Raw genomic sequence first — 72,089 nt, 5'->3', positions numbered from 1 at the left:
TCTCAGATTTTCATATGGGCGAATCAATTTTGGAATTAGATTAAGAAGGTAAAGCTGATTCTATGTTTGGAAAAATTTTTATGGAGGTTATTTCATGATGCAACTCCAAATTTTATTTACTGATGTATAGAAGATTAAAGGAAGATAATTCTTTTCTTAGAGGTTGTTTGGAGGTGGAAAATCTTGAACATGTGGTTGTGAGATGCTCGAAACTAATTCAGGTGATTCAAGTTCTGAATAAGTGGGGTTTTGCCTTACCTATTTATGTTTCATTTGATGAATGTTGCTTTTAGTTGTAACGATGTGCTTCTAAGAAATGTTGTTTGGTTAAGGTTTACTGCAATGCTATTTTTCTTTCATCGAAGTCTAGGTATAAAGGTGTTTATGGTGGTATTGAAGATAGCATCTTGTATATTACGACCATCACTTTTAATTTTGCCTCAATCTTGGATTTTTTTGGAGGTGGTCTTGTAAAGTCGGGCATCTGGGGTGGTAATTAGCTGGATAAGTTGTTGATGAATTATTGGCAACCTCCTCCTGATTGGATCAAAGTGAATGTTAATGCTTCCTTACTATAGTCATATAAGGCTGCTGGTTGGTGGTTTTAGGGATCACAAAGGAATGTTTTTATTGGCTTTTGGATTCAAAGGCTTGTATTGGGATGCATCTCGGTTGGAGCTCTCAAAAATTCAATCCTTGAACTTAATAATGTAAAATTGGACTTTGGAATATAAAGGAATTATAATTGAAGTTGATAATGCTAATGTCATCAAGTTTCTTTGTAGTATGGTAAAAATGCCAGGTGGTGAGATGGTTGGTAATTGGGTGGAAGAGGTTGCTTTTCTTAAATATTTTAAGCATGTTATTTTTAATTGTGTGTACAGGGAATGTAATAAGTTAGCTAATCATTGTACTAACCTTTCTATTAGTAATAATTTTGTTTGGGATGACATTAGTTTGGGTATTATTCATCCTTCTTTTCTTAATTTGTTAAAGGAGGAATGTGAACTTATTAGTAGCGTTAAGAGAGTTGCTATTTGCATGTTTTACATTATTGCAACTTTTATAGTTTTGATGATTTCAAATATTATTATTTTATGTATAGTTATCTCCTAACACTTTTTGAAAGAGTTGTTTTTCTCTTGTGTGTACTAACATTTCAAAAAAATCAAACTCCATATTACAAAGACTTCAAATCAAATTCAGCATGAGATACTTTGTGTATTTAAAAAACATGTATTTTTCTTTGAATTAAATTTGAGAGGGAGTGATTGTAATTGAGTGAATACACACACACACTTTAGGAGATCTTAAAAAATTTGTATTGATCGTACGGGACGAACATAGTTCGTATGGGACGATCAAGTCAGTCATCTCCTCGTAAGAGCAATTGAACGAACAGGAATTGAAGAAAATTTCTCTAAGTCTTGATCGTCCAAGATGATGTGTATTCGTCCCAGGACGAAATGTTCTCTAGAAAATTTTCATTCAAGAATGAAGTGTATTCGTTCCAGCACGAGTTGCTCTCTGGAGGAATTTCGTCCAGGACGAAGTGTATTCATCCCGGGACGATTTGCTCTCTGGAAAAATTTTGTCCGGACGAACCCATAATTCGTCCCAGGATGAAGTGAACCAACTCTGAAAATTAAGTGTCGTTCTGCAGGTTTTGGGAACCGACCTATGGAATAACCATTCGTACCGGATGAACCTAGTTCGTACGGGACGATGTGTGTGTACAAAGTCATTTCATACCCATATACATTAGGTTCGTTTCCAACGCATTTAAGTAAAATCGTCAAGGATGATCCACGATCGTACGGGACGATCCAATTCATATTGACTTTAAAATTTATAGTTTTTGGACGATTTTTTGTGTCTTTCCTATAAATAGTCCAAACTAAACTGCCATATAATCTTTTTGCCTACTGATCTTTATGCCTATTGAAAGAAGAGTCAAGGAGAGAGTGTGAGAGAGTGTTTGAAGGAGATTTATTGCCATTGGAGCGTGAAGGTTTCACTTGGTACTCAAAGGTAAGAGTCTTTACTCTTGGTTTGTGATTACTTCACTCTTTTCTCTCTTCCTTCTAGAATTGTTGTGAGAAGATCTATCAAGGAGATCCAGTTCTCTGTCGACACTTAGAGAGTGTGAACAGTCTGCCCACACTTGGAGAGTGTGAATAGCCAAAGGGTTCTCTGCCCACACTTGGAGAGTATGAACAATCGAAGGGTTCTCTGCCTACACCGGGAGAGTGTAAAAGGATGACGGTTCTCTGCCAACACTGGAAATAGTGTAAAAGGACAAAGGTTCTCTGCCAATACTGGGGATAGTGTAAAAGGATGACGGTTCTCTGCCACACCGGGTAGTGGTGGAACGAGTGTTTATAAAGGCTTCTCCGCCTTGCTGTGGGAGCAAAAGGAGAGTCACTATTGGTATTAGTGCAATACTCAAAGGGTGCCTCCGGGGAGTGGATGTAGGTCGGGTTTTGACCGAATCACTATAAACCTCGTGTCTTTATTTTTCTGCTGCCTTTTTTATTTTTGTGTTTTTACTTTTTAAAACTGTGGTTGAAAAACATTTTTTAAAAAACTCATTAAAGTTTATTTTTCGGTTTAAAAATCAAAAAGTGGGATTAATTTTTTAATTACCAATTAACCCCCCTCTTGGTTAGTCGTGGGACATACCCCCCCCCCCCCTCTTGGTTAGCCGCTGGGACGTAAGCTTAGGTTTAACAACCTAATTCATAGTGAACGAGTTTCAATAGGTAGTTTGTAATAGCCTCTTATTTTAATGTTATTACTTTTGTATCTTTCAAAAAAAAAATCAAAACTTGCATTGAAGGTTGCTATTTTATATTATTGAGAATGGGAAAGTAATGGTTTCTTCATGTCTTCACATGGTTTAAAATAGGGTAACCCTATTTTTCCAGCTTTATTTATTATTATTATGAAATACCTTTTTAGAGGTGTTGTTAATCTTTATGATAATCACCCCAATCATAACTATGGGACCATGGTTGATTTAATAATTTCTCACTTAAGCTTCACTGATGATTTTATTATTTGTAGCAATGGTTCCTTGAATATGATTAGCATTCTTAAGAGATTTCTTCATAAGTTTGAAAACATTAGTGGTCTTTTTCTCAATAATAATAACAGTTGTTTAATTTTATGCCTAGTAAGATGTCTCATGAGCGCACTAACAATATTCAAGGCATTACTGGTTTTATTCATAGTTTATTACTTATTAAATATTTGGGTGTGCCTCTTTTAAAGGTACGAGAATTTCTTTATTTTTTTTTATAATCGTATTTCTTCTATTCAAAGGCATTTGACTTCTTAGGAATTTATCATTCTCTCTTTTGGGGGCAAACTTATTCTCATTAGGAGTGTTTATGTTCCTTACATATCTACATGTTTCAAACCCTTGACCCTATTATTGTAGTTTGAAACCAGTTGGAAAGATTGTTTAATAAATTCTTTTGGAAGGGTAGCAATAATTAATACATAATGCTTTTCTCTTCTTTGGAGTAAGTATTATGTGGTGATGGAAGAAGGGGGTTTGAGTTGCAATAATATGAGTGACTTAGATCATGCTTTTTCTATTAAATTATGGTTTTAATTTCATACCAAACAAATCCTTTGGGATAAATTTAGGATGGCTAAATATTGTATTGGTAAATATCCTTACATCTATTTTTATAATAAAGGTGACTCTAAAATGTTGAAAAGATTGTGTAATATTAAATGGGAAACTGAGGAAATTATTCAATGGGGTCTTGGTTATGGAAACATTTTCTTTTGGCACGGCCACTAGTTAGTTTCATCCTCCATTGATATTATGCTCAATACTAACACTACTTTAATTAAAGTGAGCTCTTTTAGTATTGATAATAATTAGTACTACAAAAAGATTGTTGAGCTGCTTCTAGAGGTTGTTATTACTTTTTTTTCTTAATTCCCCATTAAATTTAGATATTGATGAATATTTGTTATTTAAAACTTCCAACATTGATACTTTTACATTTAAAGAGACTTGGAATTCTTTTAGAATTAACAACTCAATTTCCTTGGTATATTCTATGACTTTTATTGTTATCTTTATTTGGATAATAATGCATAAGTTAATTCCTACATATGATAAGTTAAAGGGTAGAGGTTTTATTTTACCTTCTAGATGTCAATGTTGTTCCCATGGGGAGAATGTGCAAAATATATTTATTTTTGGCCCTATTGCTACTAAAGTTTTGATTCATTTTGATGATATTTTTAGAACTTACCACTTTAATGGTACAAACATTATTATTTACATCCTCAATAAGTGGTTTATCCATTCTAAATGTCATATCAAGAATGTGCTCTCTATTCTAGTTATGTGGTTCTTATGCTAGTGAGAGATGACTCTTTTTTTAACAATATCAGCAAGAACCATTAGCTTATTATTATTAAAATCAAAGATAAGGTGTTGAAGTTTCTTAATGCCAATCTTTTGGGGGCTAAAAACTTTAAAGGAGTTTCTTTTATGGCTTATAATTTTGGTATCTCTAAGAATGCTAACCATTTTATTGATGAGCCTAGGGTGGTTTTTTGGATCAAGCATGCTATGCATACTTATAAATTTAATATTGATGGCTCCATCAAAAGATATAGTTTTGGATGGGTTGGTATTATTAGGGACTCTTCTAGTAATATTATTATGGCTTATGTTGGCCCTTTGCATAGCAGCTCTGTTATTTATGTTGAACTATCATCTAGTTTATATGGGTTGAGACTCTATCCTTCATTTTGTATTTTTAACCATTTGATTGAGTTTGATGCTATTTATTGTTTACACTATCTAATGTAATCTAATGTTAATATTTGTAGCCCTTATTTGTTCTATCTCATTAGGGAAATTTAATATATTATAATCATTTTTAACTTCAATCTAACCCATTTTCTTAGGGAAGCTAATACTTATGCTGATTGGTTTTCTAATTACGGTTGTTCTTTGAGTTTCCTTATGGATCTTGACTACTCATGTTGCCTGCTATCTTAAAAGGTTTCATAAGGTTGGATAAAATGGGTATTCCCTGTGTTCAGTTATAGTTATTTGTTGGCCTGTTGGGAGTGGGAGTGGCTTAGTTTTTCTCTTGGTTTTTTTTTTCCCACTGTTAACATTATGTTTTCTTTCTTACATTAGTATCTTTTCTTACTCTTTTCTAATTGGTTTAGTTGGGTTGAATTAGGATATGATCATAATTCTTTGGATTGTGAAATAAATATTGATTGGTACTCATTTATTCTTGTTCTGGAGTATATGGGATGTTCTATTCTGGTCCTATTGTCCTGTACTAGATTCTATTTTGTATGGACTATTTTCTTGAGTGGTTGATGTGGACTATGATTTTGTGGCTAGCATTACCCGGATAATTATTTTTGTCCCTTTTTTGCATGAAGAGTGGTTAGGTATTCCTTCTTGCTTTCTTTCCCTTTTGGAGTGCTGGGAGAGGGTCTCTTGTTGCTTTCTGGTTATGAAGTTTATCTCCTATTTCTTCTCGGTCTGTTTTGAACCATTCGTCATCTACAGGGTTTCTTTGAGATGAATGTGTTGGTTTTGAATTAGATTTGAGATGATTGTAAAACATATAATATACTCCTGACCTGGATTTTCCCATCCCTCTTCATTTGTTTTGTCTCTCTAGTTTTTTCCTTATTCCCCTTTAGTTTTTTTTTAGGTTTATTTATTGGAATTACCCATTTCTTTTCGGTTGGCTTGTTGAGATTGATAGTTCTGCTATTAATTTTTTTCTCTACCTTGTCATTTCTGGTTTGATGTGTACAATAGGTTACAGGAATGCTTGGAGTTAAGGCTTTTGGTTTTGTATTATAGTTATCTTGGGAATTGGAACTCTAATTTTATGTTTTTGGTTATGGAAGGGATTTATTTCTCTTCTTTGGTAGGGGTTTCTCTTATGCTAGGTCCAGGTCTTTTGTTATTGTTGATTTGAAGGTTGCAGTTATTTTTCCCCTATTTATTTTTCCAGCTGCTAGTCTTGGCCTTGGGATCTGTAGCTTTATTTTTTTCTCTATTGTTGCAACTCCTTTCAGTATGCACACTCTGAATGCTCATCAAGTTCATTTCATTTATTGTTATTTGGATATTATGATTTTTTGTATGGTTACTTGAGTTATCTTGCCTTCTCGGGTTTTGAAGCTTATTGGTTTTTGGTCAGGTGCTTGCACATTTTTCCCTTTTCTTTTGTTATTGCTCCATCATGTCTAGTATGGCTGCAAGTTCATAGATCTTTTGATGGAGGGGCACATTTATAATTGTTGTTGTGGATACTATTACTTGTTAACTAATGTTATCTATTATTTTATTCTGTTGGTTCTCTCACATCTCATTTTGTAAGTTCTTTTTTTGTTGCAGATCTTGGTTATGCATCTAATTATAGGAGGTTTTCATTTTTGGCTGGATGATTTTGTTGAAAGCTCTACGGTGGATCTCTAGGTTTTGGGCTTTGCCTCTTGGCCTCCCTAGAATTTTTCATGGGCTTTTTGTGGCTTGTACTTAGAAGGGATTTTGAGCTCTAGGATTTTTTTTTTATTTTATCTAGCTCTTCCTATCATTAACGGGCTCGAAATCCCTCTTAAGGGCATGTATGTTGCAACTCATGAATCAAGATTAACATTGTGATTTTTTAATGATAATAAAATATTATTATTATGATTTTATTATTTCCCCTAGCATATATTAAATATTTTTATTTGTACTTATATTTTAAAGAAACCATATACTATTCTAGAATATTGAAGACTTCAAGATAGGGTATAATAGGATTTCATGTAATAGAGTTTATATATCTCTATTTTTATTTCTTGAGTCTAAGCAAGTGTGACTGTAATTGAGTAACCGTGCACACACATATGGGGAGATTGATAAAATTAATTTTAAGTCTGACCGTATTATATGCTATCTAATCAAACTAAACGATTTTACATATTTTTCGTCCAAAATGCAATTAACCAAATCATGGCTTAAATTTTTTAACTATTCCTATTATACGATGTCAAGTCATACAGATGACTCACAGAGTATGAAAACAGGTTCAAACTAGAAAGTACCAAGCGAACACATTTATTTTTTGAACTACAACATGATCTGCATTCGTATAGACCATTGATAGAGTATGAAATTAGGTTCGTACCAGATAATATCGAATGAACACATTTATTTTTTAAACTATTCATACAGTACGATCTACATTCATACAGATAACTAATACTATATGAAATTAAGTTCGTCAAGTTCATACCAAACAAAGCCCTTATTTTTTGAACTATTCTTACCAAAAAAAATTCACGATCATACAATACGAATGTATGATGGTTCTCTTAAAAATTTCAATTTTTGGATGGTTTTTTATGTTTTTTCTATATACATTATCCAAAAAAATGTATTAATTGTTTTTTGCCAGTGAATTTCTCTTGAGAGTGGCCATTGAGAGTGTGTTTGGGAGAAATTTTGAGAGTGAATAGTGAGAGATCTAGTAGGGGGAGTTGTGAGGGATTCACAAGGTTGCCCAAAGTGAGGATCTCTTTGTCTTCTTCAATTTTATACCCATTTTCTTTGGAGGCTCTTTAGAGAAGATCTTCAATATTGGATCAAGATACTCTGCCTTCACCAGGAGGGTGAAAAAGGATATGATGGTACACTTCCTTCACCATGAGGGTGAAAAGGACGTGATGGTATGCTGCCATCACTTGGAGAGTGTAAAAGGTGACGGTTCTCTATTGCACGGGATTGGTAGAAAAGCATTTGTAAGGGCTTCTTTGCTTTGCTGTGGTGGCAAAAGGAGAGCCATTATTATTTAGTGCAATATCTGGAGAAGGAGTTTCTAGGGAGTGCATGTAGGTCAAGTTGGATCAAACAACTATAAAATTTGATTCTCTTCTATTTTTTTTCCTACATTTTTATTTTTTACATTTTAAATTTTGTGGTTGAAAAATCCTGTGATAGTCATTTCTTTAAACAACTGCATATTTCAGGATCAGTGATTTAATTTTCTAATAAATCTAAAAAGATTTTCAAAAATCTAAGAAATTTTTTAAGATAACTAATTCACCCCTCTAAAAGGTCTAACAATCTACACTAACTTTTAAGTGGTATCACAACAAATTTCAAAAATTAAGATTTAGACTACTTTTTGAAAAACGATCATGGCTAATCTTGGAAATCGGAATACTACTGAATGATATTTGATCACTTGACCACATTCCTTTTGTTTTTTAGAAAATTTGTGTGTCTACTTGTCTACAATCAATTAACTTCTGCCTGTGGATTTTAGTACATGAAGGTTATACTAGACCTGCAAGAATTGTTAATGACATTAGAATCAAAACACCATTTAGTGCTTTAAAATGCAAAATGTTTAAACAGTTGTTTATGTGCTTTAAAATCTAAGGATTCATATGTGTTTCTACATGCAAAACTGGAAAAAAAAAAATTCTTTGATAGACTCTGCATAACTTATATCCTCATCATTATTAACTTCTTTAAAAAATTTAAACTTTCATTATTTTATATGATTCCGATATTCTATAGTTTGTGGATATTCGTCAATCACATATGACTCCTTCGAGTAGGATTCAAAATATATATGTATTATAGGCTCCTTTACTCACATATTTTACTTTTTTTTCTTTTTTTATATAATTTTTCTATCATTTACCTCTTCATCTAGATCATTAAGCCATTTACGAACATATTTGTGAGGGAGGAGCAGATGACCAATGAACTTATTGTTCAAGATTGGAATGTTTTTCTTTTTATTTTTCCTTTTCTTTTTCTTTTCTTTTGCTTCCACTTCAACAATTTTGAATTTATAGAGAAGACAGTTTGCTTCTTAGGCAGATGGTATGAAATGACTTTTTGTATATATCAACTTCACTAATTAAAAATGGTTGCAAGTAAACTTTAATGCATTGCTTTGCTCCCTTGTAAGAGTATTTAATATGATATTCATGAAACTAATGTCTATTTAGGAGAGCATTAAAAGAAGTTTTTGAATTTATTATAATGAATTTGGCTTCAGTTTTCATGTTTCCAAATTTTAAAAGTAGGGCTTTTAAACCTAAAGCCCTCTTTCCCTTTTCATTTAATCCTCATAACATCATTTTATCATAAATGAGTTAACAAGCATCCACTTTCAAGTATGTAAGATTTCTAAGAGTCATAATATCTAACGATGCATCCGGATCAATAAGAACACTAGACAATTTTAAATTATCTATGTTCACAAAAATAAATAATGGATGATTTTTCTTTGGAGTTCTCAAGAGAAAATCTTCATTCGAGAATGTGATCCCTAAAGTTTCTTGAAATGTTGGTTTGATTTCAAAATATAATAGAATTAGTTCATCCTAAAATGAAATAATTGGCTTAATTTGCTGAAAATTTTAAACTTAGCACTAATGGGAGGCAACCCACTTGTGATGATTTTATGGAGCCTTAAAGCACTAGTTATCATGTATTTGTGTTATTATTTTATATCACATATTTTACGTATTTCTATCATTCATATGAAAATATTTGTTTGTTATGTTTGTTTGTGTTATTATTTACAATATATTAAATTTCCCTTATACTTAAATTTTTATATTATTTTTTATTAATATCTTTGTATTCTAATTATCTAACTAACCTTAATAAAAATAATAATTAAAAATTATATAAAATTATGATTATGGTAAAATTCTATATCATAGTTTAAATGAACATTGCTTTATACTCCATATATTAGAAAAAACTAAATATTAACTAACTTAAATCATTTAAGTTATTGACTTAACTAGAATTTATAAATTATTTATTTACACATTGATCTCTACTTGAAGATGATTAGTTAAGGTTAAAGATTAGATGTGAGTAAATTAAAATTTAAAATCATAAAGCAAACCAAATTTGAATTAGTAAACCTACTAAATCCTTATAATAACATTATTAAGATAGTAAAAAGATGATAAGAAAAACTGATATTCAAAATTATTAACTATAAAAAATAAAATAAAAAAATAAACTTAAAAAATAATTATAAAAAAGTTAAGATTTAAATAAAAAAAGAGTACATGCAAATATTGGTATCAATTAAAAACTTAGAATCTGACAGCAATCTCATACTAAAATTCACAACAAACAAGATGGAAAAAACTGATAAAAATAATTGTAAACTAATGAAAATTCAATTTTAATTACAAGCACGTCTAATCTTTAATTGACATTATTCAATTTAAAATTTAATAGTCACTGAATATTTTCATAATAAGTAACTTCTAATTAAGATTATTCAATTTAAAATTCAATAGTCAATGAATATTTTCATAATAAGTAACTTCTAATTAAGCATTGCTAAGAATGATTCGTTAGGATAATTATTAGTATTTTTCAAACTAAAATTATAACTATGTTCATTTTCACTATTGCTAGATTCTGATGTATTATCTAATATTTTAGTAATTTAAAATTGTCAATTTTTACTATGGCTTTTTAATTAAGCAAAATTGGTATTTTCTTAAGGACAAGCAAGGGTTTAAGATGGGGAGAATTTGATAAGCGTAAATTATGTTATATTTTTATTAGTTTAAATATGTTATTTTGATTATTTGTGTGTAAGAAAAACTTAAAAATGACAAAAAAATATCTAAAGTATAGCAAAATGTCATGGTATCCAACAAGTCCATGCCACAGCGCTATCTTTGACACCACCGAGGAGACACACATGGACATGGAAGCATCATGTTCACTGTCTTCAAGAGTCATGGTGGCACAATCTATCTTGTCTTAGCGCCAAATCTACCATCAAGCATCGTAGCATTTGAAGTTCATCAGCACCACAACGTAGCAATTGTAACTTCCAAGGGACAGGATTTACCAGCAAAAGCAACACGACTGTTCACTAAGTAACCATTCCACATCAGCAAGCACAACGGCGGTGTAAGAAGTTCCAATGCTAAAGAGTTTATTCATTTTAAGGGTGTCATGGTGCCACTCTTTCAAGAGCCATAGCACCACCTGTAATTTTTGTGTTATCCTATAAATAATAGTGATGTTATGTTTGTAAGGGAGTTTGATCACTTATCTAATTTTAGTACTTTTTAGAGTACTTTAGATATCTCTTAGAGTCAATTCTAAGAGAGACTAAAGAAATACTAGATATAATCATTAAAGTGTTTAATCAATATTTATTTGAGCCACTATGTACATTAAGGAATATATAGGATATACATTGATCCTCCATGGAGATTGATCGCTCCAAAAAAAAATTATCTTTCTATATAAATAAAGGAATGCAAACCCTGTTCTCAAGAACTTAGGATTCCCTTTTAATTTTTTCGGAGGTAGATTGAGTTTAATAATTACCAGATTTCCCCTGAGAGTAAAATCAGGGTTTATTTAGATCCGAGTTCTACTTCCTATGAGCGCAAGCCCTCATAGTTAATTACCCCTCCTAACGCATTAGAAGAGCACTCTCGATTAAGGATGAAATACACTTAGCTTAATACAAGAAGTGTGAGAATGTGCAACAGTGATTTAAATTTAGTTATGGGGGATGAAGGTACACCCGATCAAGATCCCATGGTTATGTCATCCCGGACATACCGTGGATTCAATCTATCAACACTAACAACTATTGGTTGTAGTATCTAGGGAATCTGATTAGCAGTCATGGGTTGCCTCCTCTCAGGGATCCCGAATAGCTGAAGTGGAGATGTGTGAATTTTAATTTAGTTTAGTTTAGTTTGGATTGGGGCTTATGGCTTCCTTAGAAGTTGCCCGTTAATTTATTTAGTTTGGGGCTTACGGCTCCAATTAGGAGTTGCCCAAAAAATTTTGATTAGGTAGGTCTTATGGCTTCCTTAAAATTTGCCTAATGATGGGTCTTACGACCTAGCCCTATAAGCTAAGTGGCCCGTTCATTTATTTGAGTTTTGATTATAGGGTCGTTCATTTAGAAATTTCCTAAACACATGGGTCTTATTGCTTCGCTTAGAAGTAGCCCAAATAGCGGGTCTTACAACTTATCCCTATAGGCTAAGATGCCCAGGTGGTTTAAGTTTTGGTTATAGGGTCATTCGTTTAGAAGTTCCCTAACACACGGGTCTTACTACTTCGCTTAGAAGTAGCCCAAATGGCGGGTCTTACAACTTAGTCTTATAGGCTAAGATGCCCAAAGGGATTTGAGTTTTGATTATAGGGTCGTTCATTTAGAAATTCCCTAAACACATGGGTCTTATTGCTTCGCTTAGAAGTAGCCCAAATAGCGGGTCTTACAACTTATCCCTATAGGCTAAGATGCCCAGGTGGTTTAAGTTTTGGTTATAGGGTCGTTCGTTTAAAAGTTTCCTAACACACGGGTCTTACTGCTTCGCTTAGAAGTAGCCCAAATGGCGGGTCTTACAACTTATTCTTATAGGCTAAGATGCCCAATTAAGGAGTCTAGAGTTAGATTGCTTTCTAACAATTACCCCTAAAGACTGGACTTACAGCTTTCATTGAAAGTAGCCAAGAGGTGGGTCTTACAACCTAGTTCTTATAAATCGGGTTACCCGTAATTTGAGTTTTTCTTTGAGTGCTTAAGAGTTCTTTGTTAAATCTTTGGAAAGCTCCTTGCTTTTGTGTTCGTAGTTTATTTCTACTACAATAGTTTGTGACTTTACTTTAGCATTGTCATTTATTGATTTTTACAGCTTTCAGCACTTTGCTTTGCATGCAATAGCTAGATTTTACATTTTCCAGCATTTAATTTAGTATTGTTTATTGATGTAGCGATTTTTTTTTTTTTTGCCTGTTTGCCTGCAGGAGCTCGTAGCCAGCAGTTTAGGAAGCTTTCGTGTAGCTATAAAAGCATGTTATTGAGAGCCACTTAGAGTGCTTGAGATGTTTGTTGGAGAGAGTTGCTCAGTTTGAGAATCTGTAGCTCTTTTGGGAGTTACCAGGTTAAGAGCAATTTTGAGTTATTTGTTAGTTTGGAGAGTCATAGTATGTACTTTGGTTGGATTAGTGGAAAATATTTTTAATGCTGTTTTATTTTTGATTTAATTGGTTGCATTAATTAATTAAGTTGATCAAATAAAATGTTGAATTTTAATTAAAATTTAATTTGCTTAATTTGATTTTAATTTGTTTGATTGTTTAATTTATTAATTTAGATCTTTAAAAAAATTGAATGCATTTTATTTCATTTTTTTTATTATTAAGTTATTTAAGTTAAACTGATTTGTTCATTAAGTTGATTGAAGTTTAATTTTATTATTATTATTATTATTTTATTTAATTTTAATTTATTTTTTTTACCGATTAAATGATTTCAAATTAATTAGTTTATTTAATCAAAGTTTAAATTAACGTTCTGAATTCTAGTTAATTATTTTATGATGTCAATTTTAAATATATATATATATATAATATGTTAAATTAATCGGTTATATAATTATTTGTTTTTAGTCAATTAAAATTAAATGACTTATTGGTTAAAAATTTCATTAATTGAAATTAACTTGATCTTACCGTTGTTAATTAATGAGAAAAGTTGGTTTTAAATAATTTATTTGATCATGTTCAGTTGTGTTTTATTTCAAATTGATTTGATTAATTAAATTCATGTTAATATTGAATTTAGATAGATTACTTAGTTTAATTGAATTTAGATAAAGTATTTAATTATTTCAATTAACAATTAAATTAGTTCAATTAATTTTTAATTAGATACATATTTTCTGAAATCCATTAAGTCCAAATATTTTGAGTTAATTTCGGCAGCCTCCCGGCGCCCCCTCCCCGGCACCGGGAGGTAAGAGAGTGCTCGACTCGACCGGAGCGAATCAACGGCGAGGAGATTTGGTCTTCAGAAGCTTTTCTTTGCGATGATTTGTTGCTGGAGATTGCATTTCACAAGTTAAACTAAGTACTGAATTTGTTTGAGGAAATTTCGGCAGCCTCCCGACGTCCCCTCCCGGGCGCCGGGAGGTAAGAGTGCTCGACTCGACCGGAGCGAATCAACGGCGAGGAGATTAGGTCTTCAGAAGCTTTATATATATATATATATATATATTTTATATAATATATAACAGAGGAAGAGGGAGAGGTATCGGGAAGAAGCCCAATCGGGCAGGAGAGCTGATTGTACGGAGTCACGCACGGTGGGAAGGGCTTCGGGTCGGCGTCGGCGTGCAAGTCGTCGGCAGAGGCAGGTCGGCGGCAAGATTCGCAATGAAAATCTGATCGACTGCCGCGGATTTTGTTGCTTGTGTGAGAGAGGGCGAGAAGGAACCGTGCGGTTGAGAGAAACAGAACTGGAAAACCTTGAACTCAATTTATCTGTGCGTCCGTTTCCCCTTCATTTGTTTCGTTCTTTTATGTATATTGCGGCAACAGTTGCTTTGAGAACGTGGGAAAAGTTGTGGGCTTCATGGACGATTTCTTGCCGACGTGGTTTGATTTTTTTTTTTTAAGAAACTTAATGATAGCATGTCAGATACTCATTCAAAATGCACCCTTTTTGAGGTTGAATATCATTTAATGTTGATCAGATATTTTACATAATTGCTATTCATCTGATCAACGTGCCCTCTTTGAAAATAAATACACTTAGAAATCCGTAGGATGCAGACAAGTGGCAATTAGTCATTTAGCACTTAAATAATAAGTAGTTTGGTAAATCCTCATGATATGGTATGAAGAAAAGTATAGCAATACCTTCCCTGCCTTCTTGTATGCCGATTAGAAATCTTCCCCATTCATGTGCCATAGATTTGTTTTCTCGAGATCAAAAATATTAAATTGGAGATCATCTGAACTCCGATTTCAACAAACTTATAATTGAACTTAACGTCTCGGAAATAGAAACTTAAAGACACCAAACTCAAACCAATCTGAGCTCAGATAGATCCAAATCAAAGACTCGAAGTGCATTTGGAAGGCATCGTGTTCACTATCTTCAAGAGTCATGGTGGCACAATCTATCATGTCTTAGCGCCAAATCTACAATCAAGCATCGTAGCATTTTAAATTCATCAGCACCACAACGTAGCAATTGTAACTTCCAAGGGACGGGATTTACCAACAAAGCAACACGACTGTTCACTAAGTAACCATTCCACATCAGCAAGCACAATGGCGGTGTAAGAAGTTCCAACGCCAAAGCGTTAATTCATTTTAAGGGTGTCATGGTGCCACTCTTTCAAGAGCCACAACACCACCTGTAATTTTTGTGTTATCCTATAAATAATAATGATGTATGTTTGTAAGGGAGTTTGAACGCTTATCTAATTTTTGTACTTTTTAGAGTACTTTAGATATCTCTTAGAGTCAATTCTAAGATAGACTAGAGAAATACTAGATATAATCATTAAAGTGTTTAATCAGTATTTATTTGAGCCACTATGTACATTAAGGAATATATAGGATATACATTGATCCTCCATGGAGATATCACTCTCTTGTATTTTTGTTCTTCCATGATTTCAATGAAAATGAATTTGCTTATTTTTCATTTCATGCCTGGCTAATTCTTTAGTTTTGAATTAATGATGTAGAAAACATATTAAGTATTAATGAAGATTCTTGTGCTACAAAGTTAAACCATGTTTTCTATATTTTTCCGCTCTTTATTTAATACACATAATGATCATATATGTAATTAAAACCTAATGTGATGTATAAGCTCGACGGAGAAATGCAAAAATAATTAGGAATATTGAAGTATGTTTGCATACCTAAACATAAGATATAAAATATGTCAAATTTTTAAGGAGATGATATCACTATAGAAGATCAATAAATATCATTTTCATCCTTACAAGCTTAAAATATCTAAGAATACATATACTCTGACTCACATTTACAAATATAAATTTCTTTATGAAAGATATTTAATTTACAATGGGCGTTGGACGTTGCAATGCATTCGCTAGCAATCAAATATTTGGGACTATAACGAGAGAGCCGATGATGATAAGCGTTCAAAAAGGCCTCGGCAATTAGTCAAAAAGGATGCCGCTTCAAAAACAGTTTACAAATAAAATTATTTTATAAACAAGTCCATACTACAACAAGAAGTTAAGAAAATCTAATCATTCTGCAAAACTCTCAAACACTGCAACCTCTGAGGAAACATTCAGCAAAAAACCTATGAAATCAATGTATATTATTTTTTTCGCTTACGTTTAAGAGAAGGCATGGCGCTCAAGAAATTTTCGGCTGAACCATCCCCGCTAGTCTGCTCCCGACCCAAATTTTCAAACAGTAACAGATTTTCATAAGCAACTTCCTGATGTTCTTTCCAAGAATCACGTTGGCCACTATTTCCTAGATTGGACTTCAGAGCAATGCTATGGTCATTAAGCTCACCTTGAAAGCTTTCAGCTGCAGCTGGCACATCAGGATCGCCTTCATCCATGCAGAATCCTCCAGTAACAAGAAAGTTGCAACTATTTCCATCCTCAATGGGCCCTTGACTGTCACCATCATTTTGCTCAAATGAATGCTTCCATCCAATAGGAGAAGGCAATGGCTGTTCCTCCTGTATCTCATTCTCTTCCAGACAGAAACCACCCGCATTATGTAGGTGATCTTGCGATATCTTCTCTTTGAAACTGTCAGCATTAATGCCAAATGTATTGGTTTTCAGTACCACTTCATCATGCTCTAATGCGGCTTCATTGGAAGCTTTATCTGGAGCATGAAGCTCATTAATTTCGGCAGTGTCTTCAGCATAGTTAACTTGCTTCCGGTGACGGGTTGACTGCAAGAGAAAAAGACCCAAAAGGAAGCATTTAGTGCATATGAAAAGGTGATTTATTTGTGCATGAAAATTTTAGTTCTGGAGGGATTTGAATAGGAAGATGCAACAAAATGCAAAAACTTTCAACACAGATTATCTATGTAAACAAAAAACTATTAAAAATGGAAGAGAACTAAATGGTAGGTGCCAACTCGCATCCTAACTTAACATCTTTTTTTACATACCAATCAAGTAAACGGAGGACAAAATCATCAACAAAGAATGGACAGAAAAATGTCATAGCGAAAACATACCATACGCATTTCTGGCATAGACACTACATTCATGCCGGACCTGTACATTTCATCATCAGAAGATTCTGTCAACTTCTCATTCAAATGAGCACCTCCTTTGCATTTACCACGCCGACTTCCTCTTGCTATTCCTAATACTTTTCCTCTTCCTCTTACTGTTGCATTAACGATCTGTGCCCTTTCAACATTTACTCCACCTCGCTTGAAGGATTCTTCGGACACAAGTGAGGAAGTTTGACTCCTAGCTTTAATTCCAGATTTGTTAGCAGGTTTTCTTTCACTCGTGGTAGGCCTATCATTATCATTCTCAAGCTCAGATTGTTCATTATTGCGAAGGGTGATCCCACTTTTTTTTTGGGAGCTGGATCCGCCATCAGCAATATCAGTTAACCCTGACAAACTAGTCCCAGTAATACCTTTCAAAGCCTTCTTAATACGTTGACTACGTATTTTTGCAAACCTTTCATTAAATGAGTAGAATGCTTCCATCCTGAGCTGAGTCTGCCCAATGCAAGAAATAAAATGTTTGTACCAATAATGCAACTCCAGGTCTAATCAAGCAAGGCAAACTTCACATGCCAGAACATGACTAGAATATGAATCATAAATTTTACAGTAGATTTAAGAAAAGTAAAACAAAACCTCATGCTTGTTGTACTCCTTCAAAACAGGTACAAGCAGATCATCTGCCTTCTGATTAGGCCAACCAAACTTTTCCCAGCATATCCTGTAAAAAAAAAAAAATTTAGCATAGAATACAGATCCCCTATCCAACTACAATCAAATCCCCAAAAAATTAATCAGACAAAACAGCTAGAAACTTTTACAAGCCAACCCTAAATATTGGACATTTTAAGTATCACGGTAGCAGTAGACATGTTTAGGAATTAGATGGGTTGTTTGTAATAAAAATAATTATATTAGGGAGATATGATCTGATATGCTAAGACATTGATTTTTCACATGAATGTACCTCATCATTTTTGGTAGGATGCTTTATCACCGTATGCTATCTCATCAGTTGTATCTCATCACCTTTCCATAATCAGATCTCACTCACCACCACGCTTTATTTCAGTCCAGTTGTCTTTGCATCAAAAACTTTTAGCTATAACTATTTTTATTCGTGTGTTTCACTTATAAGTCAAACTCTCTCCTCATACTATTAATGAATCTTCCTCATGTGCTCTTGCACTCAAAAAACAGTATTGATGGCTATATACTTCAATCAATGTAACCTTCAATGAAAGTATACTTTTTTACTCCCTACTTCATACCAAATTCATCCTCATTGTTAGTTACTTATCTTCCGAAAAAGTCCCTTACCTACCTTTACATCTCTACACTTATACTTTCAACAATCTCCAACTTCCATCCACAGCAAGACATCCTATCACAGTATTAGATTCAACTAGATATCCTACATTTATACATTGCACTCACAAAAGATAAAAATGACATACTATTCTATTGAATCCAAATTTATCTGTGGATTACACTCAACCTTACTAGCAAGTGAACTCCATGAGAGATGACCTGAAACTTATATGAGAATAGAGAGAATAAGTTGTTAAAAAAATTTGTAAAATACTCTTAAAGCTCAAAACCTCACTCTGTTGAAAGCAGTAAAAGATATAAATGATGTAAAAAAGATTTGAAAATGTAAATAATAGAATATGCTTATTTTCACCTCTTATTGATAGGGATCCAAAGGCTACAAGAAAAACTATATCAAAAGAATAAAAAAATATATTAACTTAAGTGACTTTCAGCATAGAGTGTCATAGAAATATGTCGGCTCACAACTGACTAGAGTGAGGGGCATTGAACAGCTCTTGATGATCTGCCTCTAGGACTAGTTTAATAGTGCCTGTCGATGAGGCTCGGGCAAATTTGTCAACAAGTACGGATATGAAAGGGCTTGCAATTAAAGAGCTAGTTGAGGTTGCCGACAACTTATGTTAAAGACCTCGGATTACATTAGAAAGAAGGTGAGTGAGTTATAGCTATGAGAAAGGAGATATCTAAGCCAGATGATTTTGGTAAGACGAGCTGAGGGCCCTGTGAGTAGGCGTTTTTCTATAGTTGAGCTTAGTACGTATGAGTGAGGATTCCCACTCTGAGAAAGAGCAATTGATCATGGCGATTGTATTCATACATAGCGGGTGATGTGTTGCTTGCTTGATGAATGAAATTAAACTGCTACTCAATGAGGGACAACTTCCCTTGATAGGTCCAAGTGGGCAGTGTCTATTAATCATTTTGGTAAGTTCTCTTTTGTGATATAGACTAGTAACTTGCTTGACTGTCAGGCGAGTCCCCTAGTGGACCCCACTAGGGAACTAGTTCCTTCATCACAACCTGCCGATTACCTGAATGCATATATGAGTATACATTTAGTTCCCCGACTCACTTGACCCTTCGATGATGAGTGATGAAAAGGATAAGAGAATAAGAAATGCCAAGTATTTTAAAGGGCCACCAAATGACTAATAAAAAAGTAAATGCGAGTTTACTACCTTGTTTACTCTAGCCTCAATATTAGTGTTTACTAATGTGACACCATCTCATTTGCAACTTCTATAAAAAGTGGCTCAACAATTGGATGTTTTTTTACTTTTTGAAAACTCTAAAAGGTGGTGTTGTTTGACCAATGAGTGCTAAGTATTTAATAAAAATAAGGGGACTACTTAGCTCAGTCGAGTGTAAAGAAAGAAAATAAGGCGGCATTTTTCCTAGGCAAGGTTGAAGAGCTCAAGGCTGTGTGAAATTACACTCTGGCGAGTAAGGAGGATGGAGAAGGCGGACAAACAGTCCAAGGGACATATAAACCGGTCGTCACTCCTGCTGGAAAGAAGATGAAGATTGAACTTGGCGTGGCAGTGGCAACGACTATCCAACCTACGAGAATTGTGGCAACTGGCAAACCCGTTGTTATGGGAGTTAGGGAAGGGCAAGCCGTGAGGGTCAACCTCTCTTCTAACTCAAATGGGGTTCCTCTTAATATAAGGATATCAAGGCAAATATCTATGTCATGGCTAGTTCTGACATCGACTAAAGAGGTGGCCTCCACTGTGGTTAGAACAACCAACTAGATAGTTTAGCAAGCACCTCTAGTTGGTGTAGGTAAGGAAAAAACAAAGGTTTAAATAGTTGAAGTGAGGCTTGTCAGGAAGAAAGGTGACTAATATGAGAGCGCCTATAAATTGTATTTTTGTCAAGCAAGTTGTTAGAAAACCCGTCGAGCGAATCAAACCTGACGGCTTTAAAGTAGTGGGCGCTTGGGATGTTGTACATGAAGGTGACTGTCCTGTGTGACCCGCTCCAAGCGATTCCCTTGAGTTTTTAGATAAAGACTTCTCTATTATTGATTATTCAATGTCAATCATAGGAGCACCGCCTGCACAAGATGTCCATATTGCCAAGCCTTCAGTCGTAGCAGAGCTTGCTGAGACCAACGAGCAAGAAAAGGGAAAGAAGGCCGAGCATGGCACAACAATGCCTAATGAGGAAATTGAACATGAGTACAAGGCTTGGAATCATAAGATCTAGCACACACTATCCATAGGTCGATCCGATGATATCATTCCTCCGCAAAAGTCGACCACGCTAGAAGAGGTGGCAAGGCCACTTAAGGTTTTGGAGAAAATGATGTGCCTCCAAAACATGGTGGGCAAGGCGGATAGCTCACATGGAGAAACAGCCTTGGCCCTAAAGTTGGTCGAGGAGATGAGGAAGGAACTTCATCCATGCAACCAGAGAATAGGAGCAGCTACACCCAAATAAAGGCAAACACATTCGTAAAGAGTGGATAGTTTACAATGGGCTATATAGAGAACTTGGGGACAGTATCGATAGAGATGGCAGATGACCCCGTATGTAAAGTCTTTCATAGTGGTTAGTAGCATAGCACCACTTTTTTCTTCAGCTGTATTTTCAATTTTCTTTCTATTGATTAATCCTATGTATAGATTATGTATAATAACAATTTCATGTCTGGCTGATTTTTTACTTTGTGTGTATTCTCATGATCTCATCTCTATGTAGCAAATACTTAGTTCCTGCCACATTAAGGCTAGTACTTCGTATTCTATAGTAATCAATGTGGAGTGCTTAATCACTATTATTAAGACGAGAAGTTATGTGTATTTTGAATGACGAATGAAATACTTAAGCTATTTTTCAAGATTAGTATTTTGCATTATTGTTACAAGTTAGTCATGTTAGCTAGTGACGAGTTGTGTGTATGGTTGAGATAATTTTTCTCGCGTTTGATCGAATTCACTATGGGTCGAGTGTCGAGTGAACTTCAAGCGAGTTTACATTGGCTACTATTGGCAACTACTTATCAGTGCGAGTACACGAATAGCAACCAAATTATAGCTAATGATGTTGAGGTAAGGCATGATCTACATATTTAATGCTATGTGATTAGTGCCTTGATATTCGTGCTACTTTTTCTCTATAAATGCCTCTCGGTAGAGTCCACACATGTGAGAGTTAATACAAATTTCCTTTCTGACCTCCCTTCTCCCAAGAGTGTTCACTATAAGTTATGGCTATGTTGCACAAATGTGCTAAAATTTTCGATGACTATACCACCACACCGTCCTCACGAGTCTCGTAGAGACATGCCGACCATATATACTTTGCCTATTGCTTTTCTAATGCCAATCTGCCCATGTGAATGCCTAAAGAGGGTGAGTGTATAAACCTGCTCTACATAGAGGAACTTTGCTGCAAGTTTACTAAAATTTTAACTTTCTACATAGTCATACCCGCACAGATCCTACAAAACTTTGAGGCGAGTGAGAACTCATTGATTTCTTACCTCCACGAGCAAAAACTATCGTGGTTGTTGAACCTATTATGCCTCGTCTTGCTGTCAAAGCCATTAAGGACAACAGAGTTAAAATTTCCTCTACTGTGATGAAGACCATAGAAGTATAGAACTAGCAAACAAGATAAGCAACTAGAAGGCAAAGCACTTCGTTATGAGGAGGCTGGTTGAGTGGGAAGAGTAGACTATCCTAGTCCCCTTTCCCAAGAGCAAGATAGCCATTCCACCATTGACTAAAGAGGAGCAAATGATGAAGGTGATCAGCTGCTACACATTGATCACCCTACAACACATCTCTTACCACAATCTATATAAAACCTTCCTATGGTGAATGTTCCTACTTGCTTTTAGACATAAGAAATTTTTTCAAGTTTTTAAATAGTACTAATATATATTTTTTTGTATAGATGGTGTCCTATGGTTGGACTTCCCCACCAGCATATCAATGTTGAAGCATCTGGGGGAGTTGTCTCACCCATGTGAGGTGGGGGTGGCCAAGAGCGATTGCATGTGGCAGCTCCCATCCGCTCGAAGAATTCAATCCCTAAGAAGTTAAGGGAAGCAAAGAAAAAGTCATAGGCACTGAATAAGGAGAAAGCTGTGTCCTCAACGGTCAAGTCTTCGAAAGCACTTTCTTGAATAAAAAAGACATCGATAGACAAGGCTGAGCAGGCTAGTTGCCTAGTGCCCTTGGCTGAGGTGCCAGGCAAGGGCAAAGGGGAGAATGTAGTAATGGAGCCGATTGATGCAGATGATCTGCCCCGAGCTTCCTCCTAGAAGGAAACTAGGTACATAACAAGTAAAGTTGGCAAACCCCGTCCCTCCAAGAGGCACTATCACTAAGGCTAGGCCATCTTGAAGTAGCTCGAGGAGTACTTGAGGGCGCTTCTAAATATGAGCTCGGCATCTTGGCGATGAATTCGTTGGAGCATACATGGTACTCAACCTTCATTCTAGTCCATTACCACCAACCTGAGCAATGAAGGAGGGCAGCTTCAAGAAGGCCTATGACATCGCCCAAAGATGCGTAAAGGACGAGCGAGATGTAAAGCTGACTACTGAGGACCAAGTCAAGGAATTGGAGTACGACCTTGCCAGGACATCTGAGTCCCTTAAGGAAACGATAGAGAAAGAGAAGTCACAGAAGGAGGTGGCACTAATAGGAAAGGAGCTCATCGAAGCTAAATTTTCCACGGCCACTGTCGAGTTTAAGGCGTCTAAGAAAGAGTATGCTACCTTCTAATCAAGGAAATATGATGATCACTTGGGCAAGTGATATAAATAAGGGCTCGAGTACTACCTGAGAAAACTCATCTCCATGGGCAAGCTCGAACATCGCAATAAGTACTCAAGATCTTACTTTGGAGAGTCCTCGGAGAGTGAGGAGAGTGAAGAGAGTGATGGTGCTTATGCAACTAGAAATTAAATCGCACTTACCCATCTTATATAAGATTTTCTTTTCTTTTCTTTTTGTTTCCCCCAAGGGGCGAATTGTATATACAAAGCAGATTAATGAAATAATTTTTTTTGTTCTTACTTTATTTACGCTTTTGCTTGTCTATTTACGTATTCTCTGAAATGTCTCTAAATTTTGGGCTCAACAGTATTGGTATGCCACCTAATCAAGGAAATATGATGATCGCTTGGGCAAGTGATACAAATTAGGGCTCAAGTACTACCTGAGAAAACTCATCCCCATGGGCAAGCTCGAACATCGCTATAAGTACTCAAGAGCCTTCTTTGGAGAGGCCTCGGAGAGTGAAGAGAGTGATGGTGCGAATGCAACTAAAAATTGAATCGCACTTACCCATCTTATATAAGATTTTTTTTTTACCCCAAAAGGCGAATTGTATATACAAAGCAGATTAATTAAATGAAATTTTTTGTTCTTACTTTATTTACGCTTTTGCTTGTCTATTTATGTATTCTCTGATATGTCTCTAAATTTTGGACTCAATAGTATTGGTATGTTAGGTAGTCGATAGCCAGCATAAAACATGTAGAATAATCATGACATGAATCCTTTACTCTGCAGTGATCAATTGTTTTAAAATCTTTTAACAAATACATAACTTGGCGGCAACATAAATAATAAGCTAACTCATTTTAATTTGAGTAGATCTTTCAAATAAGTAAATTTTAAGGGGAACTTGGCAATTAGTAAAGTGTACCTCGCCAAACTTGAGTTCGACGTTATGATAATTGAGATTTGTTTTGGAGTGGGAGCACTTGAACTCGGCGTGATTTCCTTAATACCTGAACTCAATGGCTTGGTAGGTGAGCTTAGCATAAAAGCAAGAGTACCTAGCAAGTTAGGATGTTATAAGATTAATATGAAATTTTGATGGAAAATCTTCTAAGTTGGAAGCTTGGTGACACCTACTATATATTTTTTAGAGTGAGCTTATCTCTGATATACTTTAGTGTAAGAGATTCATGCGAAGTTGTCGTAGATGGGTCGTGCCATATGCTAGACTTTAGTCTTCATGGGGATAATCAACTAAACTCTCCTCTATACAGTACTCATGTACTACATATTACAAATCTTGTTACAAAAGGAGGTAATTGGCCTATATGGTTGTTCATAGTTTTATTGTTCAACTCGTTGTTGCCTTTAGTGGACTTTACCTTATGCTAAACTTTGCAGTCTTCGCGGTCATAAATACTTACACTCACTAGTTATAGGAGACTCGTGCGCTACTCATCGTAAATATTATAGCAAATGGGTGAGTCGGTGTATAGGGCTAAGCCAATTCTCATAAGGACTCAGTACCAAGTGTTTGATGATATGCAACTATAGAAAATAGAGCAAGTTAGCTATTCCTGCTTTTGATTAGTGCTAGAATTCTCTTTGAGAGTAGGGCTATTTGCTCTCTCTCCCATCTCTTTCCATTTCTTCTTTTCTTAACGAGCTAGCTAGTGGATTGGATTATGGAATTTGAAGGTGGCTCACCAGAGTGACTTAGCAGGGAATAAGGAGGTGACCTTGCTTGAAAAAAGACTTTCCTTCCTCTGAGGCTTTGACTTGCTTGTAGATCTTTTTGTTTGGGGAGCTCGACTCTCTTATAAGTAGTAGTCTAAATCACGAATTAGCATGAACCAAGACGAGTACTTAGTTGGCTCTCTTCTCAATTGGTCATCTACGTTATTGCAAAATCGAGTGACTAGGATTAGTATGTTTTCATTCAAATGATTGGAAATAAGCTTAAAATTGTGGGTGAGTCATCTAATAACTTGGAGAGTATAAGCTCATCATAGGATCCTCTTGCCTAAGTTTCTTATGCAAGTTTCTTGAGCAGTAGAATAGGGTGTGCACTAAATGGGCAAGTTCCCTTGCTTTAGCCTCAAGGATACGCGAGTTCCCCTAGCGTTATCTTCTTATAGCGGCAAGTTCCTCAAGCTTTTACTTCAAGAAGCTAAAAATTTTATGCTGCAGACTTGCTTATACTAGAACTAACTCATACAGATGTTGCAAAAGAAATGAAAAATATAAGAGAATTCTTATTATGTTTGAGAAAAATTTTTTAAAAAGTACAAAAGGACTCCCCAATATAGGTAAAACTTCAAGTCGTTAGCGTTGCACCGCTTAGGTACCTCTTTTCCCAAATGCGTATGTAGCTTATAAACACTCAGACCAACTTGTCTCTCGATGATGTATGGTCCTTCCCATGTGGATGCCAACTTGCCAAGGACTGATTAGGGAGCAACAATTACTACTTTTTTTTAGAACTAGATCACCCATCTGGAAAGCCTTCTCTCTGACATGCAAGTTATAGTATTTAGCCATCATCCTCTTCACCTCTTTTTTGCCTGAGGGAAACCTATGCTCTAAGTTACTCTTAAGAGGTCAACAGCAATCTCCAATTCTAATAAATTTCTTGCATCGCACTCCCCAAGCACATTTTCTTCATAATTGGCATCGGCAACAACTCGCTAGCTATGCAATCTGAGCTCCTCAGGTAGGAATGCTTCAATGCCGTGGGGCAATGAGAATTGCGTGTGACTAGTGGCTAAGGAGTTTGTCGTCCTTAATGCCCTATCAATTTTATCATCCTTTTAACAAATATTCTAATGCAACAATACCCTATCAATTTTGTTATCATAGTGAGAGATTTTGAACCCTAGAAGGATTCTAGGCTTAACTGGCATGGATTGTTTGGAGCTCATTTGCAATCCTTGGTTATCTTCATTTGAGTTGCGAAGCGCAATAATGTCATGTGTCATTTTTGGACATATTTGAACTATTTTATTTTAACTTTAAGGATCACCTCTATAAATAGAGGTTCAAGGTCATATAATAATATATAGGAATTTAAATTATAATTCTTTGGATGGATTCTTCCTTCTCCCAATCTTTGTGCCAAACATTTTTTAATTGCTTCCTCTATTCTACTTTCAATTCATCTAGACTCTTCCTCTTTATTTTTAACTTATTCAATCCATCACTGCACTATCATAATTCCACAACTTATATGCTTGCTCCTTAATCTATATAGTTAAAGCTAGGGGTGTAAACAAGTCGAGTAGAACTAAAATTACCCATAGCTTGAGCTTTGATAAATTAATTGAGTTGAGCTTGAGCTTGAGCTTATATGAGTTTGACTCAACTCATGAGCCATCTTGTTTATAACGAAAGAGAGAAAAGGATTATGATTAAAACAATACAATTATTTTAATAAAATTATTAAAATAATAAAAATAATATAAAAATTAAAATGTATAAAGAAAATAATATATAAACTTAAATATTTTTAATAGTTTTATGCTTAAACTTGTGAATCCTAATATATTTTTAACTATATCTTATATTAATATTTTTTAAACGAGCTAACTCATTAGCTAATGAGTCAAATGAAGACTAATCAAACTTGGCTTGTTAGCTCATCAAGCACGACTACCGAGCCATTTATTGAGTTGAGCTCGAGCCATCTTATGAGTCAACTTGACTAACTTACACCTCTAGTTAAAGACCATTTAAAAGATAGCAATAGCATAGTACATTGAAGTTATAATTTTTAATGCCATAGTTGATGTTCTGTAAATTTTACATTAAATGCATCATGGGATAATAATCACCACAAATGGTTGTGAGAGAGCAAATGCATGCAAACGAGAGCTACGAGCCACTAGTTGTTTTCAATTCTTGCGATGATAAGGCCATTACGGCACTATGAGTGTCTAATCTAAAACTAAATTGCAATTTCGGCCACATAAAATTATCTATTAAGCAAGGTTTACTATTTTAAAACATTTTAAAGGAAGATGAAAGCATCAAACATCTAAACAATCATTCATGTCAACACAGCATAAAATATGTAAAGGCTTGCACCAACTCACTTGCGAAGTAAAGGCAAATCTGGTTTTCCCCATGCAAAAGGTTCAGTTGAATCATCTATTTGAGGAGAAGTATAAGCCGTAATTACTGATTCACTAGGAAATGATGGAGGAAAATGCCAGTTCTTGCTCACATTTCTCTGCAAATTAACTTATAAGCTATTAGAGGCCTACTGGCTGGTAATCAACAGGTAAAAAAACGTTTTTACACGTAGCACTCACATGTTTATCCATGAAGGTCACTTTATTTTTAGTATCAGGAATAGTACTGTCAGATGATTGATCAGCCCCTAGAATACTTTCTTTGGATTCAGAACAAAGAATATTCGTGCCCATTCCATCTGTAGTGTTGCCATTTGTATTTGAAGATTTTTTATTTAAATTACCACTGTACTGAGAACCACATAAAATACTCAAATCTGGAGATTCAACCCACTCCTTAAATTTTAGAAGCCCATCTGGTTCGGGAAACCCATTGATAACTTCAATGGCATTTACAATTCCAATACCGCTGCAAAGTCAGATGTAGCCGATTTTAATAGCACTCTAAAGGCAACCATATAGATATCAAGTTAGATAAATTTCATCTAACATTTCAAAATGTCGCCAAGGCGTGCTAGAGAATATATAATATGCTGTTTATTTCCTCTACAATATAAGAAAAACTTGAAGACAATAAGGAAGCAAAGGCAGAACAGTAGTCTCAGCTTGAAGTGAGCCAGGACCAATCAAAAGTAGACTTTTTTTTCTTATCCGATCATTAATAATAAGATATTATGACACCAACAAAGCTCATAAAGAGATAAAAGTTGTATCATAAAAAGATAGGAAAACAAAATTATACAAAATTAGAAAGCTATTGCAGCTTACTTTCACAGCAAAATATAAGAACACTACCTAATTTTGAATATGATTGGATCAACAGATATTGTGAGTTGATTATATTAATAGGACAGCTAAATTAGCAACAAAAATACCATCAAAGAGAGGCGGTTCAAGTGCACAAGAGCAGCAGTCTCCACACAATTTTGATCACTCAAAAGTTGATAATGATAAAGAATAGCTTACAAAAAATTTACATGCAACTAGCGATTCTCTGCTGGAATATTCAAAATTATAATAACTGTATTTCTAAATAAAACTATAGCTCTCCAAATATTTGATTCGTGATATTCATGAAAAATATTTCCCTACCTCCCAGAATAGTAAATAAAAGGTCATGATAGCTTATTATAATTATTTTTAAATGAAGAAATCAGTTCATAATTTGCTCCATAGTCTTATCAATATCCTGTGACTGGTGTGTTTCTTATGATCCTGCACATCTCCCACTAGAAGGGTTGGAACATGAACTAAGTCCTTTGGTAATGATGTCTCTGAGCGCCTAACCATACTTAAATCCAAACTTGGTATCTAGAACATTTGGCAGATTATATCACATAAATCACTAGGAAATAAAAGGGCGATGAATTTTGTTTCTCCTACATAAACCAGTCATTGGGATCAACTCCAACCTCAGTCAAGATGATAATTATACTCTCACTCTTGGTCTGCTATAACAGACTTCATTGAAACTACACTCTCAAAGCTGAAGCTGTCTTATGAGTCAGTATAACGACTAAATCTATAGTTTTCAAATTATGAACGAGAAGCAAAATCAGCGAAAATTGCTACAAGGTCCTCTTCTTTGCCACATTCTCTGCATTGCAAGTAACACATATTCAAATCAGCCTTTTCATGAATAAATGAAATATATAATCACATTTTATTTAATCTGTCTTCAATGATTGAGCTGAGAATTTCAGAAAGTTGTGATTATCAATGGAATGGGTCATTTGCAATACAAATTTTAGTTGTGCATGGATGAGCACGTATGTATATTGTGTAATGTCATCTGCCCCCACATGAACGGATCATGGAGAATCTTTAAAATTGAAATTTACAACAGCATCTTGGCTGAAGCATGCGATCTACACAGTTCTAGAATGTCAGCCTACATATGAAGGAACATTTAACATGGTTTAAATCACAAAATACTTGACAAAGGTTCACTATAAAGATTCAGCATTTACCTGACACCCTCAGTATAGTCACTACCTAGGAGCAATGCTATGCGAATCAATTTATCCCTGCTAAGGCCAAGCTCCTTCTCGATATCCTGACATAACGAAAGAGTGAGAAAAATAAAATAACATAGGCAGGTAAATCTTTGTTAGAAACGTCAGCAAGGATGTTAACCTTTCATGAAAATCATCATGGTTAAAAAAATGAAAAAACAAAAAGTCCAATAGGCCCGATTACAACAAGTAATTACTGAATTAACACCAAAAAAATGTTGCTTAAACTTTTAAAGTCCAGTTATAAGCATCCATCAGATTAACAGCACAAAGAAAGAAAGGGAAATATAAAATTCCATGAAATGTAAGGCTCCTTTAGGACAAAGTATACCTTCATAAAATATGTTTCCACATACTTGCGATGATCAAAAATGTTTTTGTATACATTCCGACCTCCAAACAAAAACACGTCAGAGTCATCTGTTACGATGCCATCAACAAGGTTATTCATTTCCATATAAGCACATTGTGCTTCTGCTTCCATAGGTGCAATTATATATGGCAAACCAAACATTTGAAGGAGTTCCTAAAACGTAGAAATAGCATATTATCTTATTAGTTAATCCTCTTAAATAATAAAGAAAATATTAAAATATACATAGCAGGTCAAACAACAGAATATATGCATAGTCGATGTAAAGTTCACAATAATAATGAAAAGGATCAAATAATGCATTGGCGATGATACATCGGCAGCCCTTGGGGGACCTAGTGAAACATCAATTCATTATGTGAGAAAAGCAATTAAGAAAGGGATATTAATTATGAAGGATTTCCTAATTGAAATTCAAATTGGAGAGGTAAATATATTCGGAAAGGAGGGTTAATTTAGAAAGAGATTAATTATGAACGATTTCCGGATCGAAATTTAAATTGAAGAGGGAAATATATTAGCAAGGGGGGGCTGATTTAGGAGGCAAGTAGGAGAAGCTTATTTAAGGCCAAGTTTAGAGTTTATTTTGTTTTATGCAGATTTTGATTTGGTTTTGTTGTAGCTTTTTCTTCAAGGGCTTCCTAGCGGCGTCTAGGGTGTTTGAGAGAGCCGATCTACCTCATGAATTATAGATCACCTATATCTTGCTTTCAAATTAAAGTCATAATCCAAAATCAGTCATTATTATTAGTATTTCTGCAGCTTTTTCATTGTTCGTTTACTATTTTTGTCTACAAGGCATATCATATGACAAGTTCAAAAATGACATACATTAAGAACTAACATATCAATATGCCAAATAATAGCAATTTTCAAATTGAAAAACCTTTGAACACATCAGGTAATTTCCACACTACTAATATTGCTGGCTATTTGAAGTGTAGCAGAGAACAGAACCTATTTCAGAATGTTAAAAGGCAAGCAAACACGATTTACCATCATGGAACAGTTCAAACCCACATCTCAGAGAGAAAAGCTGCAACTGCATTCCTACTCTTTCTAGAAATAGGAAAAAAGTCATAACTAAACTACTGTATGAAGGAGATTATGATAAACAAATAATTTTGGAACATAAAGAGCCGCAAAACATGATCATCTAATTTAAGTTAAATAAATAAAAGAAATTAATCTAGAAGATTTGTCAATATGATAACTGTACTTTGGTATCTACATTTAGTTACAATTAGACCGATTAAACAATTAGATGTATTCTGAAATAAAATGACAATATATTCAACACAAAAAAAAACATATCAAAACTTACACGCATCAACATCACCTTTAAAGTGAACTTCTTACTCTACAAACTATATTAGCAAGCCTATTTGGGAAAATGATGAAGATATGGTGATTGTAACCTGACATTCAGCAAACATCTCACTGCTCACAGATTCCGCATTGCGTTCTAGTTTTCTCTGTTCATCTCCAAGAAATGCACGCTCCTGTTCAAGAAGAAAGATCTCGTCATGCAAATTAGATTTTGATGCAGCAATCTTATCACCCTCTTGCATTGAAGCTTCTTCACTAAAACTCAACCCTTCAGCAGAATGCTTGTAAACTTCATTGTCTGCCATTTTTTGTAGTTCATCAACAGCCCCTTTTTCTGTTGAATTTATTTTAGAAAAGTCAATGACATGCATTGCACTAGAATCAGAGGTTATGCTAGACCTTATTCCTGAACTATCAGTCGAGAGGAAAGCCGCAGAATTACTCGGAGCATCAACAAGACCAGTATCAAATCTGCTATATGGATTTTCAAAATTAATGTTAGGATAAATTTCAGGGGTATGACGGTCATCATTTTTGCCCAAATTAGGTTCATCAGCCACGAGCTTAGAATCAATCATGCATAGATTTTCCTGTGATGACAGATTTATGCTTTGCTCTCTATCCTGAATATCATGTGATGACCCTACATCATTGCTACAAACAGCTAAATTGTTTTTATCAACTTTCAGAGTTGATTCTCCATCAAACCGGCCTACAGGAACAGATGTAGAAAGTATCTCATCGGAAGAAACAATGATCTGATGGGCATTACTTCCATGAAAGCATTCCTTTTCTTCAAGATCCATCAAAACACTTTGCAACTGATTCCTCTCTATTGGAAATTCAATATTTAGATCATTCTTCACTGATATTAATGATTTTTTATCATCACCAGTTCTCCTCATATTTTCCACGATAGGAACCACGGATAAAGACTGCTTTGATTTAATATCCTCAAGACTTCTTCTTATTGCTTCCTTCAGATCAGCTTCTTCTTCCAGGAACCCTAGAGAAACTGCCTGCTCACTTTCTTCTGAATGAGAGACAAGAGAAGCACCTTCCTCCCACATAACTTCATCTTCTTCACAACCTTTACTTTCAACAAATGATGATTGATTATCATCTCCTTTAAAGCTTACACCTTGTTCATCAACAGTTCCATACTCCCAAATGCCTTCTGGCTCGAAATCATCCATGTTTTTCTCCAAGGACAAGCTTTCATAAGATAATTCTGTTGCTCGATTTTCAGAAACTAGATTCATGAAAAAATTGTCATCTATTGTTTTAGTTCCAATCTCATCTTCTGAAAAGGATATCTCGATTGCAGTTTTCTTTCCAGCAACTGTGGTTGATTTCACAGTATTTCTCTTAGTTTCCTCACATATTCCCTCACCAGGTATTGATCTACTAATGCGGTGGCTATTTTTCTCATTGACTAAAGAGTGAATTGGAATGCCATCAGTTTGGGGGTGACCTTCTGAAAAATCAGAAGCATCATTATAAGAAATCGGCTCAGTGATTTTATTAAAATCCTTATTAGGAAACACTTTCTCATGCTCTTTCATCATATCTAAGTTCCGTTGTAAATCTCGGGTCATACGAATACCAAGTCCCCTAACTCTGCTAACTCGGACACGCCCCCTGTCATCCAAGTACGTTTCAACATCCTGAGACAATTCCCCAGCAACCGCATTTGAAGTAATGTCTCCACTGAATTTTGATGGGCTCATAAAAAATTTTCTCTTAGATGTATCTGAAGCAGTAGTCCTCATTTCTTGATTAACAATATCACCATTTTTCGCAGCACCAGTGGTAGCCAGCATCCTGATTTAAGAAAATACAAAAGAAGTATTTTTTATGGTCAATTTGATTTTATAAGTACGAGGCCCGGGCCCTATCAACTGAATTGTAATCCCACACTGAATGTAGCATGCAGCTAAAACTTAGAATGAAAGCAATAAAAAAAAAAACAGCAGTAGTGAAAATAAATTATCCACAAAAATAGTAGGATATTTCATAATCCAACAAACTAAGATGCTCATAAGGAAATAAAGTTAATTTTTTGCTTACTCTTTGTCACCAGTAAAACATGAGGAAAATATGTATTCCCGGTTTGGTTCAGAAGCTATCCTAGATGTTTGCAAATCTCCAAAGCCCCGTCCAGAAGAACATTTCTGCACTTCATCTATCTCTCGGCGAAAAGCAACAGTTTTAAGATATGACTGTATTTGTAGTTCAGAAAACTTTGCAGGAACCTGACAATTGTTGAAATTGACAAACCCATTTGTGTATCAGCAGGCACACTAATTTATAAGAAATAGGGTTACCAGTACATTAAAAAATTAATTTGTGACAACAAAATCTTTTGCTCTTGACAGTAGCCTAAAGCAATGAAGATTTCGTAGATGTGAACGAGGTGCCCAAATTCCCAGTTACTAGTTGTTGAACTACAAACAAAGCATTTAAAAAAATTCTTCAGACACAATGAATGAACTTCATTTGGTAATCAGATTTAATATCCACCTCATGGTGAAGTAACAAACAAAAAAAATACGTCAACCCTATATATAGAAGGATGATGAACAAAGAAGAATGTAAGGAAAACCCTCATTACCATAATAAAATTAACCTGTACAATGAATCTAAAACAAGAAATCCCTCATTAACATAGTATAACTACGCTAGTCATCCTTAAACAAGAATGTGATAGAAGCTCACATTAGATGACAGAGGAGAGGGTTGGGGTGAGTAATAAGTTGACAGTCAACATCAGGTGTTATGTAACTGTATATAATTATTATTGCATTCTACGCATACAATAAGCTGCAACGAATCATGCATATGTCTTAACAAATCCTGAACAACACGTAGAAAAAACCAAGCTAAATACTGAGTACTACAGAAATTTCAACCAGAGGGTAAATGGTGTCAGGGGCAATAATTTCAACCAATACGTAGAAGGCATCAAGAGAATGAGAAGGTGCATGCCCTCTCCAAAACTTTAATATGACTTTATCTATAATATATTTTTGCTTACAAAAATATAATTCTGCTAGACCGGTCCTTCTGGACCGGTCCAGTCAGTCCAGGTGGACAGGCTCAGGTTTATAGTAGGCAAAACAAAGGTTCCACCCAACAGGGTCCGCCCCCCTCTCCTCCTTTGCCCAGATGCTATATGTAGAAGGTATTTATGGATTGTTTAGGTGGAAAATTCGAATTGAAGGGCTGTTTGGGTATTTTGTTTTGATTTGCATGCTTTTAATAGATTGTTTTACACTAAGGTTGGGGGTTATGATTGATTTTGGCTGAAATTAGTTTGTGCTTAGAGAATTTGGGCTTCAACCGCCGGCTAGGGTTTGGGAGAGTCGGATCTTCCTCTCCAATTGAAGATTCTTGTATCTTGTTGCTTTTCATTCTTATTTCCTACAATAAAAGTGATTTGTGGTGTGTTCTTCTTACAAATTTCATTTGTGGTTTGCTGTTTTGGGTTGAAAACTCTCCTATTTCCTATCAAATTCTCATATAAATATTCACTTTGTACTCCCCTCTAAAATTTTAAGGTTTAGGTTATAATCTCCGATTTAAAATATTGATGATATTTTTAAAATAATCAATTTATGCTATTGGTAAAAAACATTCCTGGCTCTGCAACTAGGTGTCCTTTTTACTTGATTGTGAATTGGATTATGATGCACATTCAAAATGGGGCGCAACCATTATCTTATATTTTGCATAGTAGGCTACATAATAAAATGCATCGTGCAAGGAATATACAAGTGGAATTCGTCACATGCAATAACAGAAAAAAGAAATTGAAAAAGAAATAAACAGAATTAATTTGCATAATCCTTTACTAATATCAGGCCATCACTTAAGATCCTAAATTGACAAAAATAAAGTGTTAATTCACTTACTTTCTTAATTTTTTGATACTTTTGTCTATTGTCAGCCATCAGCCTCTCCCGCATCTTAAAAGTAGAAAATAATTTAAGAAAAAATTAAGAGAAAATCAGCAGAAGTTTAATGTCAAAAGAAGGGCTTCAAAAGGTCAGACAAACAGGCTATGTTTCATCAACATGTTACCTGATCAAGAAGGTCCAACTGCATGGAAGGAGGTAGAGAAGCCAACACTGCAGGATCGATGTTCCCACTATTTACAGGCTGCACAATAAGATATTTAATATTTACAATGTAAAGATCAATTTATATAATCAAAACTCAGACGCAATCATATTATTAAAGATTTTTCAAAACTAGCCTAGGATAATTCAACTTTTAAGCGGAAGAAAAACATTCACTAGAGAATGTTAAACTAGACATCAAAATCTTATAAAAGATGTAATATAGCATCATTTTTTTGCTAGGAAGTTTTTTTATGATATACACTTCCAATAAATACAACCAAAATTGCAAAGGAATAAAGCAAGTGCTGCAAAAAGGGAGACCTACATCTTCATAGCACTAGCTTCCATATGGACAAAGCAATAATAAAATGATAAAGCCTGAAAATTTATAAAGACAAACTTGCACAAAATGGTCCCTGGGATGGGCAAATATCTTCATAAGAACTTCAAATAAATGACCTAACTAGAAATTTTAAACATAAAATTCAACAAATAAATCCAATTCATTTTTGCACAAGGCCATAAGTTCAACATAACCAAATCATTAACAACTTGAATGCTATTTTAGTAAACTTCTTTGGTAATTTGCAATGCATAACCAACAAAGGTGCAATAACTAGAAATCAAATGAAAGTGAGGTGTGCAGACGGGTGAAGTCTGTTGGGGCCGGTGTTTAAGAGAGAAAATGCATCTACAGACCTAGAACTATATTAAACAAATTAAAAAATAAAAAATTAAAAACATATTTTGCAGATGCCAAGGTACTAATTTTTTGGCTGCAGAAGATGTTTTTCTTTACTTTCTTTTCTTTCCATGGGAAGCAAGTAATACTAGATGTCGAATATCCACAATGATGGCTATCATGTTTGATTTTAAATACAAAATAGTTGATTACTTGAAGCAATAAGCACCATTTACGTCATGTGGGAGTATGAATTTGACTCGGATAATTGATGATCATTCTCAAATATTGGATCAGTTATTTTCTCAAATCAAAATCAACAGCTATGCCATGCTCATAATGAACATGAATCCAATTCAAGTTGGCACGGGATTGAATGAAAATGTATATGCATGCAAAGGCATTTATACAAATATATAGGAATAACTTTATATTGGTCTTAGAGTGATGTGTTTATGCATCAATGAATCAATATATATATATATATATATGATTGTGTTTGTAGGTTGAAGTAAGAATTTGTTGTAAAGAACTAAAATTGAACCAATATTTTGATCCAATTTGACCTTGAATAGAAATAAATAACCCAAACTTGGCCCAAATAAAAATATAATGGAAACACTCTATAGCCAAGCCTAGTTCAGCTCAAGATCAGATCTAATGGCTTCAAATCAATCTTGAGGTGGGGTCGGATCAACTAAAGACCAGATTATTGATGGCCCTACATTCATTTTTTTCATTGTCAGTGCATAAAAGATCAAAATGATTTATAAAAAGTATAGAAAGGCATCGATGAATGAAATATTAACAAAGAAAGCAATTGAAAGCATCAATAAATAAAGCATGTTCTCAAAAGAAGCAACACAAGTTGATATAGAGGATGTTTGGTTTGTTGCATTTATAGTGTAATGTATTCCAAATGCATGTATTTTGAGAATTTGGGCATTTGATAGGGTGGATTTTAAATACAACGTAATTAATTGATGAATAAACAATTCATCCTTTAGTTCATGTTTGACATACTTGAAAATCGGCAAATTGTGAGATACACTATAAATTTTCTACATTTACTACAACAAGCAACCACAAGCAACAAATCGGAACCTCCACCTCTAATTGCTGCCAATAGTTGTCGCTTGCTAGTTGCTGCCATAAACATAGCTAGCCATTGACGCCAGCCACTGCAGTGTTATCAGCCTCTCCAATTGCCACTAGCGATCACCACACCTAACATTGCCAGCAATCATGACCACCACCACACTTGCCATAGCCAACGATCGTCACCACTATCACTTTACATATTCATTTTGCTCCAAACCAAACACAAAAATAATTATCTATTGATTTCGTTTTACACCCAATTAAACAACTTTAAATTAAATACACTAATTTTACTTTAGAATGAATTTACTTTACACGGCATTCCATTTATAATGTATTCCATTTTCAGCAAACTAAATGTTCCCATAGTCAAAACATTTTCTTCTAGGAAATATCCAACTAAAACAAAGTCACTAATTACCAATATGTCGCATGAATTAAACCAACCCAGCAAATCTCTCAAGCATCGAAGGCCTTAAAAACATTGAAAAATATGACGGAAATCAAATAATTCTAACGTCTTTGATAATAACTAGTAGCCAGTGGCAAGCCTTAAAAGGAAGTCATAAGTCTTAAGAACTTACAAAAATAATCCCTTCTAAATCATCCTCTTCACCTTCTTCTTCATACTTGAAATCCTCAGTAGGCATTGGTTCATTAACCGCCAGCTTTGCTTCATTCTCGGCAGAAATAGATGCAGCCAGCCTAAATCGATGATAGCTAGTTTATTGAACAGCATAAAGGGAGAAGTGTCTTGAAAAAAAAAATTATAACAGTATAATCTAGTTCGTACAGCTCATCCAGCTTTTCTTGGTTGATGGTTTTATCAAACTCCTGACTACTTCGCCCAAAACTGCTAGCTTTTCCGGAGCCTAGACTACCATCATCCATGAAAGCAACTTGCTTACCCTTCAAATCGCCATTAATCTCACACTTGCCTCTCTTAATCTCCTCAGCCAACTCTTCAAGCCTTTTGGATTTCAGCTACATCAAAAAAACGAAAAACATAAGAGCGAAAAACCAATTAAAAAAAAAGAAAAAGAACAAAATGCCTATAGGAAAACGAACATGATTGAGTAGCAGTTTCTCGGCAGTCTTACGAATCTTGGCGCGGGCGTTCTCGCGGTGTCGGCGTCGTGCGGCGACGGTGCGTCGCTTGAGGGCGGGAGTACCTCCGTCGAAGACGAAGACTGGTTTCGTGCGGAGGAAGAGGAGCTTGCATATGCGGCGAAAGAACCCGAGGGTATGCGCATTGCGGACCATCTCACCTCGCTCGTCCCGCATTGCCTTCATGAACTGAATCATCCATATGCTGGCGTCTGCGAAAAGAAGCCCCAGCTGTATCAAAAATCCATGTCGATGATCGGAAATGGACAAGGTATGTAGATTGGGAAAAGTGTACCGATTGCGAGCTTTTTGCCGGATAGGGTTTCCACAGAAACGCGACGCCCGACGGGGGCAAGTAGCTCCCAGAGCCCTTGTACTCCCATTCCGTTATCCTCTTCTTCGTGCACGACCTGCAAATTTTCTCAACTGAGTTTCTCTTCCATAATTTCCTCTGTTTATTCTGCTGCTTGTTCGTTGGATTATGAAAGTCGCGGAATTTGCAGGAAGTACAAAAAAAAATCGGCTTACACGGCTTTCTGTGTGTTTGCGACCTGAATGTTCAAAAAAAAAAATCGGCCTTTATTCATTTTATTGGAAAATATATTAGGAATTTTATTTGTAATTAAAATATTTTTATTTTGGAGCATTTATTTTGAAGTCTTATTATAATCAGCTTTGAATAAAGATTAAATCCTTTTTAAAAAAAAATTAACCTTATTTAAAATTGTTTGGATCATATTTGAACCATAACTATTTATAGTCAAATATAATTCAAACAAGATTCAAAAATGATAAAATATGATTTGAATAATGATTGAATAATGTTCAACAAAGTTCGGATTAGGTTCAAAATAGTATTTGCATGTTTATATATGATTGATGGTGTAGCACTAAAAGTACAAGAACTGCATTATGATGTTTTCCTGATTTGGTTTTAATTACTGTGTTGGATTCTCATGTCTTGATTAGGCAAATATCTTATATAATCATTCAATACAATATTGTCCATATTGTATAATCTATTTAAATTTGAAATTACCTATTTAAGAAAAGAATAGATAACAGTTTGTTCAATCTTCATTATAATTGATCGTACTATCCGAACGTGATCTTATGGTATAATTAGTTTAGAAATTTTTATCTATACTTCTTGTTAATTAACATCACTTGACTTATTATACTATATGCTCCAAGTCATATAATGCAATCTAACAAAAATAAAACATTTTAACTAGATTCAATATCCCTTTATTTTTAATCAATTTATATCATTTGTATATGTTTGGTTGTTTTATAAATCATATACCTTGTACAAATGTATGTAGACTCGAAAAAAACATACAAGTTAATGATCTTTCTTTGACGGCTTTCCTACTCCAGTTTAAGTTGGATGCACTCATGTAGTTGCCATTTAAAGTATATGACTAGTACCTTGTGGATTTTTTTTATTTGATTTACATGAACTGATAGCTAAATAAGAAAACCTGCCTATATAACTTTATCATTTCAACATCATTATAATAAATAACATTTATAATTATTAAAATACTAGGACCATTGACTCATGGGGTCCAACAATTTGCCTTTTTTTTTTTTTTTTTGCAAACGTATTTTTGGAGCTCATATTAATTTTGAATTAGTACAAAATATTTAAAAATTTTACTTTTAATTTTACTTTTTTACAATGTAGTTTTCCTATTAATTTATGCCTCTCAATCATAAGCTCAATTTATATAATAGTGAGATACTAAGCAAATTAATTTTATGATAGCATAAATTTTTTAATTAAAATATAATGCATAATTACATAATTCAAATACAAATGCATGAGTACAAAATGCAAATATAATTATGTCCTAACACTCACTAATACACCCCCAACCAAACACTTACTGCTACCCATTTTGAAATCTCAATTCAGTAAAAAACAATACAAAAAAAACACCCAAAAACAAATACACATAATATAATCATTATTCAGACGATCTTTGTTCCAGTTATGGTGGCGGTGGATAGAAAAAACCATGTAAAAGTGAGAATAACTCCTAAAACTAGGAGCAATCCTCAGTGTATTAGTGCTACAATTAGTCCCACCTGATTTTTCTTTTACAGGATTTGTTCATCAACTTTTAATTCTAGCCTTACTAAATATCTTGTCTACTCGTCCTGGGAGGACTACAGGATGAACAAGACAAGCGGGATCTCCTTTTTCTAATTCATTTCCACCTCCACCTTGAGCTAACCTATGCCCTTTTGCTACTTATAATATGAAATGAATGGTCAATGAACGGAAAGTGTAATAGCCCGTATTTTGACTTTGCCAATTTTTTATGGAGCCTTTATAACTCCAAATCATAATCTGTCTTCACCATAGTATTTTGATCATAGTATTTTATTTACATGAATTTTTTTATAATTTTTAGGCACCGGTGAAAATTTTTAAGAAATTGGTATTTGTCGGTACAAGTGAGAATTTCGAGATCTTTAGGTGTTCGGTTTAAGAAATTTAATCGTCTCATTGTAGGAAACTTTTACACTATTTCTGAATTCAAAGATTTTATATTTTGACATTTTTTTTGGATTAAAGTTGTGTTTCTGTTATCGAAAAATGTGAAAATCTTTATATTGGCAAAACTTACAATGCGTAACTTTTTGTACGTTATATAGATTGAGATTATGAATATCTTTAGTATTTCTTTAAAATTTTTTACCATGTCATTTTAAAAATACATCCATTTTTGTCTACTCAAAATTTTTTTTTGACATCTAAAAATAGTGATTTAGTTCAACTAAAGCTTCAGAATATTATTGTATGATATTTTATAATTTGGTTAAATTCTGAAAATGTGAATTTTTGCTCAGTATGATTTTTGTTGTCTACCAATACACTAATTGTTGAACATAATTATCAGCTATGACAATTAAAGGTAGACAACTAGAAAATGCCAAAATTCACATTATTCTTATCTTTCGTAAACAAATCCTACCCAACTCTCATTCAAATCATACAGTTCTGATAACAATCAATTCTTCCAACAACTATGATTTGATACTAATTATGATGCCACATAATCTAAATTAGAAGAATTATTTTTATCTTTTAATAAATAACAACCAGAGTTATCTAATATCATCTATTAGTAATAAATAGCAAAATAGATTCTATAATTCAAAATGTCAATATATAAATCTATATTCATTCCCAAAAATTATATATAATACTTAGGATATATATAATCATATCATAATTATTTTATTATGTGTATAAATGAAAAACAAAAAAAATATAATAAAACCTAAAGAATCCTAATTAATCTCACACTTCTACTTCCCTACCTAACTTGAAATCATTTTACCACATATAATAAGCTTTCAGTAGGTCACCAAAATCTATAACTAAATTCAAAGCATGGTAAAAAAATAATATGCATTTTAAACATCAAATCATTGTAGTAGTTGGCATATGATCATTAAATAAATGCAAGAATAATAAAACTCAAATATAATAGCAATAGAATCTATAAACAGTAAAACATTATAGTACAATAGCTAGTAAAATAATAACGCAGTACGAGTGTCAAATCTATAAAAACAAATAAAGACTGGTTGATCCGTTGGTTTGAGATTGATTGACATGTACATGATGGTGGCCCAACGAGCTTTCCTTTAAATAAAGTGGTTTAATGTTATGCTCTACTAATTCACGTGATATACTAATTGAGAGTTATAAGGAGATCATTATTGTGCCGATGTGCAAAGAGTGATGACTCTATTTACTGAGTCAACAGTTTACTAACACTGATATTAACACTAAAAAATATCATGATAGCTAGGACTTCTTACTTGTTTAGTTTGACTACTAAAATGCATGGTTTGAGGTAACATAAAAAGGGTGTTCGATCTGATAATTGAGGCTAAGTAATATTTTGCATGATTTCTAAGACATAGGCAGTAATATAACTAAGTTCTAGATTTTATTTTCAACAACCACTCTAGGATGTCAAATGATTGTGAGGTTTTTTTATTTAAATTTTTTTTGGTCATATAATACTAGGTGTTTGTGGAAAGTGGGGTAATATTAATCTTATCAACAACTTTGAGAATTATGTTGTATTAAAGAATATGTTAAATGACACAAGTGTTTAACATTAGGATATTAATTAAGGGCTGGTCATTAAGAGGTATGTTCATATAATTCACATTAATAATGAACTAATTATAGTGCAAATGAATGGTTGTGTCATAAGGTGCAACATTGGTATGTGATGTGTGAAGGCACTAGTGTAAATCTTGATTAATGATAGTTACTTGTCTCGTATACACTAAAAAATGCAATACTTTCCTATCCAAATTCATCGCGAGACTTAAGAAAAATTCAAAATTCAAAAATTCCATTACAGTCCTGATAAGTGATTTCTACAGGTCTTTTGTTGACATAAGATTAAAGGGTAGTGTAGGTAGAGTTAAGACGAGGACTGGCAAAGAATTCATACATAAGTTCATAATGGAAAGGAAATGCGAGGGTCAGTATAAAAGTAAGGGAAGTATGAGCAAGCATATCTAATACTAGATAAGTATGTGTGCGGGGATTGATAATCTTGGAGGATGTAATCCCTAAAGTTTTGTCCAAGATGATCATGAGCAATAATAGCGTCAAGAATGATTGCTCAAAAAGGTAGTGCTATCATCCAGGATAATCAAACATTGTTCAGTATGATTAAACACAGATGATTGTTCTGAAGAGTCAACTAGTATGATCTTTCACTATAAGGACCATCAAGGATAAACATGTGGATCATCTAGGACAATTGGCAATAATGGATCATACTGATTGAATTTAAAACATCTAATCATTTTTCCATGTGGATCATCTAGGATGAACAGGTGGATCGTTCAGCATGAACAGGAAGATCATCTAGGATGATCACCAATAATTGAGGACGATGTGGATGTGGATCATCCAGGACGATCTCAAATAATAGAGTTAGATCAGCCATCAGATGGATGATGATTGGTGAATTGATGATATCATTCAGTCCGATAGTAAATCATCCAAAATGATATGAAAAAAAAAATTAAATTTTTTGATAATGGATAAAGATGATCAGAAAAGACCCAAAAATAAAAAAATTATGTAACACTTAATAAAAAAACCAAGTAAAAAAAGTAATAAAAAGTTAAGAAAAAATAATAAAAAATGCAAAAAAAAAAATGATTTTTTTTAATTAATACTAAAAAAAATGATAAATTTTTCATATGATTGAATTAAAAATTAGTAAGAAATGAATTAACATCATCGAAATCTAAAAATAGTAGAACAATTGTTCCTATTAGCCCCAGCTGTACTCTTTATAGGATAAAAATCTTTTGAAAACAAAAATTTAACTCACAAAAGAAATTAGATAAGAAAAGCGATATAATAAAAACTTCATTTCAGAAAAATTATTTTATACAATAATATATCAAAGTAATTTGTCATGATTATTGCGCTTTTCACATCTTTTGATTTTTGATACACTTTGTGTATCTTTCAATTTTTTGGCGATCATTGCGCATCTTTTCAATTTTCTTTTGGGCTCATTTTATGCCTTTTATCATTTTTACGAGCTAGCTCTCTTTTAAAATCTTTAAATACCCTCAATTGTGAGAATATCTTCTAGATAATAGAGAAAAAAAACTCATTCTCTAATATAAGAAGTAGACAATAAAGCAGAGTCATATTTATTTGATAAATGCAACAACTTAATCAAGAAAGCTTGAAAGTGACTTAATGACTTTACATATTATTTCATATGAGATAGAATAATGTAGCAAGATAGAAATAACCTTAGTTTTAAAGTCCAATTATTAATTTAAAATAGATTTTTTCTTCGAAAAGAAAACTAGTAGCCAGTGGCAAGCCTTAAAAGGAAGTCATAAGTCTTAAGAACTTACAAAAATAATCCCTTCTAAATCATCCTCTTCGCCTTCTTCTTCATACTTGAAATCCTCAGTAGGCACTGGTTCATTAACCGCCAGCTTTGCTTCATTCTCGGCAGAAATAGATGCAGCCAGCCTAAATCGATGATATCTAGTTTATTGAACGGCATAATGGGAGAAGTTTCTTGAAAAAAAAAATTATAACAGTATAATCTAGTTCGTACAGCTCATCCAGCTTTTCTTGGTTGATGGTTTTATCAAACTCCTGACTACTTCGCCCAAAACTGCTAGCTTTTCCGGAGCCTAGACTACCATCATCCATGAAAGCAACTTGCTTACCCTTCAAATCGCCATTAATCTCAGACTTGCCTCTCTTAATCTCCTCAGCCAACTCTTCAAGCCTTTTGGATTTCAGCTACATCAAAAAAACGAAAAACATAAGAGCGAAAAACCAATTAAAAAAAAAGAAAAAGAACAAAATGCCTATAGGAAAACGAACATGATTGAGTAGCAGTTTCTCGGCAGTCTTACGAATCTTGGCGCGGGCGTTCTCGCGGTGTCGGCGTCGTGCGGCGACGGTCCGTCGCTTGAGGGCGGGAGTACCTCCGTCGAAGACGAAGACTGGTTTCGTGCGGAGGAGGAGGAGCTTGCATATGCGGCGAAAGAACCCGAGGGTATGCGCATTGCGGACCATCTCACCTCGCTCGTCCCGCATTGCCTTCATGAACTGAATCATCCATATGCTGGCGTCTGCGAAAAGAAGCCCCAGCTGTATCAAAAATCCATGACACCTAATCTAATCCTTAAGGTGCTGAAAGTTTCAAAGGCCATTTGTTTAGTAAACATGTCAGCCAGTTGGTTTTCAGTTGCTATATAATATAGCTCAATGTCTCTTTTAATAACATGGTCCCTAATAAAATGATCTTATGTCAATGTGTTTGGTTCTAAAATGTTGGATGTGATTTTTAGAAATGAAGATGACACTAGTGTAATCATATAAAATTGACATTATGCCTATAGGTAATCCTAAATTCATAATTTATTATCTTAACCAATAGACTTGGGCCACACAACTTCATAAGACTATATATTCAGCTTCAATAGTGGAAAGTGCAACTGAGTTTTGTTTTTTATTAGATCAAAAGACTAAGGATTGTCCTATGAATTGACACATTCTGAATGTACTCTTTCTATCCAACATATACCCTATAAAGTTAGAATTATAATATCCTATAATCTCAAAAGAAGTGTTATGCCTTGGATATTAAATTCTTAAGTTTTGGGTTCCTAAGAGATATCTAAGAATTCTCTTAACTGCAGTCAGGTGAGTCTCCTTTAGATCAACTTGAAATCTAACATAAAGGCATACACTAAATATTATATCAATTCTGCTAGCTGTCAAGTAAAGGAGTAATCTAATTATTCCTCTGTATTTCTTTTGATCAATTGATTTTCTATTTGAGTCTTTATCTAATTGAACACTAGAACTCATAGGAGTGTTTATTGGCTTGGCTTTATTAATTTCATATTACTTCAAGTTGTCCTTATATATTTTAATTGATTAAGAAAGGTCTCATCATCCATTTTGCTTATGCTAAACCCCAAAAAATAGGACAATTCTCCCATCATACTAGTCTCAAATTCCTTACTCATTATTTTAGAAAAATCATCACATAATTTTTTATCAAAAGATTAAAAAAAGTATATCATCAACATAGATATGGACAATGAGTAATTCAACTCGTACTCTCCTTAGAAAATGGGTGGTGTCTATGCTCCCCTTAACAAACATCTTTTCCAATAGGAATGTGCTAAGCCTATCATATCATACCCTAGGTGCTTATTTTAATCCATACAAATCCTTTTTTTAAATTTGAAAATATTATTTGGAAATTGGGAATTCTCAAAGCCTCGAGTTGCTCTACAAATATATTCTTTTACTACCTATTTAAAAAGGCACTCTAGACATCTATTTGGAAAAAATTAAATCCCTTATAACAGGTAAAGGCTAGTAGCACTCTAATTGCTTTCAATCTAGCTATAGGGGAAAAAGTCTCCTCAAAATCAATCTCTTCTCTTTGATTATACCCTTTAGCCATTAATCTTGCCTTATTCCTAACTAACACACCAGAATCATTCCTTTTATTATTAAGATCCATTTGGTTCATACTATACTTTGATCCTTAGGTCTTTATACTAGCTTTCAGATATCATTTCTAACAAATTTGTTCAATTTCTCTTGTATAGCTAGGCCCTATAATTTATTAGAAAGGGTTTGATTGATGTTGGTGGATTCAATCATTAAGATGAATGTAGAGTGACTAACTTCTTTTCTAAGTCCATATCTAATTCTAACGCCTTCAGAAGGGTCTCTTAATATCAGTTCTTTAGGACGACTCAAAGAATATCTTTAATCTTTAGGCAAAGTATTTTGAGGTTCTATCCTTTCCTCCAAATTTATAATTTCTACTCCTTAGGTAATCTCACCTACTTCTTCTTCTTCCTCAACTCTAGACTTCTCAGAATTTGATTCATTAAACACTATAAGAGTAGTCTCCTCCATCACCAATGTCCTCTTATTAAACACTCTAAAGGATTTCCCTACACTTGAATAGCCTAAGAACACTCCATCAAATTTTGGGTCAAATTTTCCTAAGAGTGATTTCCCATTATTTAGAATGAAAACTTTACAACCAAATACATGGAGGTGAGAAAGGTTGGGTGTCCTACCCTTAATGATCTCATAGGGTATCTTATTCAATTTAGATCTAACATTTACCGTATTCAACACATAATAAGATGTGTTCACCGCTTCTACCAAAAATATTTGGAAGTGAATACTCAACAAGCATGACTCTAGCAGCTTCCACTATGGTCATGTTCTTTCTTTTAGCTACCCCGTTCTGTTGTGGGCTCCTATGTGTTGAGAAGTTATGACTAATCCCTTGCTCCTCACAAAAAGTTCCAAATCTCTCATTTTCAAACTCTCCACCATGGTCTTTATGAATGGTTAAGATCTCATAATTAAGTTTTTTATGAATCTAAGTGGAGAATGATTTAAATTCATCGAATGACTCACTTTTATGTGATAGAAATCAAATCCAAGTGAACCTTGGGTAGTCATCAAATATTACAAATCTAAAGACTTTTTCCCCCAAGCTTACAATGCTAATGGGTCTAAATAAATCCATGTGAAGGAATTCTAAAGGTTTAGAGGTGCTAAAGTCCTTAATGGAATGAAAAGAGAATTTGACTTGTTTCCCTAGTTGAGAGGCATCACACAGGTGATCCTTAGTGAATTCATGCTTGAGGATTCCTCTTATTAAGTTTTTTTGGGTTATTTTTCTAAGTGTTTTCATACTAGCATGATATAATCTCATCTGCTATAACCAAAACTCATCATCAATAGTTTTAAGCAAAAAAAAGCAGCACATTCAATATTATTTAAATCAAGCATGTTGATGTTATTGATCATTTTTCATTGTAAAATAGTGTTATTATTTAAGCTTATAATACAGTTTTAATAAAAAATTTATGCTGAATCCTTTATCGTAGAGCTGATTGATGCTAAGAAAATTATATTTTAATCCATCAACAAGTATAACATTTTCAATCAAAAGTTTCTTGGAGTTTTTGATTATACGTATGCCCATAATTTCCTGGTGGTATTGTCTCCAAGAGTGACCTTGCCTCCAACCATAGCCTCTATCAAAATGAATTGATTAGCATCTCCAGTCTTATGGCATGAGCATCTACTGTCCAGATACAGCATGCTCTCATGAGATCTTGTGTGAGAACACACCTATAAATTCATCTAATGTTATATTTAGGAACCTAAATAAATTTCGGTCCCTTCTTATGGAAAAAAGAATGCAATGAATATGTGTTATGTTATGAATCATGCAATTTGGTTCTCCACACCTAATGTGTTTTACGGTGAATGGTGCATGTAGGAAATATGTCCTAGCATGCCACATAAAAAATATCTAACACCAGAAAAAGGGTTTACTAATTTGCTCGGGTTATAGTACCTCTTCATAGGTTTGAATGATGTATGTTAATTTGATTGATTATGAAACTCAAGCATTATGGATTATTTTTTATTTTCTTTGAAAGAAGTTAAATGAGTTTTTAAAAACTTATTTAAATTTTGAAGAACTAAAATTTCTATTTTTAAAGCATGCTCTTTACAATCTAAATCAGTTACAAAAGTTTTTAATTCCTTATATGTAGTTTCTAGCTCAACATGTAAACTTTTTATGGAATCATGGTTATCAATCAATTTAGAATACTTTTTTGTTCAAAGTATCAAATTTATCTAATAATAGTCATGTGATTTCTATCAAGTGTAGAATGATTTTTAATCAAAACTTCATGCTCTTTTTATAAGTTTAGAAATTCCAGTTTTAGGCTAGCATGTAATTTTTTAAGCTTTCTATAAAATGAATGAATTTTCTTAAAAATATCAAGCAATTGATCATATGTTAATTCACATACCTCTTCTTGGTCAGAGTGACCAAGATGATTATCCTCCTTCAAACACAAGTTTGTTGTCTCCTCTTCAGCTCAGTTTCAAAAGCGTCAGATACAGAATTCGCCTACAAAGACTTTTGGATCCATTTCTTATCCTTTCATAACTTAGGATTTTCTTCACCCTTTTCCTTGCTTGGGTGAGCTTTCAGAGTTGGGCAATCAGCCTTCAGAAGCCCTGGCTTCCTGCATTCAAAATAAAATATGTCAGAAGAAACTTCAGAATTGGTTCTTACCTTTATTCTATTTCTAATGATGCTTTTTGCTTTTTTTCCTTAAGAAACTCTTGAATTACCTAGTAGTTAAAGCAACATCATTAATTTCATAACCACAATAATTAGTATCTAAATCATTAGCCTTCAAGACTATAGTTTCTTTTTATTTTTCTCACCTGCATCAAGCTGCCTTTGGTTCACTACTTGCTTGTAAGCAATTAGTGATCCAAGTAAGGTATTGATCGAATAAACATTTAAATCCTTAAATCAGTTATAACAGTAATCTTAACATCAAAGGAAAAAGATAAACATCTCAAAATTTTGTTAACTTTCTCATAGTTAGTTAGCTCTCTTCCTAAGGAATATAGGGAGGTGACTATTTGTGTAAACCAAGTATACATTTCTGATATTGACTCACTAGGTTTCATATTTTGCATTAAGTTGTGCTAGATCCCTATAATCAAAAGTCCATAAAATGGAAGTTGAATTTTGATGCCATTTATTTCATGTGTTGGTGCAGAATAACCTTCTTTTATAAGTATCCACATACGATAATTTATAGATTATAAAAAAGTGGACATGCGAGTTTTCCAGAAATGAAAAGGTATATTATCAAATTAGGCTGGTCAAGTAATGGAATACCCTTCCATTGTGTTCCGATTACAAAACTTAGCCATGGATCAAAATTCAAATTTTTTTAAAAACTTAATTTTATTAATCCCGCTCTGATACCAATTGAAAGTTCATTAGGGTTGTTAAGCCCTTATGAACTAGCTAGAGGCTAACCTAAAGACGGAGGGGTGGATTGATAGTTTTAAAAATTCTTAAACAAAGGTAAGATATTTTTGAATATTTTTAAAACAAACAAGATTAAACCCTTGGTGCTGAAGCCATTAACAAAACAAATCAAAGCTTTTAACCATACAATTAACCACAAAACATTAAGGTGTGGAAATTAAAATGCAGAAAAGAAATAAGAAAGAACACATTAGATTTTATAGTGATTCGGTCAACCTAACCTATGTCCATTCATCAGAGGCACCCTTTGAATATTACACTAATAACTATAATGTCTCTTCTTTTTCTCCCATAACAAGATGGAAAAACCCTTATAAAAATCCTTTCACTAACATCAGTGAGGCAGAGAACCAAAACTACTTTTTCTTCCTCCTAAAGTAGGCAGAGAACCTTGATCTAGTGCTGACAAAAACCTCTCAAGACCATCAAGGAGCCTTTGTGAACACCTCACAAACTCCCCCTCATAAGATTCTCTCTCTCTCCCAAGCTCTCCTTCTCCTTCTCCAAACTCTCCCAGGTTAGGATAATAACAAAAGATATTATCATAAGCAATTGAGAGAGCTTAAATAAAAGGCCTTGAAAAATGCCCTAATTTTCAACTTGTTGTTAAAGAATAGATCATCCTGTATTATTAGTTTAAATCAGCCCTTCCAGCTACGATGATATGTGTTTGTTGTACGATTAAAACATAATGTTTCTCTGAACATCCAGGATGATTTGGACATTATTCCGTATGATTAGTTCAAAATCATATATTATTATCCATTAGATAGTTCGGGACGTCTAGGAGATAAATCAGGATGATATAAAAATTTAACTGATCATCCAGGATGATGCTTGGATCATCCTGTACAATTATTTCAAAATTAGTGATTATTGTCCAACATATAGTTCATGACATCTAGGAGATTTAGGAGAGAACTAAGGTTTTTTATGTATATCGTCCAAGAAGATCCTGCAAATGGCCAGGCCACTATGATCGATCAATATAACCTTAATTACTTTCCTTAATCACTTGACTAATTTATACATGATTGTAATGAATCATCCAAGACGATATGGGATCGTTCTGTATGATTAGAATAAAATTTTAAAAATAAAATCTTACAGAATGAGTTTGGCGGCAGAGCATTTTTTATTTGAGCATATCATCCCAAATGATGGGAGTATCATCCAGGATGATTTGCTTAAGAAAGTTTATATGTCCCATATGATCTAATTAGGATTTCTTATTTTGACTGATCATCCATGACAATATAAAATCATCCTTTATGATATAATTAAAAATAAAAAAACTCTAACTCACATAATTTCTCTTCCTGAGTGTATGTGTGCAATATTACTTAGCTTCAGGATCCACCAAGTTATATTTGACTCAAGAAAAGACAAAAAATGCATTGAAATAAAAATTACAGACTGACTCAATCCTAGTCGACCTGATCTTGAGCTGATTGACGTTACAAGCAAACTTATGGACCTGGAAGGTTAGTGAGCTGGGCACATAAAATAAATATGCATTAATGGTAGTAGTCAAGGAATAATAATAAATATTATCATCAAAATCATTGTACTTGGGTCCAGGTCTACAACCAAGGGGCCTAGTAGGCTTAAATCCAACACTAGCTAGCTAAGATCTTAGGAGATAGGAAGCACGGAGGCTCACACCCATTCCTAGAAGATCAGGATTTATTTTATTTTAATTAACCTATAGGTCTAAGGTAAGGAATCAAGGAGTCTCACATATAACCTTAGGACACTAAAGATAACTAAGCTATAGAGGAGCCCAGCAGACTTAAATTCAACACTAGCTTTGCAAAGATCTTAGGAGATAGGAAGCATGAGGACTCACACCTATTCCTAAACAATTGGACTTTATATGATTTTAATTAATGCTAAGATGGTTCCACAAAGGTCTTGCTCCATCATCAGTAAATTTAGTCTTAAGAAAAGGAAGCACGAGGGATTCACACCTAACTTTACAAGACTAAAAAGTGTTTAATTTTTTACACTAGGGTGGTTCCACAGGGGGTTTGCTCCACCAATAGTAGGTTTTAGTCCTTAGGAAAAGAAGCATGGGGACTCACACTTAACCTTAAGGATTATAGTATTTAGATTTGGTACTAGGATTGTGCCACATAGGCTTACTCCATCACTAACAAATTTAATCTTAAGAAAAGGAGGCATGGGACTCACACCTAATCTTAAGGATTGAAGGATTTTTTTATTTTAGAATTTTATATTTAGGTAATTTGGTTCAATATTATTTGAAGCTAACATTTTTTATTAATTTTAGGTTCAGATTACATCAAGCATAATATTTCTTATGGAAACTCCCATTGATTGGAAGCAATGATGGTTTTCCTTTATAATCAACTAACTGGTAGGAACCCCTTTATAGACTATCTCTATAATGAATGCTCCCTTCCATGTTGGTTCAAAATCCCCACTGAATTTTTGATGAGCTAAGATAGGTCTCTGAAAAATTAAGACCAAGTCTCTTACTTAGAAAGCTCTATGTCACACTAACTTATCATGAGCTTGAACCATTCGTACTTTATATAAATCTATATTTTATTGAGCTTGGAGGTGGCACTCTTCAAGGCCTTAAACTTTTCTAAATAGAATTAAGCATTTTATTTAGTTGTAATTTGGTTTTGCACCGTAATCCTTAGAAAAAGGATTTGTACTTCCAAAGGGAGTACGGTCTCAGACCCATACACTAAGGAAAATGATGTGAATTAGGTTAGAGTCCTATAAGTGGTTTGATAGGCCCACAAGGCTTCTAGAAACCTCTTATCCCATCGATGTTTATTATCATATATGGTCTTTTTGATGATTTGCATTAATGATTTGTTGAAGGCCTCGACCAATCCATAAGCCCATGGGTAATAAACTATTATCTCTAACAATACAATGGAATATTACAAAGTTATTTATTTTTATAGACTTGAATGTAGACCCATTTTTTAATATGATTTTATGGGGTTTATCAAATTAAAATATGATATGATCATGAAATAATTTCAACATGATATGATGTTACCTAGCATAGGGGAGTCGCTTTTGCCCACTTAGAGAAATAATCAATCATAGCCAAAATGAAGCAATGACCCTATGAAGGAGGGTTAATAGGCAAAATAACATTGGTGCGCCAACTCTAGAAGGGCCATGAAGCTATCATGGGATGCAACATATTAGCTGGCTGATGTAAGATTACACCATAAACTTGGCACTGATGATAACATATTGCAATATTCATGCAATTGTCAATCATAGAGGGCTAGTAAAATCCAAGTCTTTTACTTTTTATTTTTAACATAGGTCCAAATTGATGTGCACTGCACAGTCCAGCATGGACCTCATTTACAATCTTCAAGGCTTCACACTTATCTAAATAATGAAATCACTCATGATCAAACAATCGATGGTATAAGGTTTCTTTTACAAGTGTGCATGAGAGGGCATATTTCTTGATTTGGTTAGCAAGTGATTTATCATTAGGGCATATTTATAATTAATGTAAGGCTATCTCCAATTTCCTTTTTCATTACTTGTTAAAGAGGCAGATAAGAACTCAAAAAACTTCTTACTGATTTGATCCAAATCTATAGGAGCTAAGATCTATCATCCCTAAATTTCTATAGAAATGGAGTCTACTTCTTGACATGCAAATTCCTTTATAAACTTTATTGAGGCATCCAACTTAAAACTTCTTCCAAGGGGATTTATGTACAAAATTACAATGGTAATTTGCTCAAGAAGATGATTTGTGTATTGATGGTATTTTAGGAGTTTTTAGTGAGAACGTTACATGTTCATGTAATTTGGTTGATAACTAACTGAGAATCCTGAAAGATTTTGATTTCTTTTATGACCATCAATATTGCAAGATCCAAACTAGTTATTCAAGCTTCATATTCAGCCTCTTTATTTGTACAAGGGTTTAATAAATAATAAGAGAAATGAATCATTCCCTTTTCTGGTGCTATGAAAATTAGGCCAATTTTGGCCTTTTTAAGAAAAGTAGATTGTGCTTCACCTCTTTAAAAAGATGTCACGCCATCAAAATACAACTCCCAAACATGATAATCAGATTCCCCTAAACTCATGATTTGTTCAAGGATAAATCATTATTTAGGGGAGACTCTGCTGGAAGTGGGTGCACTGTAAAGAAGTTGACAACCGCTTTTCCTTTCACAGTATATAGATGAATGAAGGTTATTTTGAATTGAAACAATATCACAGACCACCACACAGTTGCCCTCAAAACATAAGTTAGGTTTTAAGATATTACAAAGTGTTAATTCTTGAGATTAAACTTACCTGATGAGAAAGCATATAGTAACTTAGTTTTTGTGCTGCTAGAACTAAGGCATGTTAATATTTCTAAATACAAGGATAATGGATTTCCATCAGAATGAGTCATCAATTAAGTTAGTAGAGAGAATTTTCTTTTCCCTTTTCATTGACTTGAGCCAACAAGTCACCAAACGAATCATCCATGGCCATGGTATAAAGGATCAGTGGTTTCCCCAGAATAGAGGATGCTAAGATTGGAGGATTTGTAAGATATTATTTGATATTTTTGAAGGCATTTTGATATTTCTCATCTCATATGAATTTAAAGTCTTTTATAGGTAGTATAAAGAATGTTGACATCTTCAGAAGAGATTGAAAATAAACATTTTTATATATACCAAACTACCTTGAAGAGACCTTAACTTAGTGAGGCTTTTAGAAGGTGGCATATCTAAGATGGCTTTGATCTTCTTTTTTTTTTTCTTTTTTTTTTTTTTGAAGAAATGCAATTTTGCATTAAAAGAAAGAAAGAACACCCTAATACAAACTAGAACCAAAATAAAAACTAAGGGTTCCTTAATCCAACAGGGAAAGAAACCTTATTGAAAGCATATTTGTTAAACTAAATTTATTATAATTGTAATGAGACCCACTATTTCCCATTTTAAAACCCTTGGGGTGGAGGGGATGCCAAATATAAAATAACCTGTAAGGTTGGTTAGCATCCCATAGTTCCCAACCCATTAAAAATTTAGACCTAGTATAGATCCCATAATCGATTAGAATAATTTTAGAAAACAAATATAGTGCTAAAAGAAAGCAAAAGAAACTAAATAAGAAATGTATAGAGTAATTATAAGTTATCACCAACATCCAAGAAATCCTTAAAAAAACTTCCAATAGATTTCTTTGATGCCACTTCCAAAAACCGAGGCCATAATCCAAAGCTAGTAATCTGAGATACTCTTTGATCAGGAGTTCCATTATCAAGTATCTTCTAAGAAATTCCATGCTGTAGTTTCCAATGTAAGAACAAGAAAGCATCAATGAGCTAAAGGGGAAGAACCCCTCATAAATTTCTTTGAATTGAGATATGCCATCCTTCTTCTAGGAATATCTTCCACCGGTCCCAATGCTTGTAGTTCATCAATTTCAATTCGATGGTGCCTCACTACAAAACCTTAAAACCTAAAGTGATGCTAAAAGCACACTTCAAGGGATTCATTTTGAGGTTACCGTGGCACAATTGCTTAAAGATAATTCTTAAGTCATACATATAAGCCTCTTTGACTTTACTTTTAATGAACAAATTATTGATATAACATTTTACTTGATTATAGATAAGTTCATTGAAGATTTGGGTCATGGCCCATTGAAAGGTCCTACCCACATTTTAAAGGCCAAATGGCATCACCTTATAACAAAAGATCACTTAGTTCTGAATATAGTGTTTGTTTCATCTTCTATCGCCATCTTAATTTGGTTATATCCAGATAAGCCATCCATAAAGGAGAAAATAATATGATAAGAGGCAATTCCCACCATGAGCTTGGGTATGGGTAAGGGAAACTCATCTTTGGGACATACCTTATTCAGATATCTATTGTTGACACAAACTTGAATTTAAACATTTTTCTTTTGAACAAGCATGACAATAGCAAACTAAGAGGGATATTGCTTCTCTCAAATAAATCTTGTCTCAACCAATTTCTTAATTTCTAAAATGACTTGTTGCTCGATCTCCAGATGCATAAATCAGTGAGCTTGCTTTACTAGAATTTTATTATGTTAAATCCAAAGTTTATAGACTGCTATATTAGAGGATAAGCCCAACATTTCATTGTATATCCAAGCAAAGCAATCTTTAAATTTAAAAAAAAAAAGGAGTTTGATTAGATTATTCAATTCATCTTCATTTAATAAGGAGTTAATGATGGTAGCATGAGGGTCATCCTCTGTTCTAATGTTAATTTATTTTCACTCATCAAATATTAATTTATATTCTTCCTTAAATTCAAGGGGTGCAACCAAAACTTAAAGTTCATCTAAGTCATATAATATTTCTAAATAAAGCAGATCAAGAGAATTGATAGTTTCAATAAGGTTCCTCTTAGATTCAAGATGATTAATTATCTTGAGATAATATTCATCATCATCAAATGAACCAACGATCCAAAAATTGATACCACTATTTAAGTTTTTTTTTGTATGCCAAACAATTTTATGGTATCTAGCTTGGCCCTTGGTCCATTGACCTGGCTAGAGACCTTTAGACACATTTCTTGCACACATAGGAAAATAATCTAAAGGTAATTCCATTAATTTTTTAAAATCTTCACCCACCCGGTTTACATCATCTTCCTTCCTTGAGGTGGAGGGACCAGGGAAGAACTTTTGGACTTTTCCAACTTCACTACCAAGATTAGGAGAGTCCTTAGTTATTAACCTTGCAACCCTATCAATGGATAGTGGGATTAAGTTTAAGGCTTTTTTATTCTTTTGCTTAGTTTTTTATATATTGTTAATTCTGTTAAGGAGCCTGTTAATGTACCTGTCATACGTGTACTTTCTTGAATTTACATTTCATTGTAACTCTATATATATATGACACTGTTTACAGTAATAAGACAACAAGATTTCATTTCTTCATTCTTCCTCTTCCTGTTCTTTCTCCGTTCTCTCTTCCGAGAACCACTCTATCAAGAATTCTATCTTGGTATCAGAGCATCTAGCTCCACAGCATTCTTCTTCCATCTTCATCGTCATGGCCGAAGAAAGCTCTGCAGTTTCCCACCGGACAGCACCAAGTATCTCCGATCAAGAAACTGAGCTCTTCATTCCTCCTCACCTAAATTTTTTGATTTCAAACATCAAGAATTTGGTTCCCACTCAACTCACGATGAAAAATTATGCAATCTGGATATTGAAACTCTATCAACATTTCTCCGCTAACGGGTACGAACAACATCTAACCGGTCTCTCCATGTGCCCACCGGAGTCTGAAACCATCGACTACAATCAGTGGAGTCTCATTGATAGGAACCTTATCTCTACAATTCTATCAACCATCTCTGTGCCAATTTTACCATATGTACTCACGCTCACCACCGCGCAAGAAATCTAGTTCACCCTTGAACGCCGACTTCAACCGACGAACTGCTCGCGGGTAATACAATTGAAGAGCAAACTTCATCAAATTCAGATGAAGGATCAGACAATGCAACAATATCTTGATCAAATCAGGAAGATTGTCGATAGCAACGCAGCAGCCGGATCCAAAGTGGATACCGAAGATATTGTTTTGTACATACTTAACGGATTGTCGGCAACATACAACCCGTTCAAGACTGCAATTCGAACGTCCCTTCAGCCCATTAGTCTGGACGACTTATATTCGCTACTTTGTAGCGAAGAAATAAATCTTCATCATCAACGCAATCAAGAACTTCAACAATCTGACAACACCGCTCTGTTCTCAAATCGGAATACAGCATATCGGTCCAAGAACCAAAAATTCAGAGGGAAATCATCTTTTCCAAAATCTCAGAGTTCAACCGAAACTTTGAGCACGTCAAGAACTCCAGCAACTCGGCCTCAATGTCAGATTTGCGGGAAATCTAGTCATTCGACACTCAACTGCTGGCATAGGTGTAATCTCACCTATGCTCCTCCGTCCAATTTACGTGCTCTCACGGCTCAGCAACAAACCCTATCTCCGAATGAATGGATTGTTGACTCTGTTGCCTCGTCGCACTTAACTTCGGACGTGATGAATCTCCAACACCCATTCCCATACAATGGAATGGATTCTGTTTCAACAGCAAACGGAAGTAATCTTCCGATCCAAATTCAGGTCAAGGAATCCTACCGCTTCTCGATTCTCATCATAAGATTTATCTTCATAACATTCTTCATGTCCCATCCTTATCTCATAACCTGTTATCGGTTTCCAAACTGATTGCAGACAACAATGTCTCAGTCTCGTTTAATGCTAATGAATTTGCTGTAAAGGATCTACAGGACAATCGTCTTCTTCTCCGCGGTCTCAAACACAATGGACTGTATCGTCTCAAGGCTCCTATCCCGCCTAAACACACAGCTCTAGCGGCGAATAGCCCATCCAGTTTCTCAAGCCACGCACGGCTTGGACATCCCAATCGTTGAATAATACATAAATTAGCTAGTTTAGATTCTGCTATTAAAACTATTTCTGCTTCTTCTTTATGCATTTCTTGTAATCTCTCTAAAATCCATAAACAACCCTTTTCATCTAGCACGTCCGTCTGTACAAAGCCATTTCAGCTTGTACATTCGGACGTCTGGGGTCCGGCTCCGGTACCTTCCATGAATGGGTTTCGCTATTATGTCATATTCATAGACAATTTTACGCATTTTTCTTGGATTTATCTGTTGCGTTCTAAAGTTGAAGTTCTTTCTAAATACCAACACTTATGTAATATGGTTAAAAATATTTTTCAAACACAAATCCAACATTTTCGGCCGGATGGAGGCGGGGAATACACTAGCAATGACTTCCGGCATTATCTAATTCAACAGGGCACTACTCATCAAATGTGTTGCCCACATACGCCAGAACAAAACGGCACGGCTGAACGAAAGAATCAGCATCTTATCGAACTCACCCGCACACTACTTCATGCAGCTCATCTTCCCTCAAAGTTTTTGGCGGAAGCAGTTTCTACTGCCAATTATCTCATAAATCGGTTACCGTTGTCCGCTATCTCAAATCAAACTACGTATCTTTGCCTCAACGGACATCACGCATCTTACAAGCATCTTCGCACCTTTAGGTGCTTATGTTTCCCTTGGACACGCCCATATGCCGATCATAAATTATCACCTCGCTCACAACCGTGTGTGTTTATGGGCTGCTCCACGCTGCACAAGGGATACATGTGCCTAAATGAGTCTCAAAATTGTATCTACATGTCCCACCATGTTGTGTTTTACGAGACAATCTTTCCCTACCAACGTCCCTTACCAACCTCGACGTCGGATGCATCACAAAGCACTTGTCCTCCTTTGTTTCTCATTCCTAGTTCTACAGTCTCTCATGGTCCGCTAAACTTTGCCACCACACGGACTTCTGCCGCTACGAACTCTGTCTATCTCTACATAACTTCCGTAATAATCAGACTCCTTCCGAATTCACTCAGAATTCCTCCGCCTTGCAGCTCCCACCTTCAATCAGCAACAGGCATTCTATCTCCCCTCCTTGACATCCTATGCAAACAAGGCTTCGGTCCGAAATTTCAAAACCAAAACAAATATTCGATCTCTTAGTCATGCAGGACTCATTGCCAACGCCTACTTCCTACACCGAAGCAGCAAAGCATGCCCACTGGAACTCGGCCATGTCCACCGAATACTCTGCTTTACAAAAACTTGGTACATGGTCACTGGTGTTGGCACCTCTCAATAAATTGTATTAGGCAGCAAATGGACTTTTAAAACAAAGTCCCTTCCTAACGGTCAAATTGCAAGTTACAAGGCACGCCTAGTAGCTCTGGGCTGCTCGCAAGAATTCGAGATAAATTTTACTAAAACATTCAGTCCGGTGGCGAAAATGGTCACCATTCGAATGCTTCTCACGATTGCCCTGCACCACAATTGGGCGGTCACTCAGCTGGACATCTCAAACGCCTTTCTCCACGGCGATTTGCACGACGCAGTATATATGAAACAACCTCGCAGTTTTGAGGATGCTCAACATCTGCAATACGTCCGCAAGCTGCATAAGTCAATTTATGGGTTAAAACAATCACCTCGTCTCTGGTTTAATAAATTGACCCAGTCGCTGCAACACAATGGCTTTAACTTCAGCAAAGCGGTTCCATCTGTCCTACTGTACACTAAAGCAGACGTCCGGGTCTTCGTCCTCATATATGTTAACGACATTCTAATAACCAGCAATAACAAAGCTAAAATCCAACTCACGCTACAACATCTTCAGTCTGCATTTCGGCTCAAACAGCTCAGCAACGTCTCATTATTCCTTAGAATTCAGGTGATTCAAACCACTTACGGTTACTTGCTAAATCAAACACACTACGCAAATGAACTTCTTTCTCACGCAGGCTTCTCCGGCTACAAACCCTCCAACACACCAGCGCTCACCAAGCCGTCAAAGCTTCAAGACAAGACTCTCTTCCCGGATCCACAGCTCTTACAAAAATTAGCTGGATCACTCCAATACTTATCTATCACTAGATCGGACATCGCATTCACTGTCAACTCAATATGCCAGTTCATGCACCAACCAAGAAATTGCGATTACCTCACTCTTAAGCGTTTACTTTGCTATATAAAGGGTACAGCTGATTTCGGTTTGTCGATAACCAGAGGATCCCTATGCCTTCGAAGATACTCCGACGTGGATTGGGCGACCGATCCGATCGAACAGAAGTCTATGTCTCTGTATTGCACGTTTCTCGGCCCCAACCTTATTTCTTGGTCTGTCAAGAAGCAAACGACGGTCACCCGCTCATCCACAGAAGCCGAGTACCGCTCTCTCTCTTCAATGATCTCCGAAGTCCATTGGATTCGACGACTCGCCGCTGAATTGCTCATACCGCAACACCAGGAAACTATAATTCATTGTGACAATACCTCTGCGATCGCACTTGCCAATAATCCAGTACTACATGCATGAACCAAACACATAGAGATAAACCATCGCTTCATTCGGGATCATATCAAGCAAGGCGACATCGACATAGCTCACATTATCTCGACATATCAGATCGCAGACATTCTGACCAAATCTCTTCCTAGCAGTCGCTTCACTTTCTTAAGGTCCAAATTAACCATTCGTTCCCCAAATGGTTAATTTGCGGGGGGCTGTTAAGGAACCTGTTAATGTACCTGTCATATGTGCACTTTCTTGAATTTACATTTCATTGTAACTCTATATATATGGCACTGTTAACAGTAATAAGACAACAAGCTTTCATTTCTTCATTTCTCCTCTTCCTGTTCTTTCTCTGTCTCTCTCATGAGAACCACTCTATCAAGAATTCTATCTAATTCAGGGTTGTCACTTTGAATTTTTGGAACATTATCCTCTTGATCACCATCTTATTCCAAAGTGATATTAAATTTTGGAGGACGGTTTATATTTTTTATAATTAAAAGGAATCCTTACACCCTGTACCTTTGAGTCATCAACTAAACTTGACTTTAATTCAATGTACATCGGGGGTATTTTTCTTCTGGATTAAGCACAACCTTAACCATGTGCCCTTTAGGCCATCCTCCCACCTCTTTGAAGGAAAGTATTTAAAGATCACACCCTCGATATCATCTTTAGTACCAATTTCTTTTCTTTATCTATTTTCTTTTTCTTTTTCTCTTGATTTTTCTTTCCCTTTTGCACTTTCATTAATGGTTTTCTCCTCCATGATTATAATTTCACATTTAGAACAAGTAGCAAACCCTTTAGATGAGTAGTACACAACATCATCATAAAATCTAATCTCTTGAATAGAGAAAGGTTATAAATCACCCTAAATCACATATTAAATGCCATCTCATTGATATTTGATGCATTGGTGTAGGATAGATGAAACCATCTTATATTTGTGAACCAAGGCCTAGTTAGATGTGCATTAAAGGATGTCGCTGAAATAATTATATAAAATTTAGGTTCTATTTTTAACTCTTTAATCTTTAATAAGAGTGTGATTAAATCTTAAGTCTTCATGCCATTTTCATTAAACCAACATAATATTAGCTTATTAGTAACAATCTTATGTTTGTCAACTTTCATATATATGAGAGTCTTTACATTCATAATGTTGACCTATACACCCATATAAATAAGGACTCTTGATCATGTAAAAATTCCCACATTTTTTGAAATATAAAGAGATCTATTATGATTAGCAATCCCAAAAAGTAGATCCTAATTAGAAAAGATTACACCTGAGATTTCTATGAAAGGTAAAGCTTAATCTTGTGAAGTTGGAGCTAACTAAGCTAAATAAATCTCTAGATCAAGATGTGCATTGATTAAAGACTCCCTCATTTGTTTTGAGTGAACGAGGGCATCATAGATACTCATCCTAGCTGGTAATTTTCTAAGATGGGCTAAGGCATTATAATCAATCATGGGAACATCAGGATTAGGACATGGTGCATTTAAAAAAGGATTTGGTTATTGAGTTGAAGTTTGAATCAGATCATTGGATAAGGATTAGTTGCCCTTTTTCTTGACTGAAAGCCTAAGAGATAATACTCTACCATAATAAAGATGCATCTCCATGATCTCCTCGAGAGGATAAACTGTGGTGAGGTCTATGCTATTCTTAGGCAATGCTGCATCATGTTTTGATGGATAATCTGAATCTAAAAAATCTATCATGATAGGACACCCTTGAAAATTAATTTGGGGGTGTCACAATCTGATAAGATTTCAGGTTCATCATCCTCTTTAGAGTTCGAATTCAAAGAATCAATTTTTAGGAAATTTTTATTGATCACGACTAAATCTTGATTTTGATATGTAGTAGATTCTACTTTCACTTCAATTTCATTTTTAATCATTATAATATACATAGAATATATTTTATTAATTTTTTATCCCTTGCCTTTGACGGTGCAAAGTAAAAGTCAGATAAAGTTAATGGAGATAATTATTTCACTCCACCATATTCCATCTAAATTAGGGGTGTCAATATTTGACACGACACGAGAACCCGACCCAGACCCGACCCAAAAAATTTGGGTTGGACCCGACCCGATTTCAAAACGGGTCGGGTTCGGGTTCCAGAAATTGACCCGTTTGAAAACGGGTCGGGTTCGTGTTGACCCGGTGGGTTGCCGGGTCATCATGCGAACCCGGTTTAACCTAACCGCCGCTGCCGCGTGAGTACGTGACCCTGCATGAGTCGGCGTGACCCCGCTGCTACCCGCGACCCAGCCCCGCGTGACGCACCAGCCCCGCGACCGCTCCGCTGCGACCACTCCGTGCGCAATGACGCCTCACCTCGCTGCGACCGCTCCGCTGCGACTGCTGCGACCGCTCTGCGCTCCGCTACGACCGCTCTGCGCTCCGCTGCGACCGCTCTGCTGCCCCGCTGTGACCGTTCTGCTGCGACCGCGTGAGTCGGCATGACCTCGAGCGCCCGCTGCGACCGAGCCTGCCCCGCACGACCGCTCAACCCAGCTTTCCCGGGTCGGGTCGGGTCAACCCGGTAACCCGTCGGGTCGGGTCCGGGTTGGCATTTCTGACCTGTTTACCTAACCGGGTCGGGTTTGGATAGACCCGTTTGAACCCGAATCAGTTCCGGGTCCGACCCGAACCCGACCCGTGACCCGAAATTGACACCCCTAATCTAAATATATCTCTCATCAGTTATATGTTTCCTCTCTAAAAATATGCCACTCTTTTCTTTTTATTATTTATAGTAGGTCATACAACTACTAGAGAGGAAATCATCTCAATGTCCTCCTACGATGCCACCAACTTAACCTCCAAGATTGGACCCTTAGTTGTCATTGGCAACTGTTGAGAAAGTTGAAAATTTTTAAATGCGTAGGATATATTAAACTAATAATCTTCATTAGATAGAGAAATATTAGAATTGTTTCCTGAAATGGCTTTGACGGACCCCTGATCCATATATACCAAGTATTCCCTTAGGATGATGATATTGCCTTGTTTAAAATTTCATTCAGTCTAATTCCTTAAAGGTAAAGTATTCCACAATTGTATGGCCCAACATGCGATGGTAGGGGTAAAAATTGGGATAATCCCTCTTGTTTTCCTCTTTTAGCTTATTGGCCTCCAATAATTTGTAGCCTGTTTTCTTTAATAAAATTTTTAAAGCTTCCTTATTGATTGCCTTTTAAATGGATAGACTTTCACCATCTTGTCTTTAAAAAATGTTAAGTAAGGATCTCTATAAGGATATGGGGTTATTTGAAATGGATGAGGAGGAGGATCACTCGATTGATTTTTTTTTTGTTGATTTCCCCTACTCACTAGTGCTATAGTGGCTATTTTGTTCTTAAAGGATATTTATAAGTGTAAATAATGCATTATTTTTTGTGTTATATTTTCAATGAAATTGCATTATTTTAGTTGTACTGTGCAGGAAAAATATAGAAATGGCATAAAATTCTAAGTTTTAAATAGTGCCATGGCATTTGAATAATCAATGTTATAGCATCATCAAAGACACCTCCGAAGTGCCTGAATATTGACATTGCATTACCAACTTCTTTGTTGATAGCACTGTAGCATCAAAAGTTCAGCTTCAAAGTGTCATGCTCTAAGTTAGACAATGTCGTAACGACACACTCTATAATGCCTCTGAACTAAAATTATTCTTCCAATGCCGCAACATTTGAAAGTTAGCAGCACTATGGCGTAGCAGTTGTAACTTCTAAAGGACATAATCTATCAGTGAAATGATGTGATTATTCTCTTAGTAATAAATCCATGTCAGCAAGCGTCGTGGTAAAACCAAGAAATCAGTGCAATGACATTAGTTCATTTATTGGGCTTAGATCTTTCTAGAGTTACATCACTATGCCAACATAAATATTTATTTTGTTATATTTATAATGGTGTTCAGGTACTTTGTTGTCACCATAATTTATATCACTCTGATCTTTACTAAAATTATCCCTTCTATTTTATATCATCTATTAATGAATTTCCCTTAGGGTGACAACTAAGGGAATTTATAGAAGTACTTGATACCATCATAAGAGTGTTTGGCTTATGTTTGTGGAAGCAACTCGATAAGTAAAGAGAAAGAGTGTAGAGGAGATCCATTGAACCATTTGGTGATATCAACTCTTATATCTTCTTTCTGCCATGCAATCAATGAAAATGTGTTTGCTCCAATTCTACTCCATATCTAGCTAAATTCTCTAGTTTTGGAATGATGATGTAAATATCATATATAGTACTAATGAGTTCTCTTATTACTTAAATGATTAAAAATATGTTTTTAATATTACCAAATTATTTTAATGCACATAGTGACCATATATATAATTGAAATTAGGTAAAATGTGGGGCATTGACTGAGGGAAGCAAGTAGAACCAAGAATATTGAATTAGTATGCGTCAAGCCTAGGCATATGTACTAAATTCTTATGGAGATGTTATAATCATAGGAAGTCTGTGGACATCCTTTGTTCTTACAAACTTGACAAAGATCTAGGAATACATATACTTTAAATAGCATCACAATTAAAAGAGAATCATTAAGAAAAATATGTTATTTTTACTCATCAATCCAAAACATTGTATCTATATAGTGAATTCATTATCTTTATCTAATTTTATTTAAGTAATTGAATCTCTACATCATCAATTTTTATCAAGTAGGATAATTATTGAAATTTTAGTAGATAGTACTAATGTTCATAAGTGAGCATATCTTTCTCATGGGATCGATACGCTACTCTATCACTATATTACTTGATTTTGTCCGTATACTTATGTATATTAAGTGGGTTTTTTATAATTTTTATATCGAAGAAAACCTAAGCATTGTTAGGGATTAATATAGCTCTAAGCAATTTCACAATTCTATATGTTACTCCAAAGTCCCCATTTAATTTTTGGAACCATTGTCAGGAATGTATTTTATTTTTTTGCAAATTTCTCTCTATATTATTGAATTATTTACATAGTTAGACCTACATAGAATTTTTTTATTATTTTATTTTACTTTATTTATTTGTATATTTTTGGTTGCATGCCTTGTAGCCATAAAAAGGTACTTTTGACATTTGATCCAAAAATTAAGAGAATCCTTTCTAAAATTTGGAAAACTAAGAAGATATTGAAAATGGTTATAAATCTGAATTAAATCAAAATAATTATAAATCACTTAAGGATTATGCAAACCCTTTAGTAAACATAATTGATTAGAGTATAATTAAACCTAAAATCTAAGCTAATAATTTTTAATTACACAAGCTATCATTCAAATGATTCAGAACTCTTAATTTGTGGGAACTCCTATAGAGTATCCCAAATTATTTCTTTTTTTAAGAGATAAAGCAGAAATTTGGTTGAATTCTGAATCACCAAATTTTCCCCGAGTTTTATAACCACTTGGAATGAATTAGCTCATAAGTTTCTCGCAAAAATTTTCCACCTATAAAAATTGCTAAATTTAGAAATGACATAACTTCTTGTACTTAGAAAATTCATTTATGAGAATTGTGAAAGATTTAAGGAAATGCTTAGAAATTGCTCACATTATGCATTATCTGATTGATTGATTATTCAAATATTTTATAATGGATTAATAGAATTTATTATAGCCATAATTGATGTTACAGCTGGAGAATCATTAATTTTAAAACCAATTGAGGAAGCCGGTGAATTTTTTTGAAAGAAATGCATCATTGCATTAGAAATGGGAAAAAAAGAAGTTATTACAACTTAATCAAATCTAACGAATCAAATTCATCCTTCAAATTTTGAAAGAATGAAGGAGGAATTTCAATGTTAGTTAGATCAGGCCAAATAAAACTTTTGCTCAAAGCTAAATTAGCGCATCAATCCGCTAATTTATTACAATTTCTAGTAGTAAAACTAAAAGAAACTTGATTAAAATCTTTAATGAAGGATAACTTATCTTCAATTATTCCTTTCTTGTTTAAATTCCTCAAAGCTTGTTGAAGAGTCTTGATGATGTTGAGGTTATCACCTTAAATAAAAACTCATTGTGCTTCCACCATCCAATCTTTTATCATGAATATCGCTTGTAGTTCCAATTGACCAATGTCCAATTGCACATATTGAGCTCCAAATGCAAGTAACATCCTTCCTTTGTCATCTCTACAAACTCCAGCAGCTCCGGCTGAGTAATTGCTGCTTAATGATTCATCCACATTGATTTTTATCCATATGGGTGGAGGAGGACGACAAGAAGAAAATAGCTTATGCTGATTGACATCCCAGTTGTCCGTTTGGATAATTGCCGGTGTTACAATAGCCATAGATATAGAGTTGGATGCAATCTATAAGTCTGATTCTTCCCTACCTTCATGAAGCAGCAGATTTCTGCTTTTCCATACAAGAAAAATTATAGCGCAATAAATGTTTACAACCAATGGATTCTTACTTTACAGCCTCTCCAATGCTTTTAAACAATTAGTAAAGCATCCAAATTGGGGTACTTGAAATCCCCATTTGTTGAGCCAAACAACCACCATCTTCAATTTGCCACAATCTCCAGCAATATGATTATTATCTTCCTCTTTATCACATCCTCTCAGACAACTTCTACAAGAATTCATTTTTCTGTGTAATAGGAAAGAGTTGCTTGGGATCGCCTCCTTGTGCAGTCTCCCCCAAAACAACTCTACCCTTGGTCTGAGCTTAACTTTCTTCAACCAATTCCAGAATTCACAATTTACATCATCTTTATAAATTGAATCCTATGAGATTGCTGCCATGGACTTACCAGTTTCTTTCCATTTCAATTTAATTTGATCCGATCCTTGATCACTATAGATAGGTGAATATAATACGAGTTCAATTAGTTGCCTTCCAAAGAACATTTGAAGATGTTCCATGTTCTATTTTCCATCCAACAGAAAGAAGTTTAGGTTGTAATTGCTAATTTACATGTTGCTTATAAATTTTGGCCATTTGGATATATTTCTATCCAATATACAAGCATCATTCATCCAGTTAATTGAATTCCCATTGAAGATTCTCCATCTCACAATATTTGTAAGATATTTAGCTCCATTACATAATATTTTCCAAGTTGAAGAGCTCCCTTTCTTCCCCTGATTCTTCCATAAATCATCTCCATATTTAGCTTTTAGGATGCAATTGAGTAAGGATTCCAGATTCATATAGAATTCCCATGCAAACTTGGCCCTTAGATGTCCTGCTTTAGCAACAGCTGAAAAAAGACCTCTCCCTCCTTTTTGTTTTGATTTACATAGCTTCTTCCAGGAAACATAGTGCATTCCCAAATTCCCATTCTTCTCATTCCATAAGAAAGATCTACACATTTTATCAAACTCCTTTAAGATCCCCAAAGGCACCAAGGATAGAGTTGATTAAAAAATTGGAAGAGATAAGAAAGCTGATTTTATAAAGACCATTTTACCTTCCAATGAGATAAAATTCTTTCCCCAAATATTCAGCTTATTTAAAGCAACTTTCATAAGTTTATTGAAGTCCGCGCCTACCATCCTCCTTAGCGTAAGCTTTATACCAAGATAGTTCATTTCTTTAACGGAACTAAACCTCAATTCATTTTCAATTTCTTTCTTCCTCCTTTAGTTCACTGTTTTACCGAACACCATCATAGATTTTTTCAAATTAACCATTTGGCCGGTCCATTTGCAATAGTTATTCAAAATCTTTTTAATTTTTTTGATCTTCTTCAAGTTGGCTTCAGAGAATACTAGAATATCATCAGCATAAAGCAAATGAGACACTCTATGTGCTTTAGAAACAATTTGAATACCCATCTTCCTTCCACTTTGATAAAAAGCATCCGATAAGATTTGGAACACAATATAAAAAGAAATGGGGATAATGGACATCCTTGTCTAAACCCCCTCCTAGCTTCAATCCAATTTGATTTGTTCCCATTGTTCAATAAGCAAAATTTTAAATCTAAAGTGCAATTCATAATTAAATCCAAAAATTTGCTAGGGAATTTAAAGTGAAGAAGAACTTGCCTCAAAGCTTGCCACCCCATGCTATCATATGCCTGTTTCATATCAACTTTGATGACCAAAAATCCTTTCTTAGCTTTAGAGTGTCGGATTTTTTTGAAAACCTCTTGAGCAAAGAGAACATGACCTGACAATGATCTACCTTTTAAGAAAGACACTTGGTCATTCGAAATAACCTTGTGAATTACCATCTTTAATCTGTTCATTAACATTTTAGCTACTAATTTATAAGTGGTCATGCACAGGCTAATTGGATTAAAGTTTGCTGGATAACTTGGATTTTCTATTTTAGGAATTAGCACTATCAATGTCTCCTTCCAATTGTGATGCATAATTCCTATTTTAAAAAACATGTCAATAGCATTCCAAACATCATATTTTTGAATTACCTTCCAGAAGCATTTTATAAAAGAGAAAGTAATTCCATCATGGCCTAGTGAGATGTTCTTCCCCATGTTGTCCACCACAGCTTGAAGCTCCTCCTTGGAAAATTCTGCATCTAGTTTAAGTTGATCTTCTCTACCCAAAACAGCAAATGGTTTCGACCATCCTTCCACCATACAGGTTCTGTGTCTCCATTTAGCTTTGAAAATTTTTGAAAAAATACTTTCAATCTCAGTGAGCTTATCCTTGAATACACCATCTTCATTTTTAACATGTTTGATCCAGTTTGAGCTCCTTCTAGCATTTGCAAAGGAATGAAAGAAAGCTGAATTTGAATCACCTTCCTCCAACCACCTAGCCTTGGCTCTTTGTCTCCACCAAACATTCAGTCTTGCCAGAATACAATTTAACTCATTTACCTTTGTCCAGAACAGCAACAATTTTGTCTCATTGAGCATCCCCTCAGCCTCTTCTAGTTGTAAATCATAGATTTCTTTCTTCAACGAATCTCTTAACACATTTAAACTTTTAAATTTTGCCTTGGTGCAATAGAATAAGGCCTTTAGAGTTCTTTAAACTTCAAGTTCAATGAGGTGGTTGGATCACTCCCTCCACCCTTCTTCCAAGTAATTTATACAATAGCAAAATCCCCATGGTAGGTTGCCCACACATCTTCAAAACGCATACCTTTATAATGATACTCCACCGGTTTGAACACCTCCAGAACAATTGGATAGTGGTCCGAAGCTATACGAGACAAACACTTCACCAAGGCTAAATGAATAGAATTCATTGCAATAGAGTTAATAAGGCATTTATCCAATCTTTCTAATATGCATCCACCTCCTTCTTTGTTGTTACACCAAGTAAATTTGGGTCCAACAAACCCTACTTCATGGAAGTCGTTGTTGCTCATAAATATCTTCATATCTTTTGCTCCTTGAGAGAATACAAATTTCTTGCCTCCTCTGTCCTCCTCCTATGACAAGATACAGTTAAAGTCTCCCCCAATAACTGCTGGTTTATTATCAACATACACTTTTTCCAAAATCTCCCATAGAGATTTTCTATCCATCATACTCCTACTCCCATATACTGTGGAAACTAGCCAACATCCTCTATTTACAACTTCAAGATTCCCAATGATGACTTGTGAAGAAAGTTCCAACACTGAAAAAGACGGCAAGTCCTTCCTCCAAAGCACCAAAATTCCTCCAGAAAGGCCATCAGAAGGAACCATAAATGATTCTCATTTGTCTCCCAAAAAACTCAAAATTTGTAGATTCTCCAATGAACTAACTTTAGTTCAACAAGTCTCATAAATAAAACATCATTTTCCCTTACAAACTCTTTCAGATATAGTGTGGCCTCTCTCTTTTTGGCCCCTCTACAATTCTAATAAGCTAAAGATGTCATTGTTTAAAAAGGGGGAAAGGGCCCCCACCCTTTTTGCTTCTACCAATCTCCAACTTCTTGTTATGATTAACAATGTTACCTGATCCCGAGGACTTCAATTCTTTGAGCATCTTTACTTTCTTTCCTAAAGAAGATTTCTACACAGTTTTAATTTCCAGGTAATCATCCTTACTTAGCCCTTCGGCTCTCATCTTCAGCTCTTGATTCCCACTTATAACTATTTTTGAAACAGCTATTTCTAGATCAGTAAGTATTTCCCCTTCTTCAACTTTAGCATCAACCTTTTCCTCCACAACCTCTTTCATAATATTGTCTTCCATTTCAGATAGAATACCAAATTTATTCAGAGTAGGGACAATCACTTTTGAAATTGAAACTTGAGCCTTTTCATTGTCAATTTCAGCAATTTCTATAATAGCCAATGCTTCTTCCTGTTGTACCCGATCATTCACTATTAGTTTAGAATTATCCTGTGCTGGCTTCAAAACTTAATTTGTTAAAGCTTGAACTTCTTCCAATACTATAGAGTTCTATTTTTTTGGAACAAAAACTTTTTTTTGTAGACTGCCTTTGCTTATTAGCTGCTCCAACTGATCTTCCATTATTTCCAGAAAACTTCTTCTTACCATAATTTACTTGAATCCATGGCCAATAGCTATTTTCTTCACCTTGCTGACTTGAGCTTCCTGCTTTTATTGAGTTTAATTATTCTTGAACATTCATGACCAAATCAGGAACAACACTGGAAGTTTCCTTCTTTTCTTTAGAGTTCATACATTTTGCTAAGGTGTGACCAATGAAGCCACATTCATAACATAACTTTGTAATGCCTTCATATACAATTTTCTGGAAAAATTTTCCATATAACCCTTCCACCCATACCCCAAGGGGTAATTTCACGTTTAGGGGAACACGAATGCAAACTTTAGCGTATTCTCTTCTACCCCATTGAAACATGTTCCCATCAAGCAAGTATGGATTTCCCACCTTTAATGCAATCTTGCAAATGTTGATATCATCCCAACATTGCAAAGGAAGGTTTTGTAGTCTTATCCATAAGTGAGCTAAAATCCCCTTCAAAGAAGTTGGAGAAAACATAGGAGACCATTTGTCCAAACCCACCACATGGCCTTTAACATACCATGATCCTCCTGTCAAAATTTCTTCCATAGATGCTGGCTTTTCAAAAAAGCAAAGCACCCATCCTGTGCCTAAACCCGTTATGTGAAACTTCCCAAATCTACTCCATTGCTTTCTAAGTTCAATACATACTGAAGAAAACAATATGTTATCCCCAAAAACAGTCACCACAATAGCAAAGTCCAGTTTTTTTGCATTGATACTTTCATTCTCTGCGTGAAGCTGAACAATCCTTCCATCTTTAGATAGAAAGGATCCCGGATCTAATTTATCCACCCTCATGTTTTGTTTCTTAATCCATATAGAAGTTACTTCCCTTTTATTACCATCTTCATTAGGAATGCTGGTACCATTATCAAATTTTCCATGTATATCAACCAATAGAGGAAATTCTTCATTCACCTTGTTCTCATTTGCTTTATTGTTTTCCGCCGGGGCTGAATCACCAATTTTACATGAAATTGGTGAGGTTGGGAGAGATGTTGATTTAAAACCTCTATTAGAATAGCTCTTCTTTCCAGCCGACGTGGAAGCTTCCACATTTATATTCTCCATCATTTCCTTGAAACCGACTGCTGGTTTGAACTTCTTCAAGCTAAGAAAATCTTCT

General features: G+C 34.6%; 1 protein-coding gene across 4 annotated transcripts; it reads right to left on the bottom strand.

Moving 5' to 3' along the window:
• Window positions 1-16,017: 16,017 nt before the first annotated feature.
• LOC110093477 (DNA repair protein UVH3) lies at window positions 16,018-44,706 on the bottom strand. Of its 4 annotated transcripts, none has more exons than XM_020818376.2 (15): window positions 38,377-38,626; window positions 38,043-38,293; window positions 37,768-37,958; window positions 37,559-37,679; window positions 35,151-35,228; window positions 34,982-35,035; window positions 33,138-33,322; window positions 31,157-32,891; window positions 29,697-29,891; window positions 29,321-29,406; window positions 27,471-27,759; window positions 27,252-27,388; window positions 17,717-17,801; window positions 17,075-17,575; window positions 16,018-16,781 (listed from the first exon to the last, which is right to left on the bottom strand). In XM_020818376.2, the coding sequence occupies exons 1-15, from the start codon at window positions 38,462-38,464 to the stop codon at window positions 16,185-16,187; spliced, it is 4,593 nt and encodes a 1,530-aa protein (XP_020674035.1). In that variant the 5' UTR covers window positions 38,465-38,626; the 3' UTR covers window positions 16,018-16,184. The 4 variants fall into 4 exon arrangements, with proteins under 4 accessions (XP_020674035.1, XP_020674036.1, XP_020674038.1 ...); XM_020818377.2 differs by having other exon boundaries at window positions 38,075-38,293; XM_020818379.2 differs by lacking the exons at window positions 37,559-37,679; window positions 37,768-37,958; window positions 38,043-38,293; window positions 38,377-38,626 and adding exons at window positions 44,016-44,136; window positions 44,225-44,415; window positions 44,500-44,706.
• Window positions 44,707-72,089: the final 27,383 nt, after the last annotated feature.

The sequence above is a fragment of the Dendrobium catenatum genome, unplaced genomic scaffold, assembly GCF_001605985.2.
Source record: "Dendrobium catenatum unplaced genomic scaffold, ASM160598v2 fragScaff_scaffold_397, whole genome shotgun sequence".
NCBI classification, from domain to species: domain Eukaryota; kingdom Viridiplantae; phylum Streptophyta; class Magnoliopsida; order Asparagales; family Orchidaceae; genus Dendrobium; species Dendrobium catenatum.
Note: the sequence above shows the minus strand (reverse complement) of the source record. Positions and strands in the feature narration are given on the sequence as shown.

Excerpts from the sequence above, each read along its gene's own strand:
- LOC110093477 (XM_020818376.2), bottom strand. The coding sequence starts at position 38,464 with ATGGGAGTACAAGGGCTCTGGGAGCTACTTGCCCCCGTCGGGCGTCGC. Across the intron at positions 38,294-38,376 it reads CGGCAAAAAGCTCGCAATCG|ACGCCAGCATATGGATGATT; the intron begins GTACACTTTTCC and ends TTCTTTTCGCAG. Across the intron at positions 17,576-17,716 it reads AGGAGTACAACAAGCATGAG|ACTCAGCTCAGGATGGAAGC; the intron begins GTTTTGTTTTAC and ends TGCATTGGGCAG.